This window comes from Sphaerodactylus townsendi, linkage group LG08 (genome assembly GCF_021028975.2).
Source record: "Sphaerodactylus townsendi isolate TG3544 linkage group LG08, MPM_Stown_v2.3, whole genome shotgun sequence".
Classification (NCBI taxonomy): domain Eukaryota; kingdom Metazoa; phylum Chordata; class Lepidosauria; order Squamata; family Sphaerodactylidae; genus Sphaerodactylus; species Sphaerodactylus townsendi.
This window is the reverse complement of record NC_059432.1, coordinates 9,408,342-9,479,795: the sequence shown is the minus strand read 5'-3', so window position 1 is coordinate 9,479,795 and position 71,454 is coordinate 9,408,342. Positions and strand designations below refer to the sequence as shown.

At 47.4% G+C, this 71,454-nt stretch overlaps 1 protein-coding gene across 2 annotated transcripts; it reads left to right on the top strand.

The window, feature by feature from the left end:
• The first annotated feature begins 11,779 nt into the window (after window positions 1–11,779).
• On the top strand, window positions 11,780–38,391 carry WNT8B (Wnt family member 8B). Of its 2 annotated transcripts, none has more exons than XM_048506849.1 (6): window positions 11,780–12,110; window positions 23,001–23,034; window positions 24,134–24,272; window positions 24,824–25,012; window positions 26,221–26,363; window positions 35,462–38,391. In XM_048506849.1, the coding sequence occupies exons 1-6, from the start codon at window positions 12,043–12,045 to the stop codon at window positions 36,020–36,022; spliced, it is 1,134 nt and encodes a 377-aa protein (XP_048362806.1). In that variant the 5' UTR covers window positions 11,780–12,042; the 3' UTR covers window positions 36,023–38,391. The 2 variants fall into 2 exon arrangements, with proteins under 2 accessions (XP_048362806.1, XP_048362807.1); XM_048506850.1 differs by having other exon boundaries at window positions 11,786–12,110; window positions 24,887–25,012.
• The last annotated feature ends 33,063 nt before the right edge of the window (window positions 38,392–71,454 follow it).

Below are 71,454 nucleotides of genomic sequence, written 5' to 3'. Positions count from 1 at the left end.
ATTAGGCTGAAATAGTAAGTAGCTCTGAACACCCAAATGTGTTACATGCAAGTTTCCTCATGAGTAAATCTTCTCCTACGCATCACAGACAAACACTAGGTGGAGACCTGAACAAATCCCATTGATCTATGATATGTAAACAGTTCTGGCTCTTAACTGCAAAAAGCGAATCACGCTGAAATACTAAGTAGCTCTGAACACCCAAATGTGTCAGAGTCAATTTTCCTCATGAGTAAATCTTCTCCTTCGCATCATAGACAAACACTAGGTGGAGATTTGAACAAATCCCATTGACCTATGATTTGTAAACAGTTCTGGCTCTTAACTGTAAAAAGCAAATTACGCTGAAATAGTATCTCTGAACACCAAATGTGTTAGATGCAAGTTGCCTCATGAGTAAATCTTCTCCTACGCATCATAGACAAACACTAGGTGGAGAATTGAACAAATCCCATTGAACAAGCAGATGTTAACAGTGTTACCTGTTGACTGAACAGAAAGCCTTTATTGGCACGTAAAAAGAACGCCGCAGCAACAAAACAAACCAATACAGCAAAACACATCCCATACAAACCCGCAAGACACATCAGTCCGTGTTCACATCTTCAACAAAAAGAAGGCCACCAATTCACATTACACTGAGCCTGAACCACCCAACAACAAGCAAATTCTGTCTGCATCGTACTGGCCATGTTTGTTATGATTACTATTAGCAAGAGACAGAAATTAAGACATATTACATCCAAAATTAATACTGCAGATAAACATTTCAGAGCTGCTACAGTGACATGCTAAATTCCAAGGTTAATATATTGTAGTATAGGAATAAAATATTAAAGTAAGGTGGCGTAATAAGGAAGAGAGAAGTTGATTGCTTATGCTCTAAACATACTTAGACCCATTACTGGATTATTTGCATTCAGTTATTTCAAGGAAAAAGTTTGCCACAATCTCAGGGTTGGTATTATTCAGGAGAATTGGAATTGCAACCGAGTCAGCAGGGGCCATGGTGAGTAGTGGTATGGAATTTACATATCTATCTCTGACTCCCTTGGTTCTCAAGCAGTGAAAAAGAGAATGAGCTATGGTTTCAATCTGGGTTTGGTTGCAGGAACATAGTCTTTGAGTTTTATCAAGATTATTGAACCTGCCACACAAGAAAACAGAGGGCATAACATTAAATCTGGCAAGCGTCAAGGCTCGCCATTGTGTTGGGTTAACCAGAGTAATTAGATAGTTGGCCATTTGGCCTTGGATCGGGGGTATTGCTAGATTAAGGGGTGAGCATGTCTTTTTTGCTGCCTTGATCAGTGTTTGAAATTCCACATCAAGCAGTTTCCCTTTCAGGGTGTTATAAGCCTCAGTAAGGGTAAGCATACTGAGCGATTCCAAGGATAGGCCAATGGTTTCAATTTTGTTTTTGATAATATTTGACCATAACATTGAATTGCTGTCTTGTAGAAAAGAGTGAATGAAACTGGAAGAGTCCTGTTGATAATGGATTTTAAGCCAATATTTGAATGCTCTTAACCAAGCCAAGGTCTCAAAAGTGATCTGTCCTGTTTCCAGGCAAATAGCAGCAAAGGGAACACAGTTAGGTAGGCCCATTATTTTGTGTAGAAATTTGGATTGTAGGGTGTTTTATTAACTGCAGAGATCCAAATTTGGGACCCGTATAATATCGGTGCTCCGACTTTGGCATTAAATACCTTAACTGCTGCAGGTATATATTTGTTGCCTGTGTTGTAGAAGAAATGGGATACAGCTCTAGTGCTATTGGAGGCCATAGCTGTGGAAAGATTGCAATGCGGGCGCCAAGTCAGATTATAAGAGAAGGTGATTCCTAAGTATTTGAATTGTTTGACCTGCTCCAGAGTAATATTATTGACTTCCCACTTGTACATCTTCAACCGTCGAGAAAAAACTAAAATTTTGGATTGGTTATAATTAATCTCCAGTTTATTAGTTTTACAATACTGGATGCATCACCTTATCAAACGGAGAAGGGCCACTTTAGATCTTGAGAGTAAAACTGCATTATCCGCATATAACATTAATGATATTGGCAATGCATTTAGAATAGGCGGATGACTATTGGTTTCTAATAAGGCAGGGGCTAAATCATTCAAGAAAATATTGAACAGTGTGGGGGCTAGTACGCAGCCTTGCTTGACTCCTTTCATGATTGCAATATTTTCTGTTAGCAGGCCCCCTTGTGAGCATTTGACCTGGCAGGAAGTATTCCTGTGGAGTTGTTTGATCAGGAGGAGCAATCTTGGGTCAATTCTTAAAACCCGGAGTTTCTGCCATAGAAGTTCTCTAGAGATGGAGTCAAAGGCTCCCTTGAGGTCAATGAATGCTGCGTATAGTTTGCTCTTTCCCATAGTAACATACTTGTTCGCTAGGTGAAACAAAATAAGGCCGTGATCTAAAGTTGCTTTTCCTTTACGGAAGCCAATTTGCTCAGCTCCAAGAATTTTATTGTGTACCAGCCAAGATTCTATTTTATTCAACAAGAATTTAGAGTAAATCTTTCCAGCCACTGATAAGGAGCAATCGGATGGAAATTTGTGGGATCACTTGGATCTCCTTTTTCGTATATCGGCACAAGTATGGCAGAAAGCCAAGATTTAGGGATTTGGCCTGAGTTGTTGACGTGGGTAAAAAGCGCTGCTAGCAATTCAGCCCACCAGTTCGAATTTAGTTTGAAGATGTCTGAAATAAGTGCATCAGGGCCTGGGGCTTTCCCCTCTTTCATATTATCAATCAAGATGGTAACTTCTGCCGGAGTAACTGGAGGCCAAATAGGGAGTTGGTCAGTGTCTAGACAGTCAATTTCATTGGATGTTTGATCATGAAAGAGGATTGAAAAATAATTAAACCACCTGTCTGGGGAGATAGAAGAGGTAGTAAGCTTATGCAGGCCTGTGGTGTTATTTACCAGTGCCCAGAAGCACTTTGCATCCTTGGCAATGGAGGCTTGTAATAGTTTATTCCATTGCAACATTAAAAAATCTTGGTGCTTCTGTTTGGTTAAGGTTTTAAATTCATATTTAAGAGTGGCAATTTGAAACAGAATGTCCTTGGAGCCTGTTTGGCGAAAATACCTATATAGGGCTCGGATATTGTTGTTGTAAGTAATACAGTCTCTGTCAAACCAATCCCTTTCCCCCCGCAGAATACTCATATCTTGATTAGGAATGGCAGAATGTTGGTAAATAGAGGCATTTATAAAAGTTTTGATTAATTGTTTATAACTAGAAATGCTGAAAGTAGGTAGCTCAGTGTTAGTTATGGAATTTTTGAGAGTAGTGGTCAAAGGGGAGTTAAACCAAGCCATTGTTTTGGCCTTGGCATGTGAGGACCAGACTGTCCGCGGAAAAAAGTTTTGAGAGGTTGTTGTATTAACCAGTATGGGTTTTTTTAGGTTAGTATTCAGAGAGAAGCATAGTGGGAGATGATCACTTAACAGGAAGTCACCTACAAAAAACGATTGAATAGAATTCAGTAAAAGTGGGGAAATAATAACATAGTCAATTACACTTTGGCCCCAAGTAGTTACCCTAGTATAATCCTCAGCATTTTTAAAAGTAGTTACCCTAGTATAATCCTCAGCATTTAAGACCATTTAGCCAAAGCTTATTATTTTTGATGGCAAATTTAATTAAGTTCACACCAGCTGAGTTTAGTGTATGGTCTTTGGAAGTGCGCTGGTGAGGAAGCAACAGAAGGTGTATATAATCATCATCCAAACCTTCTCTTGTTAAAAACGCCATTAAATCATTGCCAACACGGGCATTAAAATCACCAGCTAAAATAAGTTTGGCAGTGGAATGACGCTCTTCAAGCTCTTCTAAATAGTTCGATAGTGTATTCCATGTAGTAGAGAGTGAATCCGAGTCCAATCCTGGAGGAAGGTATACATTAATAAAAATTAATGGGATATTCTCAGTATAAATTAAAACTGCTTGTGCAATGGAAGAACAGTTGGGTAAGGATTTCTTAACAATATCATTTCTCGTTAGAATAGATAGGCCTCCTGAGTATCGTCCATAATGTGAGGCCTTGATTGCTGATAAGGAGGATGCAGTATAACCATCCATCTTGACATTCAAGTTGGACCAAGTTTCTTGAAGAAGAATGATATTGAAGTCTGTCAGAAAGTTCATAAAATATCTGTTTTTTACTTTGTTACTCCAGCCTGCAATGTTCCAAGACAGGATGGAGAGTTTAAAGTGCCTCTGGCGTCATTCTAATTGGGGGAGTTCTTCAATAATTATTGGTACATGCTGGATACATCCATTAGTGGTATTTCCTCTAGTTCTAGCACCAACAGTTTTTGGGTAGCTATGGTATCAAAAGTAATTAAATCATGTTCATCAGTACTAGATACTCTCTCCGTGGATAGAAGATTATTTCGAGGGGGGATAGCTGGTATATTTCCACTACTGTGTTCCTCGGATGTAGGAGGACTTAAGCAAGTTACGGCCGGTGAATGTTTCAGAGGATTCATAAGTTGGGCAAATATATTTCTTGTTGCCTGAAGCTTGTCTAACACTTTCTTTTGTTCAGGATGTGGTAATTCCTGAAATTCCTCGAATACTTCCTTTTGCCAAGCAGCAGATTCATTTTGATTGTCAGTATCAGCTACCTGTGTGTCACTAGTTAGATTAGTCTCCATGCTTGTTTGTTGATCGGGCGTTTCTACCATACCTTGGGATGTTTCCAGTTCTCCAAGTTCTTGCGCCCATGTTTTCTCGTGATTGTTATAGAATTTTTCTTGGTGCAGGACTCTTGACGATCTCATATCAAGTTCATAATCTGCTATTATAGTTTGAGAATCGGAAAGGCCTTTAAGCTCTGCTTGTTTATCAAGTACTGAACTCTTCACGTAAGGAGAGGGAATTTGAGGTAGTAGGCTTGAGGTAGGTGCAATGCCTGTCAAATTTGCTGGTTCAGTGCTAATTGCACTGAGCTTATCTCTGATTTGATTCTCTTTCTGAATAATAGAATCATGTCTACTTGAAATGGATTGGAAAAGAGTTCTTCTGATAGAATGTTGGCAGTCCACGATCTCTTTGACATCTGCCTCAAGAGTCTTCCAGTCATCCAGGATTTCCTTAATCTCTTCCCTGTTAGTCACTGGTGTTTTGACTGGAGAGGCACGATGCTCTCGAAGTTCTAAGTGGGCCTGAGTGAAGGTAGTTTTTATTTTGCGCAGAGCACTTGCACTAATTAGTGAGTTAATTGTAGTGTTATGAAAAACACGGGAAAAGATGAAGTCAAATTTTGCAGCTAGTTGATTGTGCTGGTTAAGGATGAGAGACGGAATCTCTTCAGATCTAAACTTAAGCGTCATTCTTTGATACCCATTGACAGCTGGAAGTCGATTGTATGATACAAGTTGGGTTCTCCAAATAGGACAGTTCAGTAATCTGCTGAAAGACATTCTAATATTTTGGAAAGAATTCCATCTGCCATAGTTAAGCCTAGTGAGACCTATGGAGATAGCCACCTCAGTTCTTGCCAGAACCAAAGACATTGTTGCTGGTATCTTATTGTATTCAGAGTCAGCGACAGTGAATCGGTCATTAAGCAACTTGTTGCTTTTAATCTGTTCAGTTTCTAGCTCTGCAGAGCTTAGTAAAGTACTGAGAAAATCAATTTTGGAACTTACATTGGCAATGCTTGATAACAGAGTTCCAAATGTATCAGATATTAAAAAAGCTTCTTTGGCTAATAATTCCATCAGGTTAGAAAGAGGCGTGGCAGAGAGCTCAGCTTGTTTGGGAAAATCACTTGTGCTGGTCTCAGTAAGATCTATCTCTTTAAGTGCTGTATCCGAGATTAGAGGTTTTTCCGAGAGGTCTATGGGAGAGGAGGAGAGGCTGTTTGCTACCACATTCACCTGTGGTGCCGAGTCATTTCCTAAAGCAGAATATCTGTTACTATGTGCAAAATCCTGCAGTGTCTTCTCTTTCTTCCAAAGGTTTATCGTTTAAGAAGCAATCAATCTTGCTTTGTTTGGAGTTCTTTTTGTTTTGGGGAGAAGGGGAGGAAAGGTGACTTTTTTTGCTTTCTTTTTCCCTCCCATTGCCACGCAGAGGAGTTATCTATCTATCTATCTATCTATCTATCTATCTATCTATCTATCTATCTATCTATCTATCTATCTATCTATCTATCTATCTATCTATCTATCTATCTATCTATCTGTCTGTCTGTCTGTCTGTCTGTCTGTCTGTCTGTCTGTCTGTCTGTCTGTCTGTCTGTCTGTCTGTCTATCTATCACCATCAGACGTCTCCTCTCCACATTAAAAGAGTCCCAAACGCTGCAGCCTCTCCTCATAAGGAGTCCCTCAATCATCCTCGTTGCCCTTCTCTGCACTTTTTCTATCTCTTTGATATCCTTTTTGAGATGTGGTGACCAGAACTGAACACAGTACTCCAAGTGTGGTCACACCACTGCTTTATATGACATGACAATCTTTGCAGTTTTATTATCAATTCCTTTCCTAATTATCCCCAGCATAGAGTTTGCCTTTTTCACAGCTGCCTTGCATTGAGTTGACATTCCCATGGAACTATCAACTAAGACGCCTAAATCCCTTTCCTGGTCTGTGACTGATAGCACTGACCCCTGTAGCGTGTATGTGAAGTTTGGATTTTTTGCCCCTATGTGCATCACTTTACATTTTGCTACATTGAACTGCACTTGCCATTTCTTAGCCCACTCACCTAATTTATCAAGGTCCACTTGGAACTCTTTGCAATCCTTTGCGGTTCTCACCACACTACATAATTTGGTATCATCTGCAAACTTGGCCACCACACTACCCACCCCCTACTTCCAGGTCATTTATGAATAGGTTAAAGACACTGGTCCCAAAACAGATCCTTGGGGGACACCACTCCTTACATCTCTCCATTGTGAGAATTTCCCATTTACACCCACTCTTTGCTTCCTGTTTCTTAACCAGTTTTTAATCCATAGGAGGACTTCCCCTCTTATTCCTTCATTGCTGAGTTTTCTCAACAGTCTCTGGTGAGGAACTTTGTCAAAAGCCTTTTGGAAATCCAAGTATTTTATTTATTATTTATTTTTTGGGCTTATAAACCGCCCTCCCCCGAAGGGCTCAGGCAATGTAGACAATGTCCACTGGTTCCCCCTTATCCATATGCCTGTTTACACCCTCAAAGAACTCTAGTAAGTTTGTAAGACAGGACTTGCCTCTGCAAAAACCATTCTGACTCTTCCTCAGCAGGTCTTGCTTTTCTACATGTTTTATAATTTTATCTTTAATGATAGATTCTACTAATTTACCAGGAACAGGAGTCAAACTGACTGGCCTGTAATTTCCCGGGTCCCCCCTAGATCCTTTCTTAAAGATTGGTGTGACATTGGCCATCTTCCAGTCTTCAGGGATGGAGCCTGATTTCAGGGATAAGTTGCATATTAAAGTGAGAAGATCAGCAATTTCATGCTTGAGCTCTTTAAGAACTCTTGGATGAATGGAATCTGGGCCAGGGGATTTGGTAGCATTTAGTTTATCAATGGCTGCCAGAACTTCCTCCTTGTCTACCACTATCTTCACTAGTTCCTCTGATTCCCCTCCTAAGAAGCATGGTTCAGGTGCATGGAGTTTCCTCACCTCCTCTTGGGTGAAGACAGATGCAAAGAATTCATTCAGCTTCTCTGCAATCTCCCTGTCATCTTTTAGCACACCTTTTGTTCCTTCGTCATCTAACAGGCCTACCGCTTCCCTAGCTGGCTTCCTGCTTTTGATGCACTTGAAGAACTGTTTGTTGCTGGTCTTGATGTTCGCAGCCATGCGTTCCTCATAATCCTTTTTTGCCTCCCTTACAGCTAACTTGCTTCTCTTTTGCCACCATTTGTGTTCTCTCTGGTATTTTCCATCAGTCAAACTGGACTTCCATTTTCTGAAAGACATTTTCTTTTTTCTGATAACCTGCACTGAGGGCCAGCAGGTGGGGGTGGGGAGAGATATTTCACTAATTTTTCTGCTCCTTATTCTTTACCCCAGCATAGTTTTTAAATAAGCAAACTACTTGGCTGGAGGTGGGAGCCCTTCCACTCCCCATGAGAAGAAGAAGAGTTTGGATTGATACCCCCCCCCCTTTCTCTCCTGTAAAGAAACTCAAAGGGGCTGACAATCTCCTTGCCCTTCCTCCCCCTGCAACTGACACCCTGTGATGTGGGTGGGGCTGAGAGAGCTCAGAAGAGCTGCGACTAGCCCAAGGTCACCCAGCTGGCTTGTGTTGGCATGCACAAGTTAATCTGGTTCCCCAGATAAGACTCCACAGCACAAGTGGCACAGCTGGGAACCAAACCTGGTTCTCCAGATTAGAGTGCCCTTCATAGCCCATTTGGATTCTCTCTCTCTTTTTTTAAAGAAACAGGTTGCCATGGCAGCTGTGTGACTGCAGGGAACACTGGAAAATGTGTACAGAAAAGTGAAAAAGACGACGACGACAACAACACAATGTGCAGTCAACCCCTTAGAAGAGGCCGAATCTGTTAGGATTGAGGTGTTCATAATACCAGGCAAATTTTTGTTGATTATTTCTTCTCACGTAGAGACATCCTGTGTCAGACTATTAAAGCAGATCTATTGACGCCAAGTGGTATAGTAATCAGCAAAAAGACGGTCTTAGGCAACGCATTCATCTTGACCACATTCCTTCCATTCAGGTCAGTTTTAATCTGGACTCTTGTTCTAAATTCTCCTTGACAACTTGACATAATTGCTTGTGATCTATTTCAGCCAACTTATCTGGGTTTTCTTGTATCTCTACGCCAAGATCTCTCACATCAAAAAACTTTCCAAGGGATACATCCTAGTCAGATTAGTCTTAACACACTCAGACATGTTAATTCCTTGGTCCAAACCTCTGCACTAAAGACACAGGGCATGACACGGATGATCCAAATGCTCTGGACACCGAGATACAGAAAGTTCTTGTAGAGCTGAAAATAACTCTTTTCCCTTCTTATTTCCAGAGCTTCTCTGAAAGGTCAGTACAGAGAACAAAAAGTTATCATGGCATCAGGCATCTTGAGCAGCTCAGCATCTCCACTAAATAGAGATTCTAGCGGGAAATTCGCTTCAATTACTGGAAACCATTGTCTCAGTCTGTCTCCCATCTGTAATTCTCTCAATATCTTTGGCAGGTAGGGCTATTCAAGCCCATCAAAGGCTTTCACAGTATCAAAAACTGCAAGGTCCCAACTTCTTTGGAGTGCTTCAGTTTTTTTAATACAATTTTTAATTGATATTTTTGGAGTGCTTCAGTTAACCTCCCGACAGCTTGTGAAAATTAGCCCTTTCTGCACAAACCTTTTAAATTGTTTTGCGGCAGGAAATAAAATGTTGCCTGCATAGAATTCGTAACAGACTTCTCTCCGTGATACACCTCTGAAGATGCCAGCCACAGATGCAGGCGAAACGTTAGGAACAAGATTTAGCAGACCACAGCCACACAGGCCGCAAAAATCACCAGAACCAGTGGAATCCAGCCGTGAAAAACTTCGACAATACAAAAAACAGGTTAACTTTATAACTTCTGGTAGACATACACACAGACATGAAAGCAGTGGCTATTCAGACTGGCCAATAGCTAATCAATAGGTCAGGTCATTAGAATGTGACTCAACATCCTGTTTACACACAAACAGAGTGAACACTTTGATAACTGATTGTGACAGACACTTGACAAGACCAATGACAGGCCAGGCTGGAAACAGAGGAAACAGCCTGCTTTGCATCTAAAGGCGTGTCCCCCCCACATCTTCCAGAATGGCCTTGTAAATAAATAGTTATGAATGAAGCAGAAGAACATCTTGTTTTTGTTCCCGTAGTCCAACTAATTTCAGTTCAGCGTGCCCATGTAGTGAAACCAGAGCAGGGCTAAGAAATGTCTTGTCTCGCTGCATGCAGTTTTCTCTCCAGAAGTCTCATGTCTTTTCCAGAGAGAGCAATTGAGAAATCTGGTCTTGCCCCCCAATTGCCCCCCCCCCAAGAGTCTGAAGTGATTTGTGAGGGGAATCTCTTCCTCAGTCCGCCTTATCCAGACACTAGGATTGTGTCCATGCTTCTATCGTCAAGAAGGGCCCCTTCAATTCTGCCCCCCCCCCCCCGGCCAGCTTTTTGGCCTCAGTGCATCCTTCCAAAATGGTGCGCTGGGCAGGAGACAGCATAGGGTGGGAGTGGGTACACACCCAACAGTGTTACTGCCTTGGTTGTTTAATCACTCCAGCACCTGAAGCATCAGCTCCAGGTAGAAAGGTAGAGTGTCAGTGGCGAAATGACAACTTAGGAGGGAAAGGATGGGGGGGGGTGTTGTTCAGTTCAGGGTGGAAAACGGCTGCTTGGCGGCTCTTCCGAGGCCCAATTTGGGATTGCAGAGGGAGGCCAAGCAGACATGACTAATCTGGCATCGCTAGATACACCTGAGGCTTTCTTTTCCCTTTTTTAAAGGAAGAAAAGCAGCCACTAAAATGGTACAGATCTGTCCAGTTGAGGCTGTAAGGCTCTTGGGATATGTGTGTGTGTGTGTGTGTTAACTCTTTCTGCTTTTGTTGACCTTTGCCCAATTCAAATTGCTTTGTACTTCACAGAATTTTTATCTGTGTGATTAGAATCTGTTTTTCAGATACCTTGTGGTACTTTCGTAATGTTTGTAATTTTGGATATGAGTTACTTAAAACTTCATTGGAAAGTAGACAGCAATTGCTGCGAGCCTTCTTCAGTGTAATTTGTGTTGAGTTGTACCAGTGGTGGGATTCAGCAGGTTCACACCACTTCGGCAGAATGGTGCTTGTAAACAACCAGTTGTTAAATCATTTGAATCCCACCACTGGGTTGTACTTGGATACACTGATCCCCACTTGATTCAAACAGTGAACCTCCAGGTGGGGCCTGGATATGGTTGCCATATCCAGATTGGGACACTCCTGGAGATTAAGTGCACATCCACATTCCAGTTAGTTTAGTAGATGCTTTGTACTTCACAAATCACTCCAGACAGGCTCATGTCGAAGCCAGCCAGATATCTCTTGGGCTGGGGACCAACAAAAGGTTCCCCTCCAATGAGCAGAGGGGTCTTAGAGGGCAATATGGGGAGTCATGGAGACAAGCAGGTCCAAAACCGTGTAAGGCCTTGAAGATCAATACTAGAACTTTGAAGATGACCTGGAACTTGACTGGCAGCCAGTGCGGATGTTTTAGGATCACGACTGGCTGTCCCAGTAAGCATTCTGAAAGACTCAAATGGGATGCTGTCATCTCTCTCTAGGTAAGGTGCTCATCTCCAGAGGCCAACAGGAATGTCACAGAGAAAAGAGGAAGGCCCTGGCCTCTTGGAACTGACTCTGTGTCTCTCTTGGAGGTGAGAGTTGCCACTGGCCTCCACTGGGCCAGCAACCACTGTCTGCCATCCCTTCCCCAGAGGGCCCAGGCTCTGGGCTCTGAATAAGCAAGCTGGGTTCCCTCAGTTTCACACCAAATGCCCACAGAAGCCCCAGTTGCAAAGGAAGTCAAAAGATCAAGGATTTGTAATCAGTCTTTCCCAGTTGCCTTTGGAGATGCTGCAGAGGAACTGATGGTGGAGCCTGCGCCAGAGACGATGGGGAGGATTTGCTTTGTCTATGCTTTTTTATCTTTCTCTCTCCTCCCACCCCAACCCCCTTTCTTGGGGCATTTGTCTTTGAGGAACCTGGGGTGTTCTTTTGATCACTTCAGTCTCTCTCTGGCACTTGAGTTCTGATTGGCTGACGGACTTAGAGTGGGAAAAATGTTTAATTAAGTAGATAATCTCTTCTTACGAATTTCGGTGGCTCTATTTCATCCCCCCCCACTTGCACTTCAAGACTGATTGTCCTTCAGCCTAGTTTGAATCTGGGGGTCATTCAACTTCTCTTCACACTTGAGGAGCACAGGCGAGAAGCTCCTTTTTAAGACCTACTTTCGCTCTCGGTCTGTCTTTCCTTCTCTCTCCCACTTCTTTGTGTCTCTTTGGATTATGTTTCGGACAGGCTCTTATCCAGGCACGGTGCTCCTTGTCTCCTTCTTCCACTTCAGCCACCCTTGGTGAGTACTTCCAGCTTCTCACTTTGCGCTCTGGAGAGAGATGGGGGGGGACCCAGGCGATGCCGTCCTGGTCTTCCCTTCACTAGTTCAATCTTGGCTGTCTTTCTCTTGCCCCTGGATGCTCATAATTTTGTGTGTTTTGCAAAGTCTGGGCACGTTAAAAGACAGGTCCCTTTTGAACTCCAGAAACCCAAACTGCTGTTGCCTTAAATCAGTGGGAGCCCCAGGGGAGCGGCTGGTAAAAGATCTGGGGCATCACTTCCAATTTGCCAGATGAGCTCATGGCAAGGCAGGCTCTGTCCTGTGCCTGGAGCTTCCCATTCTGTGGCACTATCTCCCTCTCTTGTTTTATGCCCCTAAAGTCATCAGCAGTTCAGCTGCTACCCCCAGTCTCTAGTTCAGTTGGCAGTGCCCATTTTCCATGGGGCAGTTGAAATCCACCACTTCTCCTCTTGATGCAAGTTAGATGTGATACTGGGGAGTCATCTCACGTGAGGAGAACCTGACTTTTGAAGAGCAGACTTTGGTCTCTCTGGCATCCTCCCATGACAGTCATAGTCAGCAACACTTCATCTCTTTCCAGTCACTGGGGTGTTAGTTCTGCAGGACTCTGGGGCTGCGTTCTGCTACGGCACGGGTGGTGAAAGATACGGCACCAGAGGCTGAGGACCTTCTTGGCAAGCAGGAAGATCCTGGAATCTCCCATTCAAGGGCCTTGTGTTGAAGGTGCCTGGACACCCACCAGCAGTCAGAGTAGGAATCCATATTCTGACTTTGCCTATGGCAGGTTCAGGGCTCTGAGCTGCTGGACTGAGATTGGGGGGACCGGGGGGGGGGGCTTGTGCTGCTCTGGAGGACCACATGGAGATTGTGCATTTGTTCCATAGTTTATTTTCTGCAAAAAAGTGATGTCTGAGATGAGAACTGGCAGTTTTGAAAAACTGGCTGCTAGTGTTTGCTAGCAGCTCTGGGCAGTTTTCAAGTGGCAGTGAATTCTTCAGTGAATGTGGACAACTGGGATTGTATTTTTCTCCCTGCACTTGGTCTTGCTTAGCTTTCCCTTATGAAGAAACTCCAGTGGCATTAAGTTGTTTGAGGAGTTCCGTGGGACCCAGAGTTTGTGCTGGCTGACTCATCCCTAGCAGTTTGTCAGGAGTGGAGGTCAGGTGTGTGCATACCCAGGGTCCCTTTCAGCCACCTTAACTCACTGGAATCCCATTATCCAGGGAGTGGAGCAGTCAATGTCAATTACCAAATGCATGTTTTGAATCCATCCACTTGCTAGGACCGAGGGAATGATAAGCAGAAGAAATCTGTTTTGCTGTGATAGAAAGTTGTGTTTTGAGCTATGTCTAGCTACAAGCAGCTGCTTTAAAGTCCAATGGCAGTTTTGATGTGAAGCAAACAGTATTTTGCAGCACCTGTAAGATCATCAGCTTTCTTGCTATCTATTTATTCATTTGACTTCCAAGGTTCACTAAACTAATTTAACATGCATATCAATTAAGGAAACCTTTGTTTCTGTTCAAGCTTGGATGAATTGAGTTAGATTTTCTAATCCAGCAATTTCTCACAGAATTAACATCTCCTTTTTGAAGACTTTTGCAGAGCCACAGAGTGCCTGGGCAGTTAAAATGTTTTCTTGCTGGTTCCAGAAGTACCCCTATTTAAATCTATGTAGATATTGGAAGGATGTTTATGGCAAACAATAGCACATATTACACGAAAACGTCCTGAAGGTGGGACTGACTTTATTTGGTCTTGAAAGGATTTGGGGGGCAGAGTTAGCACTTGGACTGGTTTGAGGGTTTAGTTCCTCAGTTTATGTCTCTGATGTTCTTTGTTTAAGAAATGTGAAACCAACAAGTCAAGGCTGATTCCAGTCTGCATTTCACCTTACCAGAGCCCTCAATTAGGTCTCTGTCCTTTCCCTATTTAGCTCCCTACTTCCATTTTCAGTTTCTTTTTAAAGAAAACTACCATACAGATAACATTGGCCATTTCCCCACTCACCTTTTGTTGCGTGCTACTCGCTCCAAGTAACGCGGGTTCCAGCGGCACTCCCCACTACCGGAGCGGCGACAATGCAGCCGCCCCGATTCTGCCACCCTCGAGACCCCTCAGTGCGCGTCATTTCTGTTCCTGTTTGGAACAGCGCCTTTTGGGAAACCCCGCGCGAACTACCTGCAGTGGGGAGCATGACTGCGCGCTCAAAAACACCCGAAGCTTACAAAACCGTTTTGCCTCTGCTTTTTTTTTTAAGTGAGGAAACGGCCATTGTTATCCCACAAAGACAGAACATTTTTACTGCTTTTCAAATTCCTGGAAATTCACCCAAACTCAAGCCTATTTAGGGTATCTAAGTAGCAAAAAGTACAATTTTAACTCTATTTTCAATTAGTTCTTAGGCCGAAGCTGATGTAGTTCCATTGAAACCGGTGGACATTAAACCTGATTACATTCAATTAATATTAATCCTGTTGTCTTCCTCTGTCATAAGCCATGTGATGAGCCTCAACGCTGCTGTAGACAGAGCTGTAAATGCGCAAAAGGGATTTCATATCCAGTTTTGTTGCCAAATGATGGGCACAATCAGACTGAAATTCTTGAATAAAAGTAACTGCATCGTTGTGGAACTGAGAGGCCAGAAATGGAAACGGAGTCAACCATGAACAGCAGGCTTCGGCATTTGTGAGCTTCTAGGTGGGCTTCATACTTAGTTTCTCACAGTTTCTAAAGCATTGTTTTCGTTTAATTTTAGTTTTGAAGAGGATTTCTGGAGTTTCCATGTTAGACTGAACCATCTTCCCTCTTGCAAATGCTGAGGCAAACGGGTACAACTTTATTCCCCAAAGGTTTTTGTAGCAAATATTATTTGCACCATGAAACTGATCAATGCAATACCACTGTAATGCCTTCAAAGATTAGTTGTGTATCCTGGCTGTGTGGAGAAATGGCTCCAGCACTATCTTACTGTTGCAAATGGGCAAGTAGGAAAATGAACCATCACCTGTCCATGTGCCTTCCCCATGTGCCTTCCCCCCGTGCCCCCTCCCTCATCTTCTGGAAGGGCCTGCCTGAAGAGGTTAAGAAGGCTCCTCTCCTGGCTTTTTACAAACTATGCAAAACTGAGAGAGCTCTTCTATGCAGGCAATAAGGTAGCCCTGTACAAAAGGCTCCACAAAGTTACCTGGATGAGTGACTGGGGACTGATGTCTGTACTACTGTGTATCGGTTGCTTTAAACTGGCTCCTGTTGAGTGATTTTGTATCATTTACTGTGTCATGTTAATATTTGTGCCTTGCTTCAGTTCTGTGTGGTTCTGATTGGTTCTGCAACCCAAAATCTACTCCATTGTTCACTGAATGTTCAGGTGGACTATCAATTAATCAAATAATTAAATAAATAAAAAATATCAGAGAGATTGTATTGTTGAAGGCTTTCACGGCTGGGGTGTTCTGGGGTTTCTGGGCAGTATGGCCGTGTTCCAGTAGCATTTTTCTCCTGATGTTTCTCCTGCATCTGTGGCTGGCATCTTCAGAGGATCTGATGGTAGGAAAACAAAGAGATGGCTGAAAATGGAGCTTCACAATGACATACTGATGTTCAGCTGCCTGTAAAACTTTCCTACGAAGCAGGTGTGTCAAATTTCAGTGAAGATCCATTCACATTATAACTGTGTGACTGTTTTCAGACAAGACCTCCTAACACTTCTTAGCTTGGCTCTGCCTTCTCACTTCTGAAACAGTCCATAATTCAGTTGTTGTACACTGCCCAGAGCCTTCCAGGGGTGAGCAGTATAGAAGTCGAATAAGCAACCAAACAACCAAACAAACAACCAAACAACTTGCCTTAAACACCCAGCAGTGTCCTCCATGTCGTCTTTAAAGACATTACTCCAATTTCTATCCCTTTCTTTTCCCAAAAAACTGGAGGAGGCCCTGCAGAGTTCTGAGCCATTTTGTCCCTTGAGTAACCCTTGAGTTCCGTTTGGTTCCAAGAAAGTGTCTGGTCCAGGGTCACCCAGCAGGCTGCTTATGGCTGGTCCTAGTTCCAGCCGAGCCCCCATAAACACCACTAATTGTCCTAGCAGAATAAAACTTCTGTGTTCAGAGGCCATGTTTAGACAAACGGTCTAGTGGGGCTTAAACTGTTGAATTGCAGCACAAACTGGTTACACTGAAATGATTGTGGATGTCACCCGAAGCAATGTGGGCAAAATAAAGTTTTTGAAGCCAGGGCTTAAAAATCCCTGTATCAAATAAATACATTCTCTTTGGTCCTTTCTGCACCACAACAGTGCAGGGGTGCGTCAGCATATACAATGCTGACACACACACCCCGGACCGTTTGCATGGATGGTCCCAGGAGGGCGGCAGGCGGCGGCGCAGCCTTCACACAGGCTGCGCCGTCACTGAATGCTTACCTCGTCTCCTGGCTTCCAGCTCGTTGCAGAGGCCAGGGGACATGCCCCCACAGGCTGGAGCAATGGCTCTGGAGTCACAGGCCAGGGGTGGTGTCCCCTGGCCTCTGTGACAGGCTGGAAGCCAGGAGACGAGGTAAGCGCTCAGGGACGGTGCGGGGGAAATGGCGCCTTCCAGCCGCTGCTGTTAGCACGGCAGCGGTTGGAAGACGCTGCTTTTGAAAACCCTCGCTGGGGGAGCAAGGTTCGGAAGCAGTGTCTTTGCGCCCCTCGGGGGTTGCGAGGCCGGGGCGGCCGTGCGAACCCCTCCCCAGGGACACTGTTTTTAGCGTCCCTGGGGCGCTCTTTACCGCCCGCACGGAAAGGGCCTTAGATGCAAGAAACAATTTAATAAACAATACTTACCATTCGTCTCCATTTTTATTATATTTTTTATATTTTCAATTATAGTAACTTAGTAAAACCAGAATGATTTAAAATGTGCACACTCAGCCATGTTGCTGAAAACTCCAGGGGCATCGACACGTTGCCAGATCCTCACCTCCCAATCACTGAGGCATGGCCACCGTTCCCAAATGGACTCAGTTGTCCACCCCAGGAAAATTCCACTATGAATTATGACTGTAGGGAGAGCCGGAGTGCCCAGCTGTGTGTGGCTGATGCCTTGATTCCAAATTCATTAGTCTGAGGCTTTTCTTTCTGGAATGGAAGCCGGGAATGCAAAATAGCTGCCCACTATGAATACAAGTGGACAGATTCCTCCTTGGTTTCTTTTGTCATTTCTACATCTCAGGGGCTTCTGGCCCAAGAGTGCCAATTGATTGTTTAATGCTTTCAGTCTTTAGCTGATCAGTTACTAATTAGTTAAAGCATTCAACTTCTGCGAAATCAGGGAAAGAGCAAACGATTGCACAAGCTTTTCATGGACATAATTTCAAGGAAACAAGTCAATTTATTTGCTTGGTTTGAGAATAAGTCAGTAAAGCAACCTGGAAGGAAGACTGCTGGAATTTTCCAGTGTGGACAAAATCTAGGTGTGACCCCATCCAATGTCTGGAGAGGACAGTTCACGTGCGCACCTGCTCCCTAGGAAGGAGCTAGTGTGGCATTTCATGAGATGGTGGGGAAAGGAATAAATCATCAACCTTTCTTTTAGTATGTTTCAACATATTCTGCCACCATGGCATAATAACATTTTCATTTCAAGTCATTTTTGTTCATGCTAAGAATCCAGCTATGAAATGAATGTCCACTACCTAGCATTTGTTAACAAGGGTGAAAAACAATTGACATGCACACAGTACAAAACAAGACCAATCATAATAATATCCAGCATTTCACTGACTAGAATACAGCTCTTCCTAATTCAGTTTTATTGCATGCAGTCAAAGTGATTGCAGTTCATAATAAGAATTCAAACACTTTCTGTTTGTTTTGTTTGGGGGAGGGGTCTATGTTAAGAACCATCAAGTCACTTCCAACTTATGGCAAATCTACAAATTAATGACCTCCAAAATGTCCTCTTGTTTCCAGCCCTGCTCAGGTCTTGGCAGCCGAGGGCCGCTGTGGCTTCCTTGGTGGAGTCAGCACATCTTGTGTTGGGCCTTCCTCTTTTCCTGCTGCCTTCTGTTTTTTCTGGCGTTATTGTCTTTTCCAGGGACTCTTCTTTTCGTAATGTGACCAAAGAACCATAACCTCAGTTTATTTATTTATTTCATTTTAAAACTGCCCTCCCCTGAAGGCTCAGGGTGGTGTACATGTGATGCAAATATCTCAGTAAAATCAGCATAAAACAATAAATTAAAATTAGAAGCACAACAGATTTTTGAGCAGCAACTGATGGGGACTCCCCCCTCCCCCCCACGGGAGGCCAGGTTAGTACGAGGGTCTGATGGCTAACCTGGCTCTCCAAAAGCCTGGCGGAACAGGTCTGTTTTGCAGGCCTTGCGGAAACTCTGTAGATCCCGCAGGGCCCTGGTCTCCTTAGGGAGCCTGTTCCATCAGGTAGGGGCAGAGTCATAAAGGCCCTGGTCCTTGTAGAGACCAGACGAATCTTTTTTGGGCCAGGGATCTCCAGCAGGTATTCCTCCAAAGAACAGAGGGAGCAAGCAGGGCAATATGGGGAGACATGGTCCTTCAGATATGTAGGCCCAATGCTGTTTATGGCCTTAAAGGTAAAAACCAATACTTTGAAAATGGCCTGGAACTCGATGGGCAGCCAGTGCAGATGGTATAGGATCGGAGTAATCCAGTCCCGACTAGATGTTCCCGTAAGCAGTCTGGCTGCCGCATGTTGTATGAGTTTTAGTTTCCAGATCACCATCAAAGGCAGGCCAGTGTAGAGCACGTTACAATAATCCAGTCTAGAGGCGACTGTTGCATAGAACACAGTGGCCAGGTCAGAATGGGATAGATACGGGGCCGGTTGCCGTGCCTGTCGCAAATGACGAAAAGCTACCCCGGCAGTCTAAGCCATCTGGGCCTCCAATGATAATGTTGGGTCCAGAGTCACGCGCAGGCTCTTAATGGACGAGGCTAGATGTAAGGCCTCGCTGTCTAGCGAAGGCAGGCAAAAGTCCACCAATCTCTCCCCTCGTCCCAGCCACAGGACCTCCATCTTCTTAGGATTTAACTTCAGCCGACTTGCTCTCATCCAACCAGCCACAGCTTCTAAACAACAGTTTTAGCTTCTAGGCAGAGTTCAGGCTTGATTTGATCTGGAACCCACTGATTTGTCTTTTTGGCGGTCCACAGTATCCGTAAAACTCTCCTCCAGGATTCTATTTCAAATGAACCAACTTTCTTCCTGTCACCTTTCTTCGATGCTCACACCCATACATAGTCATGGGAAATACTGTGGCATGAATTAACTTGACCTTGGTCACCAGTAATACACTCAGGCTGATTACCCACTGCTAGCGTTCCCCGGCCTGGCCCCGCTCTAGCATGAAAAGTCATGTCAGAAGTGCTCTCATTTTCCCTGGGGAAAGCAAGAAACACCCACAAGGCAAGAGGAAGTGTGTTGGGACAAGATTTCTTGCCCTGACATGCTTCCTGTCCCACTGTGTGCCTCTGCACTGGCCTCAAGGATATTTTCTAGCTCCCTTCACGACTGCCCTTCCCAGTCTGTCTCCTGATTTCTAGGGTTGACCTGAACTTTTTACCCCGATCTTCATTTTCACGTACACACGAGTCTTAAATAAATACTTCCATCTCTTTCTCCTCTGGCCCCCTAGCAGAGAAAGCTCAGGTTGAGAACCAGGTGAGGGCAGTGGTGGGATTTAAATAATTTAACAACTGGTTGTTTACAAGCACCATTTTAACAACCGGTTCTTCCGACGTGGTGTGAACCTGCTGAATCCCGCCACTGGGTGAGGGGTGCAACAGTAGCTAGGGTTCATTCAGCTGGAGCTCAGGAACCAGCCGCAGTGGGACTGGTTCCTGAGCTGGAGGGAGCCCGAACAACAGGCGTGCTGGATTAGTGGTCCACTTTGCTTTTTGCTCCAAGTCTGCCCTTCAGCCTTCGCTACTTCGAGGCTATGCCACAATTTCTCTTTGGAGACAGAATTCCCTACTTTGGGGCTGGAACAGGCAGACTGCTATTTCTCAGGCTTGAAAACAACCACTTGGTCCCCTTTGAACCCTGAACCCGGGAAATGAAGACTCATAAGGAAGGCTCTTTGGACCTACCGATGCTTGAACCCTGGCCTTATGGGGCAGCTTCCTTACCTCATCTTTCATACTAAGGCTGGCCTAATTGTTCCTTCCCTAGGTTTTCCCTCATCTCATGTACTGCATCGTACACCTGCTTTAATATGATGTTTCAGGAAATTCTCAGTCTAAGCACATCATTTGGAAGGAATGGGGCACAAAGCAGTGACACTTCCTGAGCCCTCCATAATAGGCACAGCACTACAGCACCACAACAGTTTATTGCCACATCTATTACAACTATGAATAGAACCATTACAGTGCTACAGCACATGCATGAACAAAACCACACAAAAGGGTATGATCAGTCACCACAGTGACCAAGAATTGATGCACAGTTGCTGCAGATCTCTACGGCAGGGAGGGGTTGGCGGGAAATATGGAGGCAATGTGTAGAAACCTCCCTTTGCCAGTGTGCCTGCCTTTGCATTCGCAGCAGCAATGAAAGCAATACCGAGAATCCCCAGTCTTGAAAGCAGCCTGCAGCGGAGTGAAAGCATGTTGGGAAATCCCTTGCTCTTGTATGGCAAAGAAAATGTTTTTGTGGCAACAGGCACATCTGGCTATTATGAAGAGAGTTCCTATTTAGGGGGATGGTCATCTTTTCCTCACTGCTGAGGTTCCCCCCCAGGTATGAAGAAATCTCTTTCATGATTAGACCTGTTTGGCACATCTACTTTAGGCTTGCCAACCTCCAGGTGGTGGCTGGAGATCTCCTAGAATTACAGCTGATCTCTAGACAGCAGAAATCAGTTCCCCTGGACAAAATGGCTGCTTTGATGGGTGGACTGTAGGGCATTGTACCCCTCCCCTCCCCCTCCCCAAATCTCCAGGTATTTTCCAGCCTGGGTTGACACCTCTAGGATCATCCACTTTTCTGTCAGAGGGAGCCAGCTGGAGCTCAAGAGAACTGCAACAGGAGAATTCATTAAGGCGATTTCCTCACTGGTGATTGATCCCAGGATAGTCACTCGAAATATTGAGATTTCGTCACGTTCTCCCCACTGCCGAAGCCTGGAATGCAGATAAATCCTGGCTCTGTCCCCCCCCCCCCCATATCCCACGTCTCTCCTGTACCTGGTTGCTTGTGCAACTTTTTGCCAGAACACGTTTCCAATCTAGATTGGTGGGGAGGTTTGGGCGTCTGATTTCGTTTTCAGTTTCCCGCCTTACACAGTGACGCAAATGCTCCCAGCCAATCAGACTGCAGCAGCCAATGCATGATGTGCGTGCAGGTTTTTATTTAAGTTTCATTTTTGTTTCACTCGGCTTCTTCTGTTCCTCTGATTTGGTCTTACATTTACCTACTCTGACGAGAAAACGAGAGAATGGGGACGCTTGGGCTCCACTGTTCTTTTTTACTAACGTCTGATGGAGATAACGTGTACTCAGTAGAACATGATGGAAAGTTTCTGCCCTGGCATGACAGCCAATTAGGACAGTCCCGGGAAGCCGATTGCATGGTAGTGGGGTTTGTCGCTTTTCTGGAATCCAAGGCAGGCACAGATGTCTTCAATTGAAACATGACGCAGTGAGGATGATGAAACCGCGATGAAAAGGTGCAGTTTATTTTGAAACTTGGATTAATCTACATCTGATTTTCAGTGGGAAATCGGTCTTAAACTCTCCTCAATCCAAATCTTGCCTTTTTCGATTTCCTGAGCTCTTGACCAGTTCCCTTTTTCTTTCTTGTGAATGGATTTTCAAGTGTGTTCAGCATTTCATTCTTCCTGGACCATGGTCAGTCTTCACTGGGACATTTTTGGGAGGAGTTTTCATCTTTCAATTTGCAAAGCCATATTTTCCTTCACACTCGGGACCTTTTGCCTTCTTGATTGATGGCCTGGCTTTCTGCTTTCATGATTGAGATAAGCTGTCCCCTTCACCATTATAGTAAACATGATATGAATAATAATGAAGATTACATTCGGACAACTACTAGTCTAGTTACAGTGAATGAATGTAAAATTCATGTACAGTGTCCCTTTGGTTTTAAAAAAAATTAAATGGGGTAACCCACATGTTATACTCCATGCATGTACAACTGGAAATGATACAAAACCTACATTTATCCAAGTACCTGTCCCTGTTTTCAAGTGCAAAGTGAAGCATGTTGGCAAGATGCACGTGTGTTCACTGTCACAGACAAAGTGGTGTTTGAATTAAGCAGCAACAAGGTTATTTCAGAAATTTACAGCTCAGAAATTGGTACGTATAGAACCCACAGAGTAGAACCCATAGTAGTAGAACCCTGCTTAGCTGTTTTGTATTTGTAGTAATAATATTAATAATGACAATAACAACCACCAATCTTTCTAATTTCAACTCTATTATAATCCTTCCTTCCTTCCTTCCTTCCTTCCTTCCTTCCTTCCTTCCTTCCTTCCTTCCTTCCTTCCTTCCTTCCTTCCTTCCTTCCTTCCTTCCTTCCTTCCTTCCTTCCTTCCTTCCTTCCTTCCTTCCTTCCTTCCTTCCTTCCTTCCTTCCTTCCTTCCTTCCTTCCTTCCTTCAGCAAACCCAAGCTGGCATTTTACTATCAAACGCAAATACTCAACAATATTTATTGATAGATTGAGCAAGTGGGGAAAATTGGTTTGAAAGCAAGATAGGGTGGGCAGCACTTGGCACGAGAGGAAGGCAGGAGAGGAGAGACCACTTTGGGAGCTGCAGGGGTGGGGGGGTGGACGGGTGGGCAGGGATGAAACAGAAGAATTCCAGGCATTTTCCCCACTGATGAACATTTCTCTCCCTTCCAGGTCAGTGAACAATTTCCTGATGACTGGTCCCAAGGTAAGGCCATTCCCTTTGATCTGTGTTTCAGTCAGCCCAGATTGGCAAGCCTGCGTTTACCTCCTCATCTCTGCCTCCTTTGGCCACCCAGGATTGCAAACCTCCCTCTCCCCCTGCTCTCGCTTCAGGCTTTTCTACACTGAACTATCGAGAGACTGACAAAAAGGTCTTCTTTGCCCCAGTCTTTCCATATGGACTCAATCTACCCTCAGGTCTGCTGGGCTGAGAGAACGCTTGGCCCAAAGTGTCTTCCCCTCCAATAAGCTGCTAGCTCCTGGTGTCAACTCATGAGTAAATGTGCTGCAGAGCAGGGCCAGCGTGGGACTGGGGATTCCTGCCTCCTCACCTGTGTTGTTTCCAGCAGGCAGAACCACCCAGTGGCCATGGGGGATTGGGGAGTGGAGTGGGAGCCGCTTGTCCAACTGGGGGTCAGCAGGTGCTCTGAATGGTGCCAGCTCCCAGAGAGAAAGTGGATCTATCTGTGCTGCCCCCCACCCCCAGCTGTTTCAGCCACCAAAAACAGCACAGGAGAAAAAACCAGAATCCTGTACCAAATTAGGCCCTGCAGAATTTGGGGACGAGATCAGTTCCAAAGGGGGGGGGGGGGATGGGATGTCACAGAGAAGCTGCCATTTTCTCCAGGGAAAATTATCTATGTTGTCTGGAGGTTAGCAGTATTTCTGGGAGAACGGAAGGCTGGGAACCTCGTCTGAGCCTGAAGCGAGGCTCCACTGCAGCATTCAGTTCAGAAATGCTCCTTGCTCAGACTGGGCTGGAGGGGTGGGGGGGGTGTCTCACCCTGTCCTGGCCATGTGTCCACAAGCATTACCCTATGGATCTGTGTGCTACCTGCAGTGCTGCTCACACATGGAGATGCTCCCAGTTCTTCCTTCTCTTTGAAAGGTAGCCCCAGCCCCGTGCCAGCCATTTCTAATGGCAGCATGCAGCTGTAGTGTGCTGTGACTAGGAGAACAGCTCTCCAAATGAAGTTCACAGGCAGAAAGAGAGTTAAATTATAAAAAGCTGTTCGGAAAACCAAATGCCGTGGTTTCTGTAGTTCCAATAGAAACTCCTGCTGCTGACAGTCTTTCTCTTACAGGCCTACCTCATCTACTCCAGCAGTGTGGCCGCCGGGGCACAGAGCGGAATTGAGGAATGCAAATTCCAGTTTGCCTGGGATCGCTGGAACTGCCCTGAGAGAGCTTTGCAGCTTTCCAGCCATGGAGGTTTACGGAGTGGTAAGTCAGCCTGGGCCCCTAAGACCGCGGGAAATTACCTGTTCCCTGGTGATCTAACAAAGATCTAGACAACTAGATAACTAGACAAAGACATTCCTGGTGATTCAGGGCAAAGTCTTGGGGGTGGGGGTTGGCAGAGTTTGGGGAGGAACTCAGCTGGGCTATCATCCCATAAAGTCCATTCTCCAAACTGGGGAGTCTGGAGATCACTTGTAATTCCCAGGGGAGGGGTAGGAACCATTCTGCTCAAGCTGAGGCTAGCCACACTAGGGACTGCTATCTGCTTTAGGCCAACAGGTTTCACAAGGCCTCCAGTGGGACCCTTGAGCGGCTCTCTCATCAAAGTCTTAGAGCCAAACTACAAGGAGCTCCCTGATGATTTTTCCCATTGAAATTTTGTTCAAAACTGCAAGGCAGCTGCCCGTGGCTTCCTACTGAGAAGCTGGAAGAAGGAAGACAAGGCAAATGTTTCACCCGTTCCTTTGCCAGCCCCTTGTCTGCTCACTCCCCCACCCACCCTACCCCCGCTTTGGCCTTTGTCATCATCACAGGTGTCTGCAGTGGGGATCCTGTTCACGCAGCTTCTGCAGCTCTCTCCTGTCTTTGCTCCACAGCAAACCGAGAAACAGCATTTGTGCACGCCATCAGCTCTGCTGGAGTCATGTACACACTGACACGCAACTGCAGCCTTGGAGATTTTGACAACTGTGGATGTGATGACTCCCGCAATGGACAGCTGGGTAAAGTGACTCCAGACAGCCCCATCGCTGTTCGCTTCCAGAGCAAAGGGACAGAGACCCAGAGCAGGAGGCCGGCACAATCACAAGCGTCTGTCCATATGTGCTTTAGGCTGTCCACTCCACAGTCTTTTAGAGGGTCATATAAGAAGGCCCTTCTCCATAAGCCATGAGCACTTAGAGCTACAAGATGCTTCCTAGGGTACATCCACTTGGCCCTTCCTTCCCCCCGAGCTAAACTGGGCCATTTTCTGGGCCTCTTCATGTGAGGTTGTCCATAATAAGATAACACAGCAACATTGCAGTCTTTGAAAAAAATGATCTTCCATCTAGCTGCACACAGTGTGTGAAAGGAGGAGGTCATTTTCTCAGTATGGGTGGTGGTGGTTGGGGGGTCTTCTGTGGAGCAACCGCTGCCAAAGGCTTCAAGTTCAGGCCCTGGGATGAATTCCTGTAAGAGGTTCTGTGGTAGGAAGTATTAGCGAAAGCTGCTCAGAATATTTATTTTTATTCATTGATTCATGTTAATAGTAGTCTGCCTTTCTCACTGAGGGTCAAGACTTGTGTGTGTGTGTGTGTGTGTGTGTGTGTGTGTGTGTGTGTGAGAGAGAGAGAGAGAGAGAGAGAGAGAGAGAGAGAGTCCAATTAATGCCACGGAACATCAAGTAAACAATCTGATATGGTTGGGATTGTAGAGATATGGAACCAACCAGAAATCTGGAACAGAAGAGAAGCAAAGCATTAGTGTTACCGTGCCACAATAAACAATACCAAAAATTACACAGTAGATGGATCAGTGGGCACCAACATGTCTTAATGTTGCATCCTAAGGGAAGAACAGGATTGCGCTAATTGTTTTTCTGCAATTTGCACATGATTTGAACATTCTGGCAAGGCCTGGAATTAATTTGTGGGGCAGAAATACTGTCATTCCAATTATCAAGTTTTCCTTTTCTGCATGGGAATCAGCACTGTAAAATATGCAGCTTTAATTTTTTTAAGTGTCACATTTCAAGCCAATATCCAAATGATGCATGTGGTCCCCAGTGAAATTTGTCTTATCCCAGACATGGAAATGAGAATGCCAAGTCTCATCCTACTGTTTGCAAAAACGTGTTTCCTCCTTTGGGCCACCGTGAAGCTGGGGGAGTGGGAGGCCCAGTGGCCCTGCGGGCTGATTCTGCCTCCTAACGGCTGGTATGTCTCCGCAGGGGGGCAGGGATGGCTGTGGGGCGGATGCAGCGACAACGTGGGCTTTGGAGAGGCCATTTCCAAGCAGTTTGTGGATGCCCTCGAGACCGGGCAGGATGCCAGGGCAGCGATGAACCTGCATAATAATGAGGCGGGCAGAAAGGTACGTTCTCTGCTAAGTCATCAGTAGGGTTTCTTCATTAAAACAAATAGACAAATGGGAATCTGCAAGGAACTTGCAGAGAGGACCATCCCCTGCCTCTGCTTTTACATTCTCCCCTCTTCTTCCTTTGTCTCTTCTCCCCCACCTTTCTCTCCCCTCTTTCTCCCTCCCGCACCCCTTCTCTCCCAGTTTCTCTCCCCACCCCATCTTTTTTTCTCAGGGACTGTCCTAAAAATCACCTGGTTGCTCATCATGGCTCTGAGCACTGCAAGGGGGCAGGTGGGCCCTCCACATTCACTCCAACACTGGCTGATTCCGCACAGCATAATAATAATGGGTTACATCCGTTATTTTTTAATCCAGGTCTGTTTTATTCCATTTTTGTCCTTCGCATGGGTGGCTGTTTTTCGTGAAGGAAACAATCTGTTTTCTTTCTGCCCCTTCACATGCTTTTTTTTTACAATGCAAACGTGTAGGCACAAACATCCCATTTTTCCTGTGTTCTAATTGGCTGTTCTATCACCACAGTCCCCCATCCTCTGCTAAGGAAATGCTTCCAATTGGTGGAAAATCTACTCCAATCCCAGGAGCCCAAGCAGGACCTCCCCCTTCCATTTCTCCAGCGTGAAAAAAAAGGTTAGGGCTTTGAAACCACAACACTCGTAAACATGAAGCATGTAAACTCCCCCCTTAACATTGTGAGATATAATAAAATCTGCCCCAAAAGGGAGCAAAGCAATATGTCCCATCCACATCCAAAGGTATGCACCTACCTAGCTGTGTGCTCTGAGCACCCAAAGAACGTTTGTTGTGAATTCATTGCTTTGGGTGAAATGGTGCTCAGAGTCAGTGGTGGGATTCAGCAGGTTCGCACCACTTTGGCAGAACCCTGTCAGGATGCCTATGGGCTGCTGGGGCTGCTTGCTGCTTTGGGCTTGGGGCGGAAGGGATTTCAGTAGAATATTATGTAGTATGTTTCTGCTCATTTTCACCAGCAGGCCAAGGCCGACTCTAATGAACTATCCCCCTCATCTTTGAGAAATTTCCCTTTCTGAAGGTGAATGTAACTACATTAGTAGTTGTCACTTGTTCGCATGCAGAGATACTGAATCTGACAGCATTGTGGTCGCTGTTCCCTATCGGCTCAACAACACTGACTTCCCACACCAGTCCTGGGTCCCACATAGAATTAGATCTAGGATCACCTCTCCCCTGGTTGGTTCCACAACCATCTGCTCTAAGCCACAGTCATTTAGCATATCCAGGAATGCTCTCTCCTTACTATGACCTGAACATGCATTTTTCCAGTTTATATGGGGATAGTTAAAATCACCCTAATAATTACCACTCACGTTTTTGCTTTTGTTGGCCTCTCTAATTTCTTTTTCCATCTCAGAATCCTCTTGTGCGATTTGGTCAGGGGGACGATAATATATTCCTAATGTTAAACTATGCTTCACCCCTGGTATTGATATATCCACAGTGCTTCTGTAGGAGGAATCCAGCTCCCTCTGCATTGTCTATTTTATGTGACACTATGCCTTCTCTTTGATGTAGATGGCCACCCCACCCCCACATATGCTCCTGTCCTATCCTTTTCCTGTAGAGCCTGTAACCTGGGATAACAGCATCCCACTGGTTCTCTTCCCTTTATTCCACCATGTCTCTGTAATGCCCACTATATCAATGTCCTCCCTTCAAAACTCCTGTACTCCAGCTCCCCATTTTAGGTCAAAGGCTTCTACTTCATTAGCATAGAGACACTTGTATACTCTGTCTCCTGTCCCTAACCTGGGATTTATGTGTTTTTCCCTCTAGCCTTTTGTAGACACTATCACTTATCACATTGCTATGCTCCTCGGCTTGTAAGCGAGGTTGGGATTTAGAAAAACCTCCCTCTCTGTCTGCATCCCCATGGACTCTGTATTCCGAACCGAAGTCACCTCAGCTCCTGTCGGCTTTTCCCCAAGGATCAGTTTAAAAGCTGTTCTGCCACCTTTTTAATGTTGAGCGCCAGCAGCCTGGTTCCTCTTTGGTTAAGATGAAGCCCGTCCCTTTTGTACAGGCCTGCCTTATCCCAAAAGGTTCCCCAGTTCTTGACAAATCTGAAACCCTCTGCCTTGCACCACCTTCTCATCCACGCATTGAGACCCTGTATCTCTGCTTGCCTGGCTCGCCCTGCGCATGGAACATGTAGCATTTCGGAGAATGCCACCTTGGGGGTCCTGATTGACTAGCCTGATTGAGGAGGGGGTGCCTTTCGTTTCTAGCAAAGCTGGTTCAGCAGGGTCTGATACCCTTCGGAATGACAAATCGGGTCTGGCAGTTTGTGATCCGTACCTGGGAGCAGGTGCGAGTGGACAGACCACTTCATCCCCCATTCGGGGAGAAGGACTGGTAGCTGCCAAGGCTCCCCAATATCTGGCTGCTCCATTACCGGGAGTTACAGTGAGACGGAAACAAGTATCAACTGTGCCTACAGTCCCTCTGTTGGATTTGGACGAGGGCCCACTTGGGCCACAGCTTCTTTGGCAAAAGTACCTGGAAGTTTAGCACGGTCTGGAGAAACCGCCAAACCAGGGGACACTGAAATGTGGTGCCACTTCCACAGTCAAGAGGCGGTTTGAGACAATGAGCGGGTAGAGTACCAGAGAGCATTGAACCAGATGCACCAGGATTTGATGGAGCTACACCTGGTGATAGCTCATACGGAAACGGAACAGAACCAGGCATTTGAGGAGGCCCGTGTCGCTCGTATGCAGCAACAACAGCCACCTGCACCTGTTCCCTTAGGGGCTGGGGCTTCTGTGGATGGAGCTGGGAGTGGTGGTCTCCCAGCAGCCATTCCAGCAGATGGGGCAGTACTAGTGCTGGCTGGAGCCAGAGGTCTGCCGGCACCACTTCCAGTTCAGTCGGGCGATGGCGCCACTAGTGGGCAACCAGCTCAGCCAGCTGGAGGGCAACCGGCTCAGCCGGCAGGGGTTCCTGAGCAACCGATACCTCTAGGCTTTCCTGCCCCACCAGTTCGTCTGGTCCCTCCTGTGTTTCCAGCCCCACCAGCACTGCTGCTACCACCATTTCCGTTTCAACCACCTTTTGGGTACCCCATGATGCCTCCTGTGGGATACCCGCAGCTTCTTCAGGTCCCCCGAGTATGGCTGATGGCAAGTTATGATGGCTCCCAGAAAAAATTCCTGCATTTTGGTTCAAGTCAGCACCCATATGCAGAAATATGACTGTCAGTACCAAAATGACTTGGAACGGGTATATGAGGTGGGCTGTGCCCTGGATGATGTAGCAGCTGAATGGCATATGCAGCTCTTTCAGAGAGGGGCTCCAGAACTTCGCAACTTTCAAGAATTTATGATAGCCCTCCGACGCTGTTTTGGAAGTTCATTCATCGGGGAGGAGGCCAAGGAAGAACTAATGCTGATGCGCCAAGGGACTATGCCTTTTGTGGAATTTGTGGAGAATTTCTGCACGGTGGCCAGTAAGATTCCCAACTGGGATGATCTGGTCAAGGTGTTTGCCTTTAAACAAGCTTTGCACCCTGAACTGCTACGGTGGTCTCTTCAATAGGACAGTCCCCAGACTTTTATGGAATGGATCATGCTGGCGGGCATGTCCGATGCACATATGCATGAAGCAAAGTCCCATGTGGGCAAACTGGCACCTCAGAAACTGGGGCCCTACCTCATCAGAAGTTGTCTGAAACTGAAAATGCATGTCACCGGCACCTTGGGTTATGTCTCTACTGTGGAGAACCCAGTCACATGGCAGCTGGCTGCCCAGCAAAACGACTGGCAAAAGCTCCTGCCCCGAGAGGCGAGCCGTCTGTCAAAGGTCCCAATCCTAAGAAGGGAACAGCACGTCTCGCACTCCCCACTGAATTGGATTACAATTTGTCTGATGAAGACTGTAAAGGCTATGTAAAGACCGCTTTGGACAACACTCAGGATATTTTGGAGAGGGTGAGTGAACCCATCATTCTACCCTTAATACTGTCCAAAGGTCCCAAGGGTCCTAAACTGAAAGTCCACACATTTGTGGATTCAGGTTGCTCTCACTACTTAATACATCCTAGTGTGGTAGAGAGCTTGGATTTAAAACCTTTTCTGCTACATATAACCTTGTCCTTCAATCAAATGGATGGCAGCCCTATGAGTGGCCCCCCAGTGACTTCACATACAGAATCAGTACTTGTTTAATGTGCAGATCACTGGGAACGTAGAAGTTTTGTAATAGCTAATATTTCGGATTAGCCGATCATTCTTGGGATTTCTTGGTTAATAGATCATGATCCGAAAATCCAATGGGCTGATCATATTGTCACATTCACTGAACACCCTTGTGGTGAGCATATGTCATTGCACCCTCCTGCATCTACTGCTTTGAGTTATGGCAACCACGTCACCTCCATCCCAACTGAAATCCCCGCGCCCAACCGGGATTTATGGCAGGTGTTTGAGGAGACTGAATGTGATGCTCTGTGATTCAAACTGTAAAATTGAATTGGTTCCCGGTTGCACATTGCCTAAGGGTCATTTATATCCCATGAGAGACTGAGGATGCTGCATTACGAGACTTTTTGAATAAAAATCTGTCCCGCCATTTCATCCGGAAGGCGCAGAGCAGCTTTGCTGCACCTGTGTTGTTTATCAAAAAGAAGGATGGCTCCTTACGATTGTGCACGGACTATCGAGGTTTGAATGCTGTATCCACCACCAATAAATATCCTTTGCCCCTCATAAAAGATTTACTGGCTAATTTGGGCAAAGGCCATATTTTTACGAAGTTGGATTTGCGGGAGGCTTATTATCGAGTATGTATAGCGGACGGCTATGAATATTTTACTGCTCTCAACACCTGTTATGGCCAGTATGAATATTTAGTTATGCCATTCAGATTAAGTGGAGCTCCCGGTGTGTTCCAGAGTCTGGTCAATGAAATTCTGGACAATTTGCTGTATAACGGAGTTGTAGTTTATTTGGATGACGTTCTATTTTCACAGAGGATGAGGCTTCCCATGTTGCGCTAGTGCGGGAGGTGTTGCAGAGGCTCCTTAACAACTCTCTTTTTGTTAACTGTCCAAATGTGAATTTCACCAATCCAAGTTGGATTTCTTGGGCTACCGGATTTCTGCTGCTGGCTTGGAAATGGATCCGGCTAAAGTCGCTGATGTTGTTAACTGGCCCCCTCCCCAAACCCGGAAGCAGCTACAATCCTTTCTGGGCTTTGCTAACTTCTATCATGACTTTATTCCTACTTTTGCTGAATTAGCATTGCCAATCACTGATCTGCTGCGTACCAAGGGGAAGGGACCCAGTGAGGGGACAGCCAAACACTCCATTGTGTTGGTCAGATAGCTGCCAGAGAGCGTTTGACACTCTAAAAATTGCATTTACATCTGAACCTATTTTGCATCATCCCGACCCTTCCCAGCCATTTGTAGTGCATGTAGACGCATCAGATAAAGCGCTTGGTGCAGCGCTTTTGCAGCGGGATGCTTCTGGCCAGTTACACCCCTGTGCCTATCTCTCTAAAAAGTTTTCTGGCCCTGAATTAAATTGAACTGTTGGCGACAAGGAAACTTGTGCTATAAAAACAGCTTTGCTAGTCTGGCGGCATTTTTTGGAAGGGGCGGAGCATCCTTTCCAAGTTTGGACCGATCACAAGAATCTGGCATCTCTCTGCAAGCCCGGTTGTCTAACCGCCAAACAAATCCAATGGGCGGACTTTTTCAATCGCTTTCATTTTACAGTTCATTTTTTCCCGGGCAAATCAAACTGGCCGATGCTCTTTCCTTCCTGCCTGAGGGGGTGGACTCAGTTATAACGGTCCCAACTTCCCAGACCATTCTGTCTCCCACCCATCTGGGGCAAGTCGTGACACGCTCCCAGTCACACCCTCAGGAAACGCCAGCCCCTCAGCCTCCCTCTACTTTGCTTGCTGCGTTTTTGGAGGCGGGCACGAAGGCGGTTTCTGTAGAGGAAGGAAGTGACTCATTGTTCTTGAGGGATGGACTTTGGTGTAAGGGTGATCTATTGTATGTTCCACCCTCCCTTCGCCCTGATGTCATCTGTTTGAGCCACAATTCTAAAGCGGCCAGTCATTTTGGCTTTGTAAAAACTCTGCATCTTATTCGTCGGCAGTTTTGGTAGCACTTCATCTGCAAGGATATAGAATCGAATATTCAAGGGTGCCCAGTGTGTGCCATGGTCAAACGGGTTCCAGGGAAATCTCCAGGCTTATTGCAGCCACTGACCCCCCTCCCCAATGGTCCCTGGAAAGTGATTTCTATGGATTTTATAACTGACCTGCCACCCAACAATGGGAGAACTGTGATCTGGGTAGTTGTGGACTTGTTTTCCAAACAGGCACATTTCATTCCTTGTATGTCACTACCCACAGCTCAGCAATTGGCTAAATGGTTTATCTAGCATATTTACCATCTGCATTCTACCCCGGACAAGATAGTGTCTGACAGAGACAGTCAGTTTATTTCTAAGTTTTGGAAATCCTTTTTGCAGTAATTGGGTATTGAACAGGCTCTCTCCTCCCCTTATCATCCTCAATCTGATGGGGAATCTGAGAGATCCAATCAGACATTGGAGCAATATTTGCAGTGTTATGTAAACTACCAGCAAGACAATTGGGTAGATCTACCGTTGTTTGCCAAATATGCGTACAATAATGCGGTTCACAGCAGCACCGGCAAGACTCCCTTTGAGATAGTTTCGGGACATTCCACTAAGCCCATTCCTTTTCTGCCTCAAGGGAAGGCAGTTCCCCCAGAATTAAAGGAGTTGATCCATAGTTTGTCTGAAAGGTGGCCTGCTATTCGTCAAGTGCTACTGAAGGCTCAGATTGCTTACAAGCGGCAAGCTGACAAACATATGCACGAGCTCCCTCTAGTGGTCAGAGATATGGTCCACAAAGAATCTGCGTGATATTCACAAGCCCACTAAATTGGGGTTGAAGTACATTGGGCCATACAAAATTCTGAAAATAATTAATGGTGTGACTGCTGACCTAGACTTACCAAAGGCGTTACATAAAATCCACCCTGTTTTTCATTGCAGTTTGCTCAAGAAAGCACCACTCCCGGATTTGTGGCATCCAGAGTCTAGTTCAACTCCACCAACTCTGATTAATGGCGAGCAGCATTATGAAATTTCTGCTATACATGACTCTTGCATCTATTGTAACCGCTTGCAATATTTGGTTTCCTGGAACGGCTGGTTACCTGGACATAACAAATGGGTGAATGCCATTCACATCAGAGCTCCCAAACTCAAAGTGTTGTTTCCATCATTGAGGATCTGACAAACCGGTTGTTAAAATGGTTCTTGTAAACAACTGGTTGTTAAGTTATTTGAATCCCACCACTGCTCACAGTCACTGCCATAGAGAGAAAATGTGCTTGGGGGATGTTTCTGAAATGGCGAGCTATATCGGTTGGCAGCTCAGCGGAAACGAAGCTGACATGACATAATACAGGAGAACTGGGGGTAGGGCAAGAAAAATAAAGCGGTTGGGTGCCGTTCCCTCAGGAATGGGTTCAATCCAGGATTTTTTTAAAAAAGATGGTGATTTTGGCATTTTTTGAAAAATTTGGAGAAGGGACCCATTTGGAGAAGGCACCCATGTAAAGTTATTCCCCAATCCAGGATATTTCCCTTCATCAACCCATTATAATGTGTTTCTACCGTGCGGAATTGATCACTATTTTCCCTCAGAGGAAACGGTAGTTGGAGGGAGCTGTGCTGAGCTACCAGGTGGCTTTTAGAATATTGACCTCATGTCATGAAGACTTTAATCTGGATGGTGAGCATGGGTTGCCCCTTTAACATAGAAAGCCTCCATGCAAACAGCACCCATTGGGGTGGAGACTTTCCACCACATTAGCCAGTCTAGTTGGGAAGTTGCTTACATACAGCACCAATGGTGCCTCCTCACCGCAGACGTGGAGGCTTGGGTGGCGAAAACTATCCATCCTTCTTGTGGCGCAGCTCGTCCGGGATGGGAATGGGGGGGGATATTAATTTGATTTCTACAAACTATGCAAACACAAGGGTGTAAGGATACAGGACATTACAGTGGACAGGTTCATTTACGTTAAGCCTGATGGTGGAATCCATAACTGATAGCCATGGTTTCAGCAGCTAATAGCGACAGTCGTTCATAAATTTAGGTTTGAAATAAGGGCGGGGGGAAGACTTTCAGTGCAAGCGTTTTGCAACAGTTTCTTCAAATGGGAAAATGAGGAGTGGCTTTAAGGAAAGCACCCCAGCTCTAACATTATCTCACAGAGCTGGAAAAAGTACTGAAGAGGGCAACCAAAATGATTGGGCGGTTGGAGCCCCTTTCTTGTGAGGAAAAGCCGAATGACCCAGGGCTTTTCTCTTTGGAAAAGCAACAACTAAGAGCCAGGATAAGATGGAGGTTCATAAAACTGTGCTGGTGGAAGAGAGAGTTTGGAAGGATAACTTTTTCTCCCTCTCCCAAAACTCAAGGGCATCCAGTGAAGCTGGTGGGTGGATAAAGCTGATTCAGAATGGCAAAAGGAGATAGTTTATTGTACAGCAAATGAGTAAAATATGGAATTCACTGCTGAGGATGCAGTGAGGGCCACAGGCATCGACACCTTTAAAAGGGGATTAGACAAACCCATGGAGCAGAGGCCCATCAGTGGCCAGTGTGGTATAGTGGTTAGAGGCAGGCTCTAATCTGGAGAACTAGGTGTCTGTTGTGGAGAGAGGAAAGGAAAGGAATCTGTAAGCCTCTTTGAGTCTCCTTATAGGAGAGAAAGGGGGGCTATTAGTCCAAACTCTTCTTCATGTTTAGTCAACCTCTGAATTCCAGTGCCAGGAGACCTTATCAGAAGAAGGCCTCAGCTTCTCTGCCGTGTTGTGGGCCCTGCAGTGGAATTGGTTTGGCCTCTGTGTGAGACAGGATGCTGGACTAGAGGGACCCTCACTGGTCTGATCCAGCAGGGCTCTTCTCATGTTACTTATGTTGTGACTAGGAAGGAGAGGCGTTTCTTGTCTACCTGGATTTGTTGCATAATGTCCAGTGACCTTTTTTTTCACCTCTAGGCAGTAAAAGGGACTATGAAGAGGACCTGTAAATGCCACGGGGTGTCTGGCAGCTGCACCACACAGACCTGCTGGCTGCAGCTGTCCGAGTTTCGAGAAGTGGGTACATACCTCAAGGAGAAGTACCACAAGGCGCTGAAAGTGGACTTACTCCAGGGGGCAGGCAACAGCGCAGCCAGCCGGGGGGCTATCGCTGAGACCTTCAGCTCCATCTCCAAGAAGGAGCTGGTCCACCTGGAAGACTCGCCCGACTACTGCCTGGAAAACAAGACCTTGGGCCTGCTGGGGACGGAGGGCCGGGAATGCCTCAAGAGAGGCAAGGCCTTGAGCAAGTGGGAGAAGCGGAGCTGCCAGCGCTTGTGTGGGGACTGTGGGCTGGCCGTGGAGGAGCGGCGAGCCGAGATGGTGTCCAGCTGCAACTGCAAGTTTCACTGGTGCTGTGCTGTCCGTTGTGAGCAGTGTCGCAAGCGAGTCACCAAGTACTACTGCATCCGCAAAGAGAAACGGGAGCGCAGCGGGGGCGGTGGAGTACTCCGCAAACTCAAAAGGAAGCAGCCCTAATGTTCGCACCCACCCCTGACCCTAACCCCCTCAACCTCCTCTCACAAATCTCTTCATTTCTTATTTTTCATGTGTGTCGGCAGCACTGAGGAAAGAAGGTGATCTCTGCATTGCATTTAAGGTAGAGCAAAGTGTCCCGGTTTGGGATGTGCGCAGGGAAGATGTTCACAGAAGTTCCAGCAAAGATGAAGCCACCCCAGACTTCGCCAACTGTTGTGAAGCAAGTCTAATTTTGGACTGGTTGACAATTGACCATTTCTCCAAGGAAAGGATTGCAGCAGCCCTTTTGACAGGGGCTTTAGGGGTAGTGTTACCAACCTCCAGATGGGGCCTGGAGATCTTCCAGAATTACAACTGATCTGCAGGTGACAGAGATCAGGTCCCTTGGAGAAAATGGCTATTATACCCCACCCCTCACTCCCCCCACCTGTTGTAGCATTATACTCCATTGATGCTCCTCACCTCCTACACTCTGGCCTCCCCAGGCTACGTGCCCAAGCCTCCAGGGATTTCCCAGTCCAGAACTGGCAACCGTATGGGGCAGCCTACCCTTATCAGGAGCTAGAAAACATTCCAGGGACCAGCATCCAACTAGATCACCTTAGGGCTCTTGCATCCAATTAGGTGGGCCCAAGGTTCAGAGTCAGACTCCGGGGGACAGGATTCTGCTTCTCTTCCCAGAACCAGACGTGACAGTCTTTTCTTTCTCCTAACCTCTGCATCAAAATCCAGTTTGCTCCTTGATCAAAGAAGTGACTCGGGGTTTCATGGGAATGAAGGAGGTCATTTTGGAGCCTTGACGGTATTTAGAGGCTCTTTGCAATAGCTGAATCTGCAAACTGCTCTCAAGAGGTCGAGGCAAACTGGCTGTGTGAACAGGAGGAACCCTGCAAGTGGAACGAGAGGAATGGGAGCTAGGAATCCTTTGCAGTGGAAGTTTTGGAGGGAAGGTGGATCAGAGCGGGACGTGTGGGCCAAGTGGGGAGGAGGCAGGTTGGGAAATTTATAAACCCACATTTTGGCTGTTTCTTCGCTTTCATGACAGATAAAAAAAATTGCCAGCTTTTTCTGAAAAGTAAAAAAGATCTCCATTTTCTGAACTTTTATTTTCATAAACAGAAAATCGTGGGGTGGGAGGATGTTGCTGCCCAATAAATCCACAGTGTATTATTTCTGCTACCTGGCTAATATTCAGAGTATAGTATCAGTACCCCGAGGAATTTTTCATTCCTCCTTGGCTCTGCTGTGGATGGTGCCACCTGGGCTTTCCTGGAACGGTCTCCTCCATCCCTTTGATCATCTCTGCAGCATTCAGCAGTGCAACCCGGTGTGAATAAGGGTTTTAGGAGCTCTGGCGGGAAGAGTTCAGGGTGCCATTTGACCTTCTTAATCAGCTGCTGTCTCAAACACACTGGTTTAGGGATCCCATGACTCGCTGTCTCATGCTGATGCAATGCCTCTGGCTCATCCGCTGCGGCTTCCAGTAGTGGGTGTTCCAGCTGTCCTGGTCCCCCAGAGTTACACTACAGAATAAATCCCCCAGCTTCTCCCAACACCAGCCCAGAAAAGTTATTCCAAGCAGAGCAAACGGGAGCACTGATAAGACACATGAAGGTTGAGAGCCAACTGAGGCAGGTCTTGGCACCCGGCTCCCTGTGACAAGAACTTCAGAGCAGAGTGTCAGAGTCAGGCTAAGCAGTTTAGAGGACACAGTGATAGCCTGTGCTGAGCAGAGCCATTCAGACGTTTGACCTGGAACGAGCACATCTTGAGCCCAGAGGGAAAGGAAGCCAACTCCAAGCAGGTTTGCCATAGGCCACGAGGAGCCCACCCCACCCCCACCCCATGCCAGAGATTATCTTTTGAGGGCACAGAATTTGGAGTGTTGTATCCCTTGCAGTCATCCCCTTGTGGGAGGGAATGTACACTGTTAAAACTCCTTTCATGTCCTCTATGCCTCTTTCAAAAACCTTTTCCTTTGATGAAGGGGAATTGCATTGTAAATAGGAGTTAAGCACTTTGAAGTTTTAATTTATTGCACAGTTAACTGTGATGTATACACAACTGTTTGCTTGTCTAGATTCCATACTTTGATGAGCTTAGTAAAAGCTTTGTAACTGGATGGAAGACATATTTGGCCACACAATGGGATACACAGAAGTACTTTATCATGGTATGCAGGAAATTCCCCATGGGGTATGATATACCAAGAAGCAGAGGTAGTTCCCAGGAAAAGAATTCATCGACTGAATCTTCCGGAGTTACTTTTCAACACTGGGATAGTTCTAAACCAATCTACCTACTTCTTACTGGCCAGTAGACCTGTAGCTTGTTAGTCAATAATAAATTGAAAGCTGTGGTAACTAAAAGTTCAGGTGTCTGAGCAGTTTCTTTGGGGTTTAGGGATGTGAACCAAAAATGAAGACCATTCTCTAACTTTGCTTTGCAGTGGGGCTTTCCTGTTTACACAATTCTCCACCCCCCATGGTTTTTTGTTTCCCTATCCAAGTCAATCCAATATTTTGTCCCCACCCCTGACCTCTTTGTTGTTACCATGCAGCCCCCATTTTGAGAGGCTGCCTGCTGCTTTTGGGTTGGGGGTGGGGAGGAGCATCTTTTGTCTGCTGTTAGTTTGACTCACTAGCCACTGCAAGGTCTGTGTTAGGTTCTGATTCAACGATCAATAAATTGGACGTTGGGTATGAAATCAGAAGTCTTTATTGGGTTGTCAGCAGAGATTCAAATGGCAAAAAGCCAGATCTAAGCTTCTTGCAAACATATTTATTCCTTTTGGTTTCCTGCTCAAACACTCCCTACCATCTTCCCAGAGATATAGTAGAACAGCAAGGTGTGAAGAGCTTTGTTATGGAATTCTGAATGTCTCAAGGCCAAGTGATAGTCTTCTGCCGGGAGCCTCATCCCTCCCGCCTTTCAGAGGCCCTTGGCGAGGTCACCTACTTACTATGTTTCCAAGCACAGTGATTAAGAACAAAAGGCCCATTAACACAAGACAATGAGGTATATGAAAGGATGCGCAGGTGCGGCCTTAGGCCCTGACCTAAAGCAATAAAGTCTTAAACAGCAATACAGTCTTAAAACCCCAGTTCTGTTTAAATTGACCTGCAACATCAAACTTAAACATTATTTTCAAAAGGATGCGGGTTATTTGGCTAGAAGCACTTTCAAGCCAAAATCAACCTTTATACTTGGTGTAACTATCCACGCTCTTGCAGTTTTTAATCATGTGGTGGTTAAGGAAATCCAGCAGCTGGAAACATCTTTTAGAATCACCAGAAATAATTTTTCAGGATACAAGTATAGAAAGTTGTAAAGAGTGCATGCTTGAAGTTTTCCAAATTTGTGAAAACTGAAGGAAATATTGAAATATTGTTGTGTTGCAAATATTGTTATAATTTAAAATTTAAATACTTTAAATATTGTTTGGTTCTTTGGGACCTAAAAGCTGTTGGTGCAGAGTGGCTCATACTGTATCTTCAGCTGCCCCTGCCCCTTTTAATGAATATGGTGGGCCTGCCTGGAGGTTGGCAACCCCAAGAACTCAAATATGGAACTGCTGATCCTCTGATGAAGGCATGCAGTATATGCCTATGATCAGTCTTTGTACCAGAGGACTGGAGAACGGCCAATGTTCCTCCCACTTTAAAAAAGGCATCTGGGAAATTACCAGCCAGTTATCTTGTTGTCTGTTCCAAGTAGATTATTAAAGAAAAAAATTGTCGGGAAGATAGGACAAGTTCTGCTGAATAAAAACAAATGTGGCCTCTGCAATGGTAATTCCTGCCTTACAAACCTTTTAGAGTTCTTTGAAAGTGTCAGTAAACATATGGACAAGAATGGGCCCGGTTGACATTATTCATTTGGATTTCCAGAAGGCTTTTGACAAAGTCCCTCACCAAAGACCCCTGAATCCTGAGCAAACATCAGAGTCATGGGATAGGAGGACAAGTTCTCTTATGGGTTGGAAACTGGCTAAGAAAACAGGAAGCTGACAGTTGGGATCCAAAGTCACTTCTAGCAATAGAGGGATATAAGCAGTGGAGTCCCTTGGGAATCTGTACCGGGACTGGTGCTTTTCAGTTTGTTCATTGTTGACCTGGAGTTGGGAATCACTAGTGAGGTAACCAAGTTTGCAGATGACACCAAATTATTGAGAGTGGTTAAAACAGAAATGAATTGTGAAGAGCTCCAACAAGATCTCTTCAGACTGGGGAAATGGACATAAAAAGGGCAAATAAAATTCAATGTGAACAAGAATTAAGTGATGCATATTGGGGCATATTATCCCAATTTCACATACACACCTACAGTGTCTGAGCAGACAGCAACAGACCAAGAAAGGAACTTTGGGTTGGTAATGGCTAGCTTGATGAAAATGTCAGCCCAGTGTGCAGCTGCTGGGAAAAGGCTGCCCATAATTAGAACAGGACTACAGAATAAAACAGAATAAAACAACCACACACTGCCCTTGTAGAAATCTATGGTGGGACCCCACTGGAAATTTTGTGTACAGTTCTGATCACCACACTTGAAAAAGGATATTGTAGAGCTTGAAAAAATGCAGACAAAAGCAATCAAACTGATGAAGAGACTTGAGTAGCAGCTCTTTAAAGATCAATTGAAAAGCGTAGGGCTGTTTAGCTGAAGGGTGGCCACCTTTTTTCTTGGCTTTTTGACTTTTCAGTTTTTTCCTGAAAAATGTTGGGTTATTAAACCCAAACACGAAAAATGTGCCTACCTGTGAACATCATGTGGGTCTTGGAGGCAGCAGGCAGTTCCCACACCGCCTGCTCCCTCCAAGACCCACGTGGAGTTTAGAGGCAGGAGCATAGTTGAACACTGGGTCCAGCCAGGTCGAGCTGAGTCCCGTGTTCCACTGCGGGCTCAGCCTGCCCTTGTCCAGCTTTAAACTGTATGCTTGTCAAGCCCCAGAACTGTAGCCAATAATGGACTCAGTGCTTTCAATCAAAAGCCTTTATTGACAGACAGCATGGCCTTAGATTAGAAGCCAGTTCTAAAGACTGACTTCTCAAGCATCCCTTTTATACCCACCAAGGACCCCCACTTCCCTTCATCCCCCAGAGATATCAAAGCAAGGCATCTCAAAGCCATAGGAGGGGCTATCAGCCCAACTGGTTCTTGGGCGCAATCTACATTACTACAGGTTACAAAGCATAAAGGCAGCCGGAAACCAAAAGTAGAGAAAACCCATTACCATGACAGAAACCAGGACCCCATTTTATGTCAGGTGTGCCGCCTGACATACCACCCCACTTAAGGCCCTCCTCCCATTGGACAGTCAGGGTAGGCACGGTGAAAGGTGCGCACCAGATGGGGCACACGGACATGGCTTGCATTCATCCATTCATTGTGCACCGCAGGGAGACTGGTCCAGGTGACCAGGAACTGCAGGTGTTTGTGATGGATTCATGAGTCCAGGACAGCGTCCACTTCCCAATGGATTTCAAAGCCCACCCGGATCAGGGCCGGGGCTTCGAGGTGCAGGTGCCTGGCATTGGGGGGCAGCACTTTTTTCAGCAGACTGCAATGAAAGACGGTGTGGAAAGATCTTAGAGTTTTTGGCAGTTCTAGCTCCACCATGACTGCATTGATCTTGGAAGTGATTTTAAATGGCCCTATGAACTTATGTCCCAGTTTCCTGCACACGTACACCCCCCTGAGGTTCTGGGTAGTGAATTACACCCGCTGCCCCACTGTCAAAGAAACATCCCTTCATTTTCTGTCTGCCTGGACCTTCTGTGCTTGTTTCACCTTGTGGAGCGCAACCTGGATGAGTCCTTAATGTGGTCCTTAACCCCTTAACCTTAATAATGAGTCCTTAACCCCATGAGTCCTTAATGTGGGTGACCCAATCCTGCAATCCCCCGGTTCCCCTATCATACAGTCCACAAAAGGGAATGGGGGTGCGGTGCGACTGCAGGCCACCTCAAATGGGCTTTTGCCCATGCTACTGTGTACAGCACTGTTGTAAGTGAACTCTGCGAAGGGGAGTAACTCTGTCCAATTGTCTTGGTGAAAGTTATTATAGCATCACAAGTATTGTTCTGGAGTAGCGCTTGTGCACTAACTCTGGCCATCCATGGCTGCGTGATAGGCAGAGGAAAGACCTTGTTCAACCCCCAACAGCTTCAGAAAATGTTGCCAAAACAGGGAGACAAACTGGCTGCCCCGATCCGAAATTGTGTGTAAACGGTACACGTGCATGATGAACTGGTGCACCAGTTTTTTAGCCATTGGAAGGCTGGAGCAGGGAAAGAAATGGCCTTGCTTAGAGAACAGGTCTGCCACCACCCAAATCACCATCTTCCCTCTAGCGATCACCTTCCAAGTGTCAGGACTCCCCTGCATTGTGAACCAGACAAACTTATGAAAGTTTGAAGCTTTATTGCAAGTGCCAGGCAAGAAACAAAAGCCTGTTCTGAAGCCCAAGCTCTCAGAACAGTGGTAATATAGATTGCCCTTCTCCCCCCACATGTGAAACACTCATTGAAACTTTCTCTGAAACAGACTGTCAAGGTTACATTTGGCTGATAAGACAGCTATGGAAAAATCAGGCAGCAGAAGCATTGCATAGCTGAAAGCCACAGATCCCATGGCAGCCCAACCCCCATGACTGCCATTACCTGAATTTCATAATACTGTTCGCCGTCAACCATCGGAGGAGGAGGAGGAGGAGGAGGAGGAGCAGATGTAGGATGCCACGCATCTGGAGATGGGACTTTTTTGAGGAGGCTGCAATGAAAAACAGGATGAATTTTACGCAGTGCTTTAGGCAGATCAAATTGAACAGTCACGTCATTAATTACCCTCACCACCTTGAATGGACCAATATACTTATGACCGAGTTTGGTGTATTTATGAATGTCTCTCAGTTTCTTGGTGGATAGGTGAACCAGGTCGCCCACAGTCAGAGTGAATCGTTTACGATGCTTATCAGCCTGCTTCTTCTGCAAATCTTTAGCCTTCTGCAAGGCTGTTAGAAACGGATCCCATCCTTCTACAATTTGTTGGATCCAGGTATGCAATTCAGGGGGTTCCACTAGTTGTTGGCCAAGAAAGGGGAAGGGTTTTGCTGAATGACCGGAAACCACTTCAAAAGGGGTTTTTCCTGTGCTGCTATGAACTGCATTATTGTAAGCATATTCAGCATTGGGCAAAAGCTCCACCCAATTATCCTGGTGGTAATTATCATAACATCTTAGATATTGTTCTAAAGTCTGTTTGGAGTGTTCCGACAGGCTGTCAGATTGGGCATGGTAAGCTGACGGAAGACCTTGTTCCATGCCCAGGAGCTTCAGGAACGCCCTCCAAAACTTTGAGATGAACTGAGGGCCCCGATCTGAGATTATTTTGTCCGGGGCTGAATGCAGGTGATAGATATGCTGAATAAACATTTTCGCCGGTTTAGGGGCAGAGGGGATGGAAGAGCATGGAATAAAATGCACCTGTTTGGAAAACAAATCCACCACCATCCATATAACAGTTTTGCCCTGGCTCTCAGGGAGATCAGTAATAAAATCCATTGAGATCACTTTCCAGGGACCATCAGGAGCCAGTATAGGCTGCAACAATCCCTGTGGCTTGCCAGGAATACCTTTAGCTATTGCACACACAGAGCAACTTTTCACATATGACTCAAATCTTCCACATGGATCGCCACCAAAACTGCCTTCTGACAAGGTGCAGTGTTTTTGCAAAGCCAAAGTGCCCATCTGATTTGGAATTTGTCCCCCTGACTTGCCCGCGCAAGGCTGGCGGCACAAAAAGGCAGTGTCTCTACTGGGGCTATGTCTCTACTGTGGAGATAGTGGGCATCTGGCAGCTACCTGCCCAGCTAAACTGGCTCCACAAATGGCAGCCCCACCATCTGCCAAGCGCCCCAGTGTTAAGTCAAGTAAAGCTAAACCCAAGAGCTCCAAACTTGCCATGGAAGTTGACCTCTCCTTTGCGGATTCGGGGGGGGGGGAGGAGCACCCCACCTCCACAATCTGTCCTGGAGCATCAGAGAATCACTGTGCCCTCCTCGGCTGGGACAGGCTGTTTTCCTGCCTCCAAAAAGGCAGAGAGAAGTTGACTGGGTGGATCGACTGACCTGGGCCTAAGGCAGGGCAGTCACCGAGGGGCGTGATCGTGAGCGAGTCACCGCCAATCCCAGCTGGGCTGGCGTTAGGACAGTGCCAGAATCCCATAACTCCGTCTCCCCTCCCATCTCATCCAGGAGGCAGGAAAAAGCATCCACCAAACAGTTAGATTTACCTGGAAAGAAATGCACTGTGAACTTCAAGTGGGAAATAAATCAGCCCAGCGGAGCTGTTTAGAAGATAAGCAGCTAGGGGTGCTAAGAGCAGCCAAGTTTTTATGATCAGTCCAGACTTCAAAAGGATGCTCTGCCCCTTCCAACCAATACCGCTAGGTAGCCAGAGCCTGTTTAATGGCACCAGTTTCTTTGTCTCCAACAGTTCAATTTAATTTGGAACCAGAGAACTTCTTAGACAGATAGGCGCTTGGGAATAATTGGCCCCCCTGGTCCCTTTGGAGCAAGGCTGCACCAAGTGCTTTGTCTGAGGTGTCTACATGCACTACAAATGGGAGGGACGGATCAGCATGTCTCAAAATCAATTCAGTAGTAAACACATTTTCAAGGAGTCAAAGGCTTGTTGACATGCTGCAGACCATGGCAGAGAGGCCCCAGGACAGGTGGCTGCAGGACCCTTCCCCTTGGTCCTTAGCAGATCAGTAAGGGGAAGAGCAAGCTTGGCAAAGTTTGGGATAAAGTCACGGTAAAAGTTAGCAAAGCCCAAAAAAGACTGCAGCTGCTTCTGGGTGGTGGGAGCTGGCCACTTCCTCACATCTTCCACCTTAGCTGGGTCCATTTCCAGCCCAGCAGCTGATACTCTATAGCCCAAGAAATCTAATTTAGTCTGGTGAAAGGCACATTTGGATAATTTGACAAAGAATTGTCCAACAGTCTTTGGAGCACTTCCCATACTAAGCGCACATGAGTTTATTCATCCTCTGAGTAGATGAGTATATCATCCAAGTGCACCACTACTCCCTTAAACAGCAAATCATGTAAAACATCATTAATTAAGCTCATGAACACTCCGGGAGCCCCACTTAAACCAAAGGGCATGACTTGGTATTCATATTGGCAATAGCGGGTGTTAAAAGCAGTAAGATGTTCAAAACCTTCAGCAATCTGGACGCGGTAATAAACCTCTCGAAGGTCCAGTTTAGTAAAAATGTGCCCCTTCTCCAAACTGGCCAATAAATCCTTGATCAATGGGAGGGGGTACTTATTGGAATTTGAGACTGCATTCAACCCCCTATAGTCACTACAGAGGCAGAGGGAACCATCTTTTTTTTTGACAAAAAGGGGTGGCAAAGCTGCTGATGGTTTTTCTGATAAAGCCCCTAGCCAAGGTTTTCCCCCAAAACGCATGTAAGGCAGCATTTGGGCTCATGGGGTACAGTCTCCCCTTTGGTAACTTCACCCCTGGAATCAACTCAATTTTACAGTCCGTGTTACAACGCGGAGGTTCAAGAGCATTCTTGTTCTTCAAATACAGTCCCCAAGTCCTGATAAGGACTTGGAATGGTGAGGCGATCCACCAGCCCGGAAAACCCACCACAACCAGTTGAATCTGGCCGTGAAAGCCTTAGACAATACAAGTTAATTTCCACTTTAATAGATAATTTCCACTACGTGGGCTTCTGCCCACCAACTCTCTCTCCTAATTTTTTCATCACACCAACCCTATGAGGTAAGTTGTTAGCCTGAGAAACAGCTCCAAGTGGGTATTAAACATGTAAATATTTCACAAATCACCCCCAGCATTTTTTTTTGCACCAGATCAGCTAAAATATTTTGTAAATTACCTGAAAATAGACTAACTGCTACTTTCTCTTGAGGGATCCATACTACCTTTCCCCACACCTATGCCATGCAGAATCTACCATATAAAGTTGCCATTTTCTCCTGGTGAACTGATCTCTATGCTTGGAAATCAGTTACAATTCCAGGAGATCTTCAGCCACCATCTGGAGGTTAGAACAATATATGTCTTGTACTCCTTAGTTATCTAGGAATTTACTTTGAGACACAATATTGTAAAATCACATACATGTACCTGCATAATTGTTTTAAATAAATGTGTTATGCAACTCCATTTAATAGCATAATATAAAAAACTACCAATTAAAACGACCGTGCCAATTATAAATTGTTCCAGGTTTCATGGCTACTGAATGCATTCCTAAGCGTCTATAGAGATTAATTTGTGAAGCTTCCAGATTCCTAGCGAATCTCTAAGAAAGCACTTTATAAATTGCTGCTTGTGTGCTGTTTGCATAATGCAGTTTTAAAGTGCTAAATCTCTTCCCCACTCCACCCCCCCTTGGCTCCATCCCATTCCCAGCCCTTTCGCCAGTTTTCAAGAAATACCCCCCTCCCTCCTGAAGGCCAGAGGCGTGCCTCTAAATAACTGAAAGTAGAAGGTCATATTTTCTTTTAAATCCTACCTCCACAATTTTCAGACCTATCTCGTTGCCATTACTGCAGCCATTTTTGTTAAGGGCTTGAAGCTGTTATTAAGGTTTTAGGGGTTTTCACTTGTTGCTGCTTTCTAAATGCATAGGGGGAGGAGGAATGGGTTAAATGCATTTCTAACTGTCTTTCCACTGTTTCTGTAGAATGTTATGCAGTACCAGGTGGTGCTCAAGGCCACTGCCTGACCATCTCATGTTATCTTTCTTATGGTAACTTTTAGGTGCGCTTTCCCAGGCTGGGGGGTGCAAGCTGTTTTAACTATTGGGTTTTGTGCGGGCAATTCTCAGTACTGGCTTTGACCAGAGAAGATCCAACACGAATAAAAACTACTGTTCTTCAACAAGAGTTTGCGTGTATTTTAGGGATACTGACATTAAGCCAGTACTCCCATAGGACAAATTCCATGCTGTTGTGCATTGTTGGAATTTCAACCTCTTTACATTGTGTGAATGAACTAATTCTATCAGCATGACTTCGCTTGAAACCCAGCAAGGAGAAGTGTCTGCAAGAGCAGAGGCTGGGCATCCCATTTCTGCAGAATTAACTGGGACTTTGGATTCTGCCTCTGACCCAGCCGAGGGGCCTCGGATGTTATCAGGTGAAGCAACTGCTTCGGGAGGAGACCCTACTCCAACTGGCCTTTCGGACTCCACCAATCTGTTCCTGACTGCTCCGTTAGATGGCTCACAGGGAGTTACTGTGCGCCGTCATCGGGGCCCGGATTATTATCGAGACTCTCAGACCGTGGGTTTGGGTAGCGCGAGTTGGGCAATGGCACCTCTGGCCGGGAATGTATCAGTGACCGCCCGCCCATTTGAAGTAGCTGATTCCTCAGAAGCGGAGGCGTGGCGGATGCTTCAGGCTTCGGATGAGGCGTGGGATTTCGAGAGAGAGGAGTACCATCAGGCATTGCACCAAATGGAGCCGCTCCTGCTTCTGGGACGGGTCCAGCACCGGTACAATCTGCAACAGTACCTGTACCTGCCCAGGGGGCTGCCTCTGTTGTGGCAGCGCCACCCCTGCCTGTCCAGCCTGCTCCAGTCCCAACTGCCCGCCCCGGCTGCTTTCCAAGTTCCTGCCGCCGCTCCGGTGCATGGGCAACCGCCTCTACCGCCGCCGGTTCAGCCGGCGCCTGTCCGACTACCTGCTCTGGCGGCTTTTCAAGCTCCTGCCGCCACCCCAGTGCACGGGCAACAGCCCCTACTGCTGGCGGCGGCGGCACCTGCTCCGGCCTTGCCCAGGATGCAGCCGTTTGCGCCACCAGTCTGGGGAGCGCCAGGAGGTGCCCTTCCACACTTGGCACCTTATGGAGTTGCTCCCCCTCCACTTATGCCTAGGATCCGGCTGACTTCTCGTTTCAATGGGACTCAGGACTTGCTTCCAGCTTTCCTGGTTCAGGTAAATGCCCACATGTTGCAATATGGGCGACAATACCTGAATGATTTCGAACGTGTGTGCGAGGTGGGCTCGATGCTGGATGGCCCTGCAGCGAAGGAAGGTTGAGGTGTAATGTTGGGATTGTTTTCAAGCATGGCACAAGCTGTGGAGCTCGCAGTAACTTCGTATGTCAGGACTTCATGATGGCCTTACGCCGCCGCTTTGAAAGCTCGTTTGTTGGTGAGCAAGCGAAACTGGAGCTCATGGACATGTGCCAAGGCAAGGCTCCGTTTGTTGAGTTTGTGGAGAACTTCCGCACCGTGGCCAGCAAGATTCCAGATTGGGGTGACCCTGTGAAGGCCTTTGCGTTTAAAAAAGCCTTGCACTTGTTAAACTGGTCGCTGATCTGTGACAACCCTCAGACCCTGATGGAGTGGATTGTACTTGCGGGTACTGCCGATACGCAGATGCGTGAAGCCCTTTGGGGATTGGGCAGTATATAAGTTTGAAAAATAAATAAATAAAAATAAGCGGCCACCCTGGGTGTATCGGTTGGAAGAACTCCGATGGGCCAGCCACGTCGAGGGCCAAGCCCGAAACCTGCTCGCCCCACCGCTCCAAAGCGTCAACTCTCCGCCTGGAAAATGGAAATGCCTGCCGTCGCTGCCTCAACCTCTTTCTCTATTGAGGGGGCGATGGGCACTTTGCAACCTTATGCCCAGCCAAGCGGGCACCCCCTCCTGTTACCTCTACTCCTGTTGCCAAGCCAGGCAAGCCCAGTAAGCAGCAGCAGAAGGGGGGGGGGCTCGAGCAGCAGCGATCAACTGGTTCCATGGGAGCCCCCACAGCCAGAGCGGGTGAGTGAAGCTATAATTCTTCCTCTTGTGCTTACTAATATGGTCCCCACAAGGTGGGTCAGTAAAAGTCAAAACACGCTGGGACCACTTTACAGACGGATCATGCTCCATAAGCCAAGAGAGCCCTAGAATCACAGGATACTGAGAGATAGGTGCAATAATGAAGCTGCTGGTTCAGGGCCTGGTGGATACTGGCTGTTCTCATTGTTTAATTCATCCTCGGTTGGTTGAGGCATTACAGCTGCAGCTGGTCGCTTTGACAGAGACTATTCGGTTTGACAAGATGGACGGCAGTCCAATGGGTGGTGGTCCCATCACTTCTTGCACGCCCAAGATTTTGACTAGCTGTGAGGGTCATTGGGAATGTCGCAGCTTCATTATTGCACCTATCTCTCAGAAGGGCTCTCTTGGCTTATGGAGCATGATCTGTCTGTAAAGTGGTCCCTGCGTGTTTTGACTTTTACTGACCCACCTTGTGGGGACCATATGAGCCCTGACCCCCCAAGCCATTTGCTGCGCCCGACTGACAGACTTGCCTGCACATTGTCCCCGCCTCCCATCGACCCTGCTATTCCTGTTCCCTACAGGGGCTTGAGGCGGGTGTTTGAAGAAACTGAGTGTAATACCTTGCCGCCCCACCGGGACAGTGACTGTAAAATCGAACTGGTTTCTGGAGCTAAGCTCCCTAAGGAATGGCTCTATCCCATGAGTCCGGCAGAGGATGCTGAATTGAGAGCTTTTTTTGATAAGAATTTGGCGCGTGGATTTATCTGGAAAGCCCGCAGTGGTTTAGCGGCTCCAGTTCTGTTTGTGAAGAAGAAGGATGGCTCTTTAAGTCTCTGCATCCATTTCAGAGGTTTGAATGCACTTTCTGCCTCAAACAAATACCCCATCCCCTTGATCAAGAACTTACTTGCTAACCTTGGCTCGGGTCGCATCTTCACAAAGTTGGATTTGGGGACAGGGGACAGCCTTTTTCAGAAGGCTGATGTGGAATACGGGGTGCACACAAGCGAGTGTCTTTGGGAGCTCGAGTTCCACCACGACCGGGTTGATGCTTGAGAGATGCGATAAGGTCCGATGAACCGGGCTCCCAGATTTCAGGTGCCCGGGACGCCCTTTAGGTTCTTTGTGGATAGGTACGCACCGTCGCCCCCCCTTGTAGTCCACAAGGCAGCGTTTGTGGTCCACGAAGCGCTTGTAGTCCGCCTTTGCCTTGGTTAAAGACTCTGCTGCCGCTGACCATGCATCGCGTAGGGAAGTGATCCATTCCAGCAGGTCCGGCGGTCCGTTCGCGGGCTCCCCCTCCAGGGGAAAAGGTGCATTGTCATGTCCATAGATGATTTTGAAAGGGCTTTGCCCTGTGCTGGAGTGCATCGCGTTGTTGTAGGCATATTCCGCGATGGGGAGGAGTGGTGCCCAGTCGTCGTTATGCCTGTTTACGTAGCAGCGGAGATACTGCTCCAGGATCCCGTTCACACGCTCGGTTTGGCTGTCGTTTGCCGCGTGGTATGCCAACGAGAGTCCCAGTTCTACCCCCAGTAGTTTCATGAACTCCTGCCAGAAGCAGGAGACAAACTGCGGCCCGCAGTCCGATATGATCTTGCGGGGGGGCCCGTGTAGGCGGTAGATGTGGGCGAGGAACAAGCGTTCCAGTGCTGGAGCCGACGGGGATCCCTTGCAGGGAATAAAATGAGCCTGTTTGGAGAAGAGGTCCACTACTACCCAAACTGCCGTTTACCCCCCGCTGGCCGGCAGGTCTGTGATAAAATCCATGAAGACGTGTCGCCATGGAGCGTCACGGCTGGGGAGGGGTTGCAACAACCCAGGTTGCTTCCCTGTCACATTTTTCGCTGCCGCGCAGGTTGGGCACCCCACCACGTAATCGGCTATGTCCTTGCAGAGGGAGGGGCACCAGAATTGTCATCTCGTCTGGAGAGTCTGGAGAGTCTTGACGAAGCCCCCGTGCCCCGCCGACTTGGCATCATGGCAACTGGCAAGGATCCGCCCATGCAGGGCCACCAGGACGTAAACCTTGCCCCCTCTCCACCAAAGGCCCCCCTTTCGGTGAGAGCGCCAGCCTCCCGATCTGCATCGGGGATGGACGGCGAGAGCATGCGGAGATCCGCCTCAAGGGCCAGAGGATGGGTTGGTGCAACACCCGGGCCAGAGCCGCACGGCTTGGTGCGCTATCTGGTGACCGCCTGTAGGCCAAGTTGGGAGGGGGAGAACACTGTCCCGACGGGTCACTCCTCTGCAGGGGAGGAGTCTGGGAGGCGGGAGAGAGCGTCAGCCAACGAGTTGCTTTTTCCCGGAAAAAAGTTCAGGGAGAAATTAAATCTGGCAAAGAAGTCAGCCCACCGCAGTTGTTTGGCAGAGAGCCGACTGGGGGATTTCAGGAAAGCCAGGTTCTTGTGATCCGTTCAAACCTCGAATGGGAGGAGGGCCCCCTCCAGCCAGTGCCGCCAAGTCACCAAGGCGTGGCAAATCGCGCTCGTCTCCTTGTCCCCAACTGTCCAATTTAATTTGGACCCGGAGAACTTGCGCGACAGGAAAGTGCAGGCATGGAGTTTCCCATTCTCCCCCCTCTGAAGCAGGGCAGCCCCCATGGCCACATCCAAGGTGTTGACGTGCATGATGAATTGCTTAGTCGGGTCTGCATGGGTCAGGACTGGTTCTGACTTGAAGGTGGTTTTCAGGGTTTGGAACACTATTTGGCAGGCGGGGGACCATGTAATGGGAGCCCCCGGCCTCTCCCCACCCGGCCCAGTTCCCTTTGTGCGGAGGAGGTCAGTGAGGGGGAGTGTGATGGCAGCAAAGTCTGGGATAAAATCCCGGTAGAAGTTGGTGAACCCAAGGAAGGACTGCAGGTGCCGGTGGGTGCGGGGAGCCGGCCAGTCGACCACTGCTTGCACCTTGCCGGGGTCCATCTCCACCCCCCTTCCCGAGATGTGATAACCCAGGAAGTCCACCCGTTCCTTGTGGAACTCGCACTTTGAGAACTTTGCGTAGAGTTGGTGGTTGATGAGGCGGCGGAGCACCGTGCGCACCAACGCAGTGTGCGACACCATGTTGTCAGAGTAAATGAGGACATCGTCCAAGTATACGATGACCCCCTTGAATAATAGGTCATGGAGGACCTCATTAATTACATTCATAAAAACTCCGGGCCCCCGGCTTAACCCGAAGGGCATTACAAGATATTTAAATTGTCCCAGGGGGGTATTGAAAGCGGTAAGGTGTTCGTGTCCCTCTGCGATGCTGACACGGAAGTACACCTCCCGCAAGTCCAGTTTCGTGAAGATACGCCCCTTCGATAGATGGCCGAGGAGAACTTTGACTAGTGGGAGGGGGTATTTATTAGTTCTCGAGACCGCGTTAAGGCCCCGGTAGTCCGTGCACAAGCGCAAGGTCCCATCCTTCTTCTTCTGGAATAGGACCGGGGCTCCCATGTGCGAGGTGGTTGGCCAGATGAAGCCACTAGCCAGGTTCTTATCCAGGAACTCTTGCAAGGCGTCGAACTCGTGGGGGCTCATCTGATAAATCCTCCCCTTGGGTAGCTGCGCCCCTGGGATCAGTTCTATGGAGCAATCGGTACTCCGGTGGGGCGGGAGCTTGTCGCACTCCCCCTCCTCGAATGCCCTGGCCAGATCCCGGTAGGGGGGTGGGATGGGGGGAGGAGAGTCATGCACTGCCGATGTGGAGCCCATCACCAGTGCGTTGGTTGGCTGTGCTTTCCGGGTCGTGTTGCTGGGGAGAAGCACCTGGTGCTCTGACCACTTGATGACTGGGTCATGGTGGGCCAACCAAGGCATGCCCAGGACGAAGGGAAAGCTGCCCAGTTTGGCTACCACGAACTGGCGGTGTTCAGTGAGTCCCGCAAATGAAATGGTCACCGGCTCTGACTTGTGTGTGGCCAATGTCCCTCCTAGTAGGGACCCGTCCATCTGCTTGAAGCGAATGGGATTCTTTAGCTCGACCAATTTTAGGCCTAGCACCTCCACTAGGTCGGGGTGGCTCAGGCAACGTGAGCATCCAGAGTCTATAAGGGCGTCGGATCATGTGGTGGAGGGGGACCCTGGGATTGATAGGGTGACAGATGCCACTACAGGCTTAGTGGCAAGGGCACTCACCCGGGTTGTTGTGCCTGCCGGTGTGACCTGGGCATCGGCGCTCCTCACGCCAGGTCGTTGTCGTTTCCCGCCGGGTCGTAGTCCTGGGACATCGAGGCCTCTGAGTCACTTGAGTACGCCTCAGAGGTGGCCTGGGCGGAGGCGACCGGGGCTGTGACGGTTCGCGGGTACATCGCTGTTTTCGGTGCTGGTGGCGGGTTCCGTGTGCGGGTCCAGTTGTCGACACCTCCAGGGGCAGCTTGCGAGCGGCGCTCTGGGCACGATGCGGTGAAGTGGCCCCCCTCCACAAAGCAGGCAGAGGCCCATGCAGCGGCAATGAGCATGGCTGGTTTCGGGGGTTGCCGTCTGGGGAACTCTCTCGTCGATGGGTTGGGTAGCTGGGCGGTTTGGCGGATGCTGGGCATGGTTCCATCGGTGCTCTGACTGTTCCACCTGGCAGATCCTAAGCTTGGCTTCCCCCGCTCTCTGGATCCATTCTAGCAATGTCTCTGGGTCTCCGTTTATCAGGCTCCTTTGGAGAACCTTCAGGTGGAGTGCGTCTTTGAAGAGTTGCACTAGGACCATGTCTGGCCAGCCCTGCAGGAGGCTGGTGAGTCTACGAACTCCGCAGCGAAGTCGCTGATTGAGCGGGGTCCTTGTCGCAGTCGTTGGAGCGAGGCCCAGGCCTTTTCTTCAGTTAGTGGGTCCTCAAAGCGTAGGCGTAGGGCCAGGAGGAATTGCTCTAAGTTGTAGAGTTCTGCGGCGTTCGCCTCCACAAGGCCAACCAACCAGTTTGCCACTTCCCCTCTCAACTGGGTTCCAAGTTCAAAAACTGCTGCTATTTGCATGGTCTGTCACGGAAGCCCAGCCCCATGGACCTCCAATGTGCGAAGCCTGCCTGTATGTATTATTAGAAAAAAGGAGCCCCAGATTTCGTTCGGATCTCCGCTGAAGGTCACCCGGAAACTTCTGTGGGGACGTCGGTTGGTGCTTGAGTTGGCTGGGTAGTGGGGCATTGGGTTAGTTACTCGCCGAGCAGGGGGGCTGGAGGCCATGGTCAGGTCATCGGTGGCGTAGTCCACCATCGGGCTCCCGGCCTGAGAGGGTCTCTCATGGTCACGGTCGGCCATTAACGATGCCACTTGACGCTGTAGGGTCGATATGTCGGTTCGAAGTTGGTCTCGTTCTCGACTCAATTCTGAGGTCCGTTGCTGCAGTGCTGCGTAGGCCCGCTGCTGCTTGTCCCTTGCGCAGTCCGCCCGTCGCACCGGTTCCTTGGATCTCGCAAGGAACGTCAGGAGGATTCATTCCACCGTTCCCACTCCATGGAGGGTGCCTACTCTCGTCCACAATTCGCGACGAGGGAGACCAGTCCCTTCATGGATCGGTGAGAGTTCTATTGGAATGGAACACTCTCCCGGCCCAGCCATGCCAAGAAGATCTGGATGCCGTAGAGTGTGAAAAGTGAGTTCCAGCACAATGTAAGGCTGAACACACTCTAACAAAGTCGACTTTGAAACAAGGGAATGAACTTTATTGAAATGTATCGCCCTATGTACAGGGTGCTGGAACTGAGGGTTCTTGCCCTCAGTTCCAGTATATATACAGGTAGGAGTGGGCGGTCCTTCCCAGTGGTGGGAACAGGGAGGACTGGGGAAACAGAAACTTAACATGCAACAGGGACTTCAGTGAGGGTCGCGACCCTGACAGGTGGCAGCTACGAGGGGCTTCTTCAGCTCAGGTCTAGGCTACAGCAACAAACTGGGCTGACCTACTTACCTCTGACCACCAGTGGCCCTCCAAGGAAGCTGTCCACCAGGATCATTAATAAAAAACACCTTCACATGATATTGGCAGCCCTGAGGAACTGGGTTTGTAGCCTTCATTGCTGGCGAGGACAGGATCTCTTGGCGAGGACTGGATGGAGCCACTGGCCCGACACTGAAAATAGTAATGGGGTGCCATGTAGCCCAAAAGCCTTGTACAATTAGAAGAATCACTGCTTTAAGATATATTGCTAATGATAAGTAATGCTAAAAGTCTAACAGGGGTTTCTCACCTTGTGGTGAGAGTATCCTGTTAAAGCAAAATCATATAAGCTCCCCTGAGGCATGAGAGTCCACAAGGATAGAAGTTCAAGAATTGTGGAGCAACAAACCAAGAATGTCTGTCTTTTTTTCTGTGCCATAGAACTGAGGCACAGATGCTGCTGAAGAGACTCCCTGGCTAGAGAGAGTGGGTTGCGATTTCCAAAATGTGGGTTGGGAAATGTCTGGAGATTTTGGCAGGGGAGCCCGAGAGTGCAGGGTTTGGGAAGGAATTTCAGCAAAGTCTCCAAGGCTGTCACTGACCTCTGTCATCTGGAGTTCAGTTATAATTTTGGGAGAAAGTCAGTCCTCCCCTGGAGGTTGGCAGCCCAGTGGCATGGTTTGCTTGTGCTGACAATATTTGGCACCAGTACCAGTCCTTAGCTGTTCGTGCTCCATTGGCACCTTCTCCTGCTGGTTTGCAGAACAGGCAGCCCATGTGGACTGGGGGTGGCAAAGCGGCAGAAGTGGAAGCAGCTCAGGGAAGAGGGGAAGGAGGGAGGGGTGGAGCGCACAGGAGACTTTGGACATTTAAGGTCAGTTCAGATATCAGAGCTCTTTGCAACCTGCAGAAAGTTTGGAGCCAATCCTGGCTCAGTCACAAGACAAGGTGCTGTTCTTGGAGATGTCCTCTCTCTCCTCTTGTTACATTATGAAGGAAACTGCAAAATGAACAGAGCTGACATTGGCTATCCCCTTAATTACCAGGAAAATGGACACAAACTTATTTCTGAATAATTTTTAGTACAGAAAATAATACATATTTTCTGGCACTTAACTGTATTTTTTAAAAATAAAAATAATACATAAAGACATTATCTCATTGCTTCAATGGCGCTTGATTCCTGCAAAAAACCACCCAAACAGTTTATCAGGAGCTGCTTATTCCATAGTTGCTGGTTTCAGGGTCAATATGATGAAGCAAACCTACATACCGAGTTACAGGGGTCAGCATCAAACTTCTGCCCCTTCCTTGGGAAAGGTAGGAGACCTCAGAAACTGTGTGGCTTCCTGAGCGCACAGTCAGGAGGTTGTAAAATTGATTTCCTCAGGAGATAAAACTCAGCTTTTATGTGATGGCCAGTAAACAGGACCCCCACATTTAATTTAGATTAGAATAGAAAGCAAGCTGGGTTAACACTTCAAAGGAAGCAACAGAGGACCCTTCGACATAAGCCGTACGAAGGATTCTTCAGAACCAGATGCTCATTAACATTTGATAAGCATCTCTCAAAATCCCCAAACAAATGATATCCCTGGTGAAGGAAGGTTAGTAATTACCTGAACAGGGCAAAAAAATTTAAGAGGCCTGCTGGGCCCAAATCCAGAGATTGTGGTTTAAGTTTCTTCATGTACAGAAAACTCAGCCATCTTGATTGCTTTGGTTCACGATGCACAGTGCACAAAACAACCTTTGATCAAGATGAACAGATATAGATGCAATTTGAACACACTCTGCTTTCTTCATGTGCTCCCTTTTTGAATACAGGACTGTGGAAATGGGCATGCCAAGGTGGGAACACTACAGGCCACATGTCTGAGGTTCAGCAGGCAAGCTGCATTCCATTTCAAGGAGTTTATTATCAGGTTCTTTGCAGCCTAAAAAGATTGTCAAAGACACGTTGAATGCTACTTTGGACTACCAAGAAGGGGAGTGTGGGGGTGCATCCAGTGGTGAGATTCAAATAATTTAACAACCAGTTCCGATGGTGGGATTCAAATAATTTAACAACTGGTTGTTTAGAAGCACCATTTCTGCTGAAGTGCTGCGAACTTGCTGAATTCCACCACTGGGCGCATTCCTATATACTGTGGATAGTGGAGCACATTGTCCACAGCTCAGAATACCCCATACCCCATGCTAAGACCTAGAACTCCTCATTAAACTGGGTACATCCCTGGTTCTTAAGACAAATATGCGAAGAAAAGATACGTTCTTTCCAGGTGAACATAGAAGGCAACAGTTGGTGGTGTGTGAAAACCTGCTTTGGATCCAGCATCATTTCATCCAGGCCATTCAGATGCAAATCCTATTTGCCATTTTATGAATACAGCTGCATTCTCTGGGCTTTGTATCATGCCTTGGTAATTTAGCTTCTCTCTCCCTTTGTTTTTGATACTCACCCACCAGCCTGATGAAATGCTGCAGAGAACACCCCAGATTGTGCACAGCTCTGGAATATTTTGGATGATCCCAATAAAAAGTGTTGCAACTATTGTTGCTTTGGGAATTTTTCTGTGGACCAACATGCTGGCTTGCAATTTATAAAGCAGTATGGATAAATAAGATTCTCCACTATACACACAGTCAAGAAATCCAAGGGGGTTACAGATAAGAAGGTATGTGTGTGTGTGTAAACAATGGGAGAGAAAAATCTGTCTCTTCCCCTCAGATCCCCCTCCCCCAACAATTCTTCTGAAATTTTGAGGGCATTGAGGAGAATTTTCAACACTGAAAAAATCTCTTATGAAGTATTCTCTTATTCGGAATTAATGTGATGCTTTTTAAGAAGAAGAAAAAAGACAAGGTTTTAATCATTCAGATTGTGCGGTATGAAGATTCTTATGTAAGACAATTTACAGCATTAGATAATAATAGTTAACGATAATAAGTATATTTTCAAGGATATGTTTATTGTTTAGTTAGATCCTCCCATGCCAGGTAGCATATTGGGCAACAAGTGCTCTCCAGCATTTCCACTCTTGGGCGAGTGTTTCAGCCTCTTCCCATGCAATATTCAGTGCCTTCAGGTCTTGCTCCAGATGTTTAGGGGACATCATTGCTGTTGTTTGGCATCAGGAGGTATCCACCTCATTGCTGTCTTTGGGATCTGACTGTTCTCCATGTGAAGCACATGGCCAGCCAGTCAAAGTCTTCTGTGTGCAACGATGGTATGGAGTCTGCACATGATGCCCCTTCGAAGCACCTCTTCATTAATGATGTGGTCATAATATCGGATCTTCAGGATTCGGCATAGGCACTTCTGTTGGAAGACGTCAAGCCTGTTGTTGATACCTGTTGATGCCTTTCAGGTCTTGCTATCAGAAATGGCTGTTGGGACCACAATGGAGGTGAGTAGGCAGAGCTTGGTCTTTAGGGCAATGGTTGGTGAGCACCAGATCTTGTTCATTGTCTGGAAAATTGCTGCAGTCTTCCCAGTGTGGCACCTGACACTGTTTATTGTTTAATGTGACTAATTTCATCCACAATGAATATGCTATAATATGTATGATGATAGGCTATTGAACAATTCAGTATTTTCAGAGCTAGAAATTTGATATAACCAAATCTGCTGCTGGTCCTGTAGTTACTGTATGAGACAGGGTTTTTTTACTCTAAATAATTTTGTGACTTTCTCTCAAATGTTTGCTTATACCTGTGGTGGTCCAAAGCCAGTTGACTTCCACCCATCTAAAACATGCTAGTCTTAAATATAGTTCAAAAGACAGAGGAACTGAGGAGGCTGAAAATCTAATGGATTAAATTAGAATAAGCTACATTAGACTTCACTCAGCTTTCATCTCAAACTGTCACGGGTTGACTGTCAAGGATGGACAGAAGACAGGGTGCAGCTGATAGATATTTACTGCAGGTTAAACACGGGTCAGAAATGTCTCTTAAGGCACCTGACAAAGCACTAGTTAGAGTTCAGTCTGAGAACCAGTAAGCAAGCTCACCAGTCCACCAGGTCGTCACAATCCAAAACACAAATCCAAAAAGCAGGCCAGGGGACAAAGTCCAAGGGTCATTACCGGAAAGCAGGCTTTTCTGGGCAATCCACAGAACCGAAGCAGAGTAGCCGTCGTGGTGACAAATTGCCTTCTGCTGTCCCTTATCAGCATGAGGGGGGAAATGCTGGATGAGTGTTGCCTTAGGGAGCTGGTCCTGCTAGTAACTTACAAATGACAAACAGCCAGTCGAGCTGATCATGTACGCTCAGCTAATTCAAAGCGTAACTGTTGGCGATGCTGCTCTAAAGGGGTGGGTAAACCGGGAGGGCTGTTTGCTTGGGGTGCTGAGGGTGGACTCTGAGAAAGTCCTAACTTCGAGTGCCTCGCAGAGGACTCTGGATCAACAGCTGGTTCATCCTCTTCTGATGAACAGCTGCTCTCACACCTCCAGTCCTGAAACATTCCTTTGCTGTCAGTGGGGGGATTAACAGGGGTGTGTGGTAGGCTGCTTTCATCTTCGCTGTCCAATACAGAGGGAGAACCGATCATGACACCATCACTAAATCACAAGGAAGCCCTTACTGGGTGGCGGGGGAAAGGGAAGAGACGCTGTAGCGGCTACTTGGGGGCAAATGCAGTTATGAGTTGCTTTCACGTACGTTCAGCCACCCCAGGACCAAATCAGGAAGAATGCTAGAAGAGAGGAGCTGCCATCCATGTTTTCTTTCTTTCTTTTTCTTGGTGAGGTTTAGACTGAGTCTGCAATGTAAGCTTCCCTCTTGAAGGATGGGGTGGGATGGGGACAAATAGTAGCTCTATAGGGCCATGACGGATTAGGAAAATGACACAGGAAGATGGTTTACATACACACAATGCCATGATGTCAATCCAAATTAGGGCCCACACATGCCTCTTTTTAGAAAGAAGTGAACCTTTTGGAAGTTTAGTCACGACATTCATGTCTACTTTGTGTTATTCTGAGACTGGCAAACCCATGGGCAGCTCCTCACAGGCTTTGAAATTGTGTGAATGCTTTTATCAAAACTTTTATCAAAACTTGAGGGACTGGAGCACCTTCCTTATGAGGAGAGGCTGCAGCGTTTGGGACTCTTTAGCTTGGAGAGGAGACGTCTGAGGGGGATATGATTGAAGTCTATAAAATTATGCATGGGGTAGAAAATGTTGACAGAGATACATTTTTCTCCCTTTCTCACAATACTAGAACCAGGGGGCATACATTGAAACTGCTGGGGGGAATAATAATAAATACCACTACCACTACCACTACCACTACCACTACCACTACCACTACCACTACTACTACTACTAATAATAATAAAAATAAAAATAAATTCAATTTATTAGACCGCCCTACCCCCAAAGGGCTCAGGGCGGTTTACAGGCAACCAAACACAATACATTGCAACTAAAACAATCGAATAATCCCAATTAAAACAATTAGGACTAGTAAAAGGAAACACTTCACACAACGTGTGATTGGTGTTTGGAATATGCTGCCACAGGAGGTGGTGATGGCCACTAACCTGGATAGCTTTAAAAAGGGCTTGGACAGATTTATGGAGGAGAAGTCGATCTATGGCTCCCTATCTTGATCCTCTTTGATCTGAGATTGCAAATGCCTTAGCAGACTAGATGCTTGGGAGCAGCAGCAGCAGAAGGCCATTGCTTTCACATCCTGCATATGAGCTCCCAAAGACACCTGGTGGGCCACTGCAAGTAGCAGAGTGCTGGGCTAGATGGACTCTGGTCTGATCTAGCAGGCTCTTTCTTATGTTCTTATGTTCTTATGCCAATGAAGGGAAGAGATGGAGCAAATGAGTTTACTCCAAGGCAGGCAGAGATATCAGTCAGCAAAGGGCCAGTTCGCAGGAATGCTTTGGCAGCAACCAGTCTGGCTAATCCAGCACAGTAGAGTCCAAATGCCCCAGGCTAGACTGCCAACTCCAGGTTGAGAAATTCAGGAGATCTGGGCGGCGGGGTGGGGGTAGAAATCTGAGAGGGCAGGGTTTGTAGGAGAGGGAGAGACCTCAGATGAAGTATAATACCATTGGGTTCAGTCTCCAAAGCAGCCTTTTCCTCCAGGGGCTCTGGACTCCAGAGATCTGTAATTCTGGGAGATCCCCAGCACCCCTCTAGAGGTTGGCATTGCTACCACCAGCCTAGCACAGGTGAGTGGGGCATTGGGGCTGATGGTTGCCTGTGCAAGATTTCCATTCATTCATTCCATCGATCCATTCCAACAGACCTGGCACTGTGGTGATGGGGAAGGTAAGTGAAAAAAGATGCTGAAAACTTTATATTTGCTCGGAAAGGTACATTCTCAGCAGAGCTCCACTCAGGGAACATGACAAGAGACAAGGGGGCAGTCTGTTCCCCGGCCTTCCCATTCCTCTGACTGGTTCTTAGCCCTGCCAGCTCCAGGTTTGGAAATACCTGGAAACCTGAGGGTTGATCCTGGGAGGGTTGGTGTCAGGGAGAGAAGGGGCAAACCATGCAGCCCACAGGCCAAAGCAGCGATCTTCTCCAATAGAAGTGGAATCTGTGTTTTAAATAAACAAAAAAGCCCCAACAACAAACAAGACTATGTAGTCTTGAGATCAGCTGTAATTTTGGGCAAGTTCCAGCCCCACTTGGAGATCGGCAGGCTTACTGGCTTCCCCCGTCCTTTTTGAAACCACCTCCCTCTTCCTTCTGAGAGGCATTGCCCGGGAAGCCGAGTGGGGCCCTGCGCATGAGACAAAGAATGTGGCAAAGGAGTGCTATGCCCCCCACCTCCTCCCCCCTTGTTCGAGAGGGGCCAAGGCAGCAATGCACCATGGGGTTCTTCCACGCCCTGGGAATGCAGACGGGCCTGAGCCTTCCACCAATGGGAGCCTCTCTTTCCCAGCCGGCGCTGTTCTTCCCAGGCACAATGGTTGCCTTGGGGCTCTCTGGCCCACCAGTGGCTGCCATTCAGCACAGTGACACCTGGAGGCGAGGGGCAGCACTGGTCCCCTCTGTGCCCACAGCAAGTCGGCATCCCACTGGGAGCTTTGCCGCTGGCCCTCCCCGACCCTTCCACCCACTCCTTTCTGTGCCACAAATGCCAGCACAATAGCTGCAAAGCACGCTGACCCTCACAGCAGGCCCGAGCCAGGTCGGGGTCGGCTGGAGCAACAGGCTTCCTGGTGGCAAAGGCCACACGGCATTGTGTGCTGGTATTGGATGCTTCCACATATTCATTTCCTCTTAATGAAGGAACATTCCTGCAAGGAGAAATATTTACATTGGACTTCCCAGGTGGTCACAAGACAACCCCAAACCAGCTGCCTCCCAATCAAAACCTATTTAACAGACTCTGAGGAGGGAGGGCAAAATGAGGAAACAAAAGTCTAATACCCACGACACCCACCGGCCTGCCCCCCCCCCCCGTGGAGTCAATGGAAAGTCCATTTCACATGCTAATCCCCACGGCTCTCTTCATAACACCTTTTCCCAAAGTGTTTGGGAAAACTCCTTGTGGCTCAGCCTGCCTCTTGTTTAATGCCGTGGGTCTCTCCCCCCAGCAGGGCCATTTACAAGCAGGGAGAGGGGGAGAAATTAAACAAAGACTTTGGAGTTCATCAACCTCCCACTGAAATTCACAGCTGCTGAACAAACTAATCCCCTCTTGAGGGCTTTATTTCTTTCAATGGGTTCTTGGCTTCAAAGACACTTTGGGAAAGGACTTTGCAGGGACTCACAATGTTCCCTCAATAGATGTTAGTGCAAGTATTATGCGCAGAGCAAGGGCCTTCACAAGCAAATACTGCTCCATGCTCCAGCCCCCCTCTCTTGCGACAGCCAATATGCACACACAACAGCCTCTCCCACAGAGCATGAGCTCTCTCACGGAGACTACGGTCTCGGTCTCGGTATGGGCTGCTGCTGACCTGCAAAGTACTAAGTACAGTTTGGCTACTCAGAGATGGTGCAGCATTGCAAACAGAGGCTGAGTAGACCCCACCAACTGGGTTTTAAGAGCAGGCACACTTCCCACTGGAAAATATTGTGAGCATTTGTGTGGCAGCAAAAACTTTGCCAGCCCCCCCCCCCCCAGTCACTGTCTCCTCCAGTGCCTCCCCCCGGTGCATTTTACTATTACAGCACCAAATTAGACCACACTGATGTTTGGCGCTAATTTCAGGCCTAAACTTTTAGCCACCATGTCAGTTGAGTGGCAGCACAACCGGAAGGTTTGCCACCACTGCTCCACTAGTCTGTCCCTGACACGTTTGGAGTTAGGTCATGGCAGAACAGAGCAGGCAACCCCCTGGCAGGGCAGCCAGGGGCACATAGTGATACTCATGCTCAGTGCTGGCCAGGTGCTTGGAATCCATCCTTGTCTGTCCATCTACCAGAAGGTTGCCTGCAAACAAACAGCCATGAGAGGGGTAAGGGAAATGCTGAGTCATGTTCAGCAGTTGCAGGAAACGAAGGCAGTGGGGCCACCTTGAAGCTCTCCAGGCCTTATGCCCTTCCCTTTTTATTTTGTCCCATGTTTTGTCATTCAGCTGGACTGATTTTAAAAGGGTCAGTCTGCAAGCATCTGAAAGACAACTCAGTGATCCAGAGAAGCCAGCATGAATTTTTTCCTAACAGGTCTTGCCAGACCAACCTTGTTTCCTTCTTGGATCAGGTGATGAGCTTACTGGATCAAGGGAGTATTGTTGATGTTGTTTACTTGGATTTCACTGAAGTTTTTGGCAGGGTTCCCCATGATATCCTGATGAGTAAACAAGAGGACTCTGGACTGAACACTAGGATAATTAGGTGGAGAGGGAACTGGTTGGAGAACCCTCACTTAAGAAATAGTTGTCAGTGGCATTTCATCTGATCGGAGAGAGGTGTCTAACAGTGCGCCACAGGGCTCCGTTCTGAGCCTGGTTCTTTTCAACATTTTTATAAATGATCTGAATAAGGGGGTGGAGGAAATACAGAAGATAGAATTCAACGAGATCTGAACACACTGGGAAAGTGGGCGGATGTGAACAAGATACAGTTCAACAAGGATAAGTGCAGAGTTCTACTTCTGGATAACAAAAATGAGGAACACATGTACTGGATGGGCAATACGTTACTGAGTAGCAGTGTGTGTGAACAAGATCTTGGGGTACAGGTGGACAATAAGTGAAATATGAGCAGCCAGTGTGATGCAGTAACAAAAAAAGGTTAATGCAGTCTTGGGGTGTATTAACAGAGGCATAACATCCAAATTGCAAGATGCCATAGTCCCGCAGTACACTGCTTTGGTCAGGCCTCACCTGGAGCATTGTGTGCAGTTTTGGAAACCTCACTCAAAAAAGGCTGTGGACGGAAGGGAGCGGGTGCAGAGGAGAGTGGCGAGTTTGCTCAGGGGCCTGGAGACCCAGTCCCAGGAGGAAAGGCTGAGGGACTTGGGGACCTTTAGTCTGGTGAAGAGGAGACTGAGCCAGGGGGACAGGATTGCTCTCTTGAAGTGTTTGAAGGGCGTTCACTTGAAGGAGGGCAGGGAGATGCTCCTGTTGGCAGTAGGGGATACAATAATGGGTTTAAATTTTGGGCAGAAAAGTTCTGACTGGATATTAGGGGAAAATATTTTTCAGTAAAAGTTGTACGACAGTGGAATCAGCTGCCTGGGGAGGTGGGGATCTCCTCCCTCACTGGCAGTCTTTAAGCAGCGGCTGGACAAGCACTTGTCAGGGATGCGCTAGGCTGATTCTGCATTGAACAGGAGGTTAGACTAGATGGCCTCTAATACATACCACAAACTCCAAGATTTTTTGGCCACCACATGCTCGAGGTGCAGGGATGAAATCCTTCAACTGAAATACTGAAACTGGACTTCTCAGACAATGCAGGAATTCCCCACAGGTAGCATCCTAACTGCCTGGACACCGCAGGAGATGGATAATCAGAACGCCACAGCCTCTCAGAGCGCCCCACCCTCGCTGGCCACAAGGGCTGCCTATGAGTGGGAGGGCAGCCCGATGCCCCAGAGAGCTCCGCAGTAGGGAAGGCCACCAAGCCACAGTTCAGACAAGGCCTGAAACAAAGAACTGGAGTTGTGTGTGCTGTCAACTTGCAACTGATTTCTGGAGAAGCCCAGCAATGGGCTCCCAAGGCACCGGCGAAGCAGGGGCGGCTGGCCACTGGCTTCTTCTGCAGAGTCTTTCTGGCTGCCCTGCCCTCTGAGTGCCCACCCTGTTTCACTTCCAAGTGTTGAGGAGATTGGGCCTGAAATGAAATTAAAAGGGACTGTGTTGCTCTACGTTATTTTTAGGTGTTTTACCCTCTGAGCAGATCTGAAGTAGACTGATTAGCTGCACAAGGGAAAGAGAATGAGCAACCTCTTTCTAACACAGCAACAGAGGGGGCTTCCACCAGACTGGAGTCATCTCTGACATTCCTGCTGTTCCTCTGATGAGCTCAGAGTGGCCTTTGCTACCCCACAACTTGGCCTGTGAGGCAGGCTGAACAGAAAGGACAGTTAGAGGGAGCTCAAGTCTTCCTCAATACCTTCCTGGCTCCTACTCTTGCCCCCCCCCCCCAATGTAACACTTTACCCCAGCTGCACAGGCTCAACACGTTTGTCACCTGCACTGGGAATAAGGAGAGAAAAGGAACCTCCTGTTCACAAAAGCACCTTTATTTCATCTGTTTTCATTTATGCATCAAGGGCCATTCCTTCCTGGCACAATTATACCAGGTTACAATCAGCATCTTACAATCCTGGTCTCTTGTATCCCAGTTTCTCCCTTCACATGGTTGCCCGTTTCTGTGAAGGAATCAAGTGAAAACCAGGAGGAAATACTCCAGTTTGTTTCACACGAGCCCAAGTTTTTTGTATTTACACCGCAAGCATATCCGCGAATGTGCACACATCCCCGATGTCCTGCATTCTGATTGACTGTTGTTTTGGGGCAGCAGTGGGGGAAAACGAAGCCCCCCTTTTTCAGTTCTGGATAGGGCCCAGCGCAGGTCTCAACACAGCAACAATGGGGCACAGCATCACTCACATTCTCATATTTTTGTGGAAATCGAGAGACTCCATACACACCCCCCACACACACACACTGGTGGTATGCCTGCTAACATTCAGCCCAAAGTGTCCATAGGTATGCACTCCAAGCATGGGGACATTTTGTCACCCGGTTGATACCATGAGCAGAAAACATTCTTGGGGGAACGTTTTGGGAAGGACAGCAGGGTGGGGAGATCAGGTGGCTGGGGGGGGGGAGGAGGAAATAAACTGGTTCTGCTCTTGTGGTGTTTGCAGAATAGCAGGTTCAGTGTGGGATTTTTGAAAGGAATTGCCAAATTGGCGATTTTTGAAAATCCTGGGATGATGGAAATATCGCGGGACAAACCTGCTTTAGGACTGAGAACCGAGTGAATGTCTTGGCCAAACCAGGATATTTCCCTTGCTCAACCCGGGATATTTGGACCATGCAGAAATGACCAAGGAACAGACTCAGAAACGCCTGGCGAAATTGGCAATACGCAGAGTGTGTGTAAGGCTGGGTATCAGCAGAAGTCTTTGCATGACAATACTGATCCAAGCCAAATCCCATACACAGCATCAGACTTCGCCTCATCTTCTGGGCTGCAAGGCAAGCACCAGCTTGGCTCCAGTCCACCATGTCTGAAGAACAATTCCCAGGAGTGGAAGAAAGCTGACCCACCCTGCAAGTTTGCATATAGCTAAAGTGTTCTTCCAACCTCTCAAAGTCATCCCCACATAACACAAAGCAAGTCTGACCACCAGGCAGATCATAAAGCGCCAGCCAGTTCCTTGCAGTTCCTCTGCAAAGGTCCTTACCCCCACCTAGCCCCCAGTAAAACAGTTGCTAAAAAGTGCCCGACAGCAATGGCAAGACCCCCACTCACCCTCCCAACTCAGCATGGACAGAAGTGGAACAACATTTCCCATGTGGTCCAGCAGCAACCGTGGAGCACCCAGGGCTTCATGAATATCTCAGGCCAGAAGGGACTGCCCAGCCCATTTGGGAAAGTGAGCACAAGTGGGGGAAGGGGGTCAACCCCCCCAACAGGGGTCACAGAAGGAGGGCAGACACTTGGAAAGGACATGATCGCTTCCAAATGAGGCACCTTAGTCAGTATTTAGCAGCAGGGTGGTCAAAGCGATTTCATGAACTCCCTCAGCCCAAACAAAGTGCCTCTAAAAGCAATACCCTGAAGTCAGTGGTGGCTCCAGTTCAAATTCAAATAATTTAACAACTGGTTCTGGTGGTGGGCTTCAAATAATTTAACAATTGGTTGTTTACAAGCACCAATTTAACAATCTGTTCTGCCAAAGTGGTGCGAACCGGCTGAATCCCACCAGTGCCTGAAGTCCCTCCATACTACGAGATTATTGCAATACAACCAGGTCATCCTTCATGGCATGGGAATGACCCTGAAGCCAGAGAACAATGGGAAGGAAGTTTGGGAAGGCAGAGCAGACAAGTAGGCTGATACAGTAGTCGTGTTATCATGCTGAGACTGAACTGATGGACTCCTTATGAAGAACCTAAGAAAGGAAGACACTGGAGGATCAATTCCAGCATGGGCAGGAAGAAGACCTGGAGAAGGTTCTTGTACATGAGGGCTCTGGAACCATCCAGCAGAGCTGCTCTTGGTACCCCTGGCTTTTCAGAGCTGCCTGGCTTGTGGCCACTCCCTTCCACAGACCCTCTGCAGAGGAGATCCAGTGTCCAATGGTCAAAAGGTCAAAAAGGCTCTACAAATCCAGGCCTTCACTCAATGAAGGTGATCCAGGCTGCTGAAACTGTGGCTCCATCCTAAATGTTGAGATTTGGGGCAATGGTTAGGAGAGCCTTTAGGACAGGCATGAAGCTGGAGAGGTCACTGAAACTGCTGCTGTTCCCCACCTGTGTGAGCAGCTCCGGGGCCTGCCAGCCTCCACGCAGGCAGCCATCTCATGGAGCCCAGCAAGATGGGCTGGGAGAGCTGGGAAGAAAAGCAGAACAGGTGGCAGGTTAAGTAAACCTCTCTCTCACCTGACAGAAGGCTTTGAAGCACTGTGTCCACTGTCAGGTGGGGAACGGGGAAAACATGCTCAGACCTGCTCCTCCTCAACATGAGCCACTCTGCACACCATGTGATGCTAATAATATAGTGCTTCAAGTGCATATCAACACCCATTCACTAAACTGTAACGAAGAAGAGCACTGCAGGATCAGACAAGTGAAGATCCCTCTAGTCCGGCATCCTGTCTTACCCAGGGGCCAACCAGTTCCTCTGCAAGGCCCACAACAGGCCAAAGAGGCCCAGGCCTTTCCCAGTAAGATCCTAAGCAGATCTAATGAGTCCAGCCTTTTATCTCACATGTTGGCTGACCAGTTCTTCTGAAGGGCCCATAATGGGTCAGAGCCCGAGGCCTTGACCTGATGTTGCCTCCTAGTACTGGTACTCGATAGATCTGTCCATGCATCTGCCTAACCCCCTCACAAAGCCATCCATTGCCTGTAAGAATGAATAGCAAAGGTTGGCTCAGTTCAGCCACCTTGCAGTTTTCCCCAAGCACAAAGGATACACAGCCTGCATCCTCCCATTTGGAGGTATTCAGGATAGAGGGTATTTTCCTGCTTGGAGCAGAAGTTTGGAGAAAGCTGCCCCTACATATGAGAAAGGCACAAAGTTGGGCTCGAGCGAGGTGTGGGAACATCTGGTGCCAACGATGTCAGAGAACTTGCCCTGCAGAGTTTGAGAAAAGCAGACTTCTTAAGTCAGCCGGGGGATCTGCTGTGATTCTGATCTAGCCTTAGATTGATCACCTTTGGAGCTGAGGAACTTAATAATAACCATGCCATTGGGGGCCAAAAAGCCGAAATCTCCTGGTCCTTTTGCCCTCCTTCCTGGCCTTGCCACAGTCCCAGGTTGATAGTCCCAGCTTCTTGACATTTTTTCACTCTTGCGCTGCTTTCTGGTTTGGGAAGGAGTCACAGTGGGAGAGCACTGGTGTCAGGATGTGGTGAGTCTGTCCTTGGGAGGTGGCTGCTGGCTGCTTATGGCTTTCTGCCTGGGATGGGGATTTTTGCTTGTAGGTTATCTCCACTTGCCTGTGTTTATTCTTTATTGCTTTGAGTATTGGCTTTGTTTATTCTGTATTGGTGGGAATGTGAAATGCCACTGTGTAAAATCTTCTATCAGAGGTCTGAGGCTCTCAGACCTCGCATTGCCTGTATCCGACTATGATTGCCAGCACAATAAAGAACTGAGAATGGTTACTTTGGCCTGGACTTTGCTAGTTCGTTACAACTGGCTGCACATACTCATGAGCCCCTGGAGCTGCCTTCTCCTAGATCAGAACCTTGGCCCATTAAGGTCCGTCTTGCCTACTCAGATTGGCAGTGGCTCACCAGGGTCTGAGGCGGAGGTCGTTCCCCTGAGGCCCGGTCTTTTTAACTGGAGGTGCTGCTGGGGATTGAACCTGGGACCTGAGCCACAGCTGAGAAAGCCTGGCACTTGAGAGAGGCTGGAGAACGCTGCTGATGACTTTCACAGACATTACTAGCAGTTCTCTGACTCAGTGTAAGCCAGCCCCTTGTAACTGAAGCCATCATGACCCCCAAGTGCTTTTAGACCCAGCAGAGAGCTGCAGGCAGGGAAGACGACAACTCTTCACCAAGAGTCTGGGGTGTGGGTGGGAGCAACAGAGTTCCTCTTCCTTGACTGCCATTCTCGGTCCTTCTGATCCTTCCAGAGAATTTCACACATAGTTGGATACTGTCCTCTTGCCAGCGTTTGCAGCCAGATGTTTCTGGGTGAAATAGGAGTATCCTGTTGCAAACAGCTGCTTATAGCGCATCAGGAGTGTGTTATTTGGCATGTGTGAAAGCAGCCTAAGAAGGCTTTTGCCATTTGAGCTCTCAAGAGATGGATGCCAGGAGGCCAAACTGCCTGTTCTCGCAGCTTCTCATACAAACACTCCAGTCACTCAGTTGCATCCTCCTGCTTCCTTTTGGTTTTCTGCAACAGCAGTGGAATCCCCACGGTCAATTAATTGTGTGATACACACGTGAAAGAACAAGGTTTCAGCAAGAACTCCCCACTGCTTAACTGCCAAACACGGATTCATCCTGGTTCTGGTGCTCCCTCATCACGTGTTTTTAAAGAACCTGCATGGAAGTGCACCTTTTTTAAAAAAAGCACCAAAGCCAGATCGGGGGGCGGGGGGGATCAGGGGACAGAATCTAGGTTTATTTTCCCCTGGAGCCTTTCAGCCAATCAGAGTGCAGTGGGCTGTGCATGATGTGCACATAGCCCTTTTTTTGGTTTCGTGCCGGCGGAGGCTATGTGGAAATGTGATTTCTGTGCCAACTGTAAACCAAAATAAGACTTTCGTGCCAGTGCAACTGTGTGGGAAAAGAGTGCCGAAAAAGCCGAAGCCGGGCATAAACGTAGCTTCTATCTATGCATGCGCGTAGCTGCGCAATTTTTTTTTAAAATTCCCACCCCAACACAGTGCATCCCTATTGTAAGGAATTCCATAGAAGCAGAAATAAAAGGCTTTTTTGGTGTAAAAGACCGTTTATTCAGACATCCTAGAAAGCTCACGTACACGACGTGGCAGGAATAAGATCTCACATAGAAATACAGGTTATAGCTCTGTCCATCCCATGCCTCCCAGATTCCCATAGGAGACGGAGTTCTCATCTCGCTCGCAGAGATAAGGTCTCCGCATAAGATGCCCAGCCCATAGCCCGGGTTATGGAATGCGGTGAAGGCCAGGCGGCTGTCCAGCTCATCAACACACCATTGAATCCTTGACACTCTGCGTCCCTTAAAAAAGGCTTCTCCCCCCCAGGTTTTATTAGGAAAGGTCGCGATGGAAAGCAGAAATGAGGGCAGAGATCAATATTTTCGGAATAAACCCATTGATTATACCCAGAGGAATATCCCACGCAAGAGACTAAATATTACAAGCGTTTTGCGATTAAAGCGAGAGTCCAGGATGGCGTCAATTTACGTAATGCTTGTGGCCATCAATTATAGTCGGTGGGGGGGCTCTCCGGCGAATTGATGCCAGGCATCGGAAGCAGGAGCCTCCTTGGAAGCAAACTGGAATGGAAGACAGGATGGATGTGCTTAGAGAATTAAGAGCAAGTCCAATCGGGCAGTGAAGCATCATTAATCACTTTAGTAATCTATAGAAAAGGTCCCACGAATCTTTTGCCTAGTTTTGAAAAATTTATGCACGTCTCTGAAGATTTTTGGTAGACAAATACACGCAAGCGCCCACACGTAAAGGGAAACCCGAGCGGTGCTTATCCGCGTGAAGTTTTTAAGTCTTTAGCCTGGTGTAAAGTGATCTGGACCATTTTCCACCCCTAGGCCAGAGATGAAATCCATTGTTGAAACTCCGGAGGATTCAGCGCTTCCGCAAGATAGTTAAAACAGCGGAGGGAAGGATCGACGAACTGCCCACAATTTCGAAGGGGGTTTTTTTTGTACTGCTATGAACCGCATTATTATAGGCGTATTCTGCAAGCGGGATTAACTTCGCACCAATTGTCTTAAGTGGTAGTTAGTGTATGGCTGCGTAAATACTGCTCCAGGGTTCTACCGTTCTCTCACAGCTCACGGTCACTTTGAGCGTGTTAGGGGGGCAGCAATTGCAGGCGACTAACAAACCCAGAAAAGCTTTCCAGAACTTTGAAATGAATTGGGGCCAGCGATTTGAGGACTCCCTTAA

Bases quoted from the DNA above. Each gene is read 5' to 3' on its own strand.
- WNT8B (XM_048506849.1), top strand. From the start codon at position 12,043: ATGTTTCGGACAGGCTCTTATCCAGGCACGGTGCTCCTTGTCTCCTTC. The intron at 12,111-23,000 runs GTGAGTACTTCC...TCTCCCTTCCAG, and splicing joins TTCCACTTCAGCCACCCTTG to GTCAGTGAACAATTTCCTGA. The intron at 26,364-35,461 runs GTACGTTCTCTG...TTTCACCTCTAG, and splicing joins ATAATGAGGCGGGCAGAAAG to GCAGTAAAAGGGACTATGAA.